The sequence below is a fragment of the Ammospiza caudacuta genome, chromosome 9 (assembly GCF_027887145.1).
Source record: "Ammospiza caudacuta isolate bAmmCau1 chromosome 9, bAmmCau1.pri, whole genome shotgun sequence".
NCBI classification, from domain to species: domain Eukaryota; kingdom Metazoa; phylum Chordata; class Aves; order Passeriformes; family Passerellidae; genus Ammospiza; species Ammospiza caudacuta.
Genome location: NC_080601.1, coordinates 28826360 through 28887307, shown reverse-complemented (window position 1 = coordinate 28887307; position 60948 = coordinate 28826360). Strand labels below are relative to the sequence as shown.

At 45.4% G+C, this 60948-nt stretch overlaps 1 protein-coding gene across 1 annotated transcript; it reads left to right on the top strand.

The window, feature by feature from the left end:
• The first annotated feature begins 444 nt into the window (after window positions 1–444).
• Window positions 445–29594, top strand: XPNPEP1 (X-prolyl aminopeptidase 1). The gene is made up of 20 exons (XM_058810313.1): window positions 445–543; window positions 3162–3292; window positions 8773–8836; window positions 10534–10638; window positions 10916–11008; window positions 11931–12074; window positions 12413–12508; window positions 14708–14789; window positions 15713–15923; window positions 18608–18697; window positions 19998–20048; window positions 21154–21212; window positions 21866–21943; window positions 22452–22523; window positions 24130–24190; window positions 25019–25088; window positions 26239–26412; window positions 27254–27330; window positions 28008–28106; window positions 29142–29594. The coding sequence occupies exons 2-20, from the start codon at window positions 3176–3178 to the stop codon at window positions 29268–29270; spliced, it is 1872 nt and encodes a 623-aa protein (XP_058666296.1). The 5' UTR covers window positions 445–543; window positions 3162–3175; the 3' UTR covers window positions 29271–29594.
• The last annotated feature ends 31354 nt before the right edge of the window (window positions 29595–60948 follow it).

Genomic DNA, 60948 nt, shown 5'->3' with positions numbered 1-60948 from the left:
GAGGCTGTCCAGGCAGGATCTGGTCTGGGCTCTTGGAGAGCTGCCTCCTGCAGTCTGAGTGAGGTGTAGATAATATATGTCTAGACAGTGGCAGATTTTGGGATCCAGCTCTGTCTCTTGTCATGCTGCAGTGGTACTTTGCATGTTAGTCCTGCTCTGCCTTAATTTCCCCATCTGCAGTATGGGGAGTGGCCCCTGATAGAGTGACTGAGAAGAAAAATTGGCATAAAGCAGCACACGCTTGCAAGATTTAATCATAAATCTTGACAAGCAAATGCCTGACCCTTGACGTTCCCTGTTCCCTCATGGTTCACCCTCAGTGCATCTCTAATCTTACCACCAAGAACTCGGTGTTCATGCATGTTCAGCTCCTGGCTGGGGCATGAGAATGTTTTATGGGCGGGCAAAGTTTGTTAGCCACTTCAGTTTTGCCCTTTGCTTTCTCAGGCACAGTGGAGCTTATGAAGGCCCAGCAAAGAGCTGGATGGTATTTTGTGTGAGCACAGACAAGTGACATCCAGACAAGGGGAACTGCAGAGACAGGTAACAAGGGAGCCTGGTACCTTGGAAAAAATTAGGGCAGGAAATGGGGGTGGTTCTTGCACTGCTACAGCCACTAACTTAATTAAGCTGTGTGTCATTTTTATATCTGTATTGATTAAATAATGATAGAAATAGTGATAGAGAAGCTGTTTTAACTTTGTAGAGGCTTGTAATGGTGGCCAAGGGAGGAAAAGTCACCTGTTAAGACTTATAGGGCTGACCACAGTAAATGGCTACCAACTATCTCTGAGAAAATGGCTTCTGTTTCTCTGGAAACTGAAGACAATTTTTATTGTGAAGTTTGTGATGAATCTTTTGAAGACCATTTCTTATATTGTGGGCGTTATCCAAGGTAGAAGTACTCCTTAAGTTGGGTTTTGTTGCTAATCTACCTTAGTTGTGTTTTTAATATCGAAAGCAAATCTTTCAACAGTGAGAATACTTTTAAAATTATTTTTTTTTTTGTCCTTTGTTATCTTGCTAACAAAACCATGGCTTGTCAGCAAGGAGCTTCATTAAAAAGCAAAGCCTTGTCATGCCTTGCCTATTTATATGAGACTTCTGGACTCCTGGAGACAAAGCACAGGCCAAGAAAGGAAGCTGTGTCCTTATGAGTTTGTAGAAGGAGATTCTTTTCTGCTGGCTTGTCACTATGTTGTTGTTCTCTCTCCTGTGTGTTTCACCCTATCTGAACATAAATCAGCAGCAATGTTATAGAGTATTACAGCAGCTCACTGTGGAGGACAAACAGAAACAATCACAGTATTATAAAGTTCAGTGTAGCTTGCAAACACTGTATAAAGCAATGACATTTGTGCTGGAAATAAATCTGAGGTGTAATCCCCTGCAAAGGGATGAGATACCAGTTTGAGGATACACTAGTATAGTGCCTTTTGAGATTGATTTCCTTTTTGTGTTCTGGGTTTTAAAAGACAGTTTACCTGTGTACCTGACTCTGTGGGCAGAGTCAGTCTCACACAAGTCTGGTGTGCTCTAAACTTCCTGTGATGAGACATGTGAATGATTGTCTTGGGTTTTCTTTACACCTGAACGCACCAGATCTTGGTTCAGGTTGTGATTTGGTCACAGGGCTACTGTGTGACCTCGGTCAAATCAAACCTTGTGAAAGGGAGGCAGCTTTTCTGCCTTCCTGTTCAGATGGCAAACATCTCAGGGCAGGGACTGTGCCTTACTGTGCTTTGCCATAAGAGTGTAATGTCATCTGGGACTCCTGGTAGCTACTGAGGTGTAAATAGAATAAGTGCCTGGATAAGCAAAAAATGTTTGAGACTTGCATGCTGTTTGCATCTCCCCTCTATGACCTGTTTGTATATATGGCTGTGAAACGAGCTGTGAAATTAACTGGTCAGAATAAAATACTTCATGGCATGGCCTTCAAGCAGCACATAACCCACCTTGCTCTGGAAAGTGACAGCATTAAAGTTATGAGTTCTTAAAAATGTGAGAGGACTGGGGAGAAAACCAGGAAGGGGGTTATCCCACTTTGGGCATGCTTTGGAGATATGAGCAAAGAAAAAGGTGGAGAACCTCTGAGGTTTAGGCTGTTTGATTTTCCTAGTTTTTCTGGCCAGTCATCCTCTGCGGCCAGCATGTGCCTCCCACTGCAGCCATCTCCTGTGCCAGCACAGCAGCAGGGCTGGCACGTTGCTGTGCCGGGCGCTCACAGCGGGCACTGCCTGGTCAGGGTTTGGGGGAGCTCCTGGAGAGGCTGCTGTTCACTGCACTGCCAAAGGTACATCCATTGCAAAAACACACCCAGGGAGTCTGGCCTGTGCCCTTGGTTTTCCATCTTATCTGCTGTGTGCCATCCAGGCTGTGCCCCACCCCTGCCTGACACCAGCTGAGATCTGCAGAGCATTTGCCAAAGGTCTTTAGAGAACATTCCCATGAGCATCCTTAGTTGTCCTCTGGAAGTCACTTGTGAGAGCTCAATGGACTGTTCCTCCTGTTACAGTTGGGTTCTTGCTAGGTGAACTAGTCTGCAGCCCTGAGCTCAATGTAGCCAGTGAATACATCCCTCTGAATGTCCTTGGGAGCAGATTTCTTTTGTCTGAGTTAATTCAGTCAGTAGTTCAGGATGAAACTCTGGGCTACAGTAAAACCTCTAAAAGTTACATGTATAACTGGTCCATATCTGAGTTCCAGATGTGCATGTCTTCCTCTCCACAGCATCCCTGGCCCTAAAGTGAAAAGACTGAGAGTTTCTCTCAGTGCACTTGGTAGGTGGGGCAGTTCTGATCTGTGGGTACTTGGCTGTCATGCCAGGACCTTTCCTGGCTGTCACAGGTGCTTTGTTCCTGGTGCTTCCACATGCAAGAAGGGGTTGACCAGTGCATTATCACCACAGGGCATGCCATCCTTCACCAGGTGGGAAAGATCCTTTCCAGGACAGGCCAGCTTCAACTCTCTGGCCTTAACCTGCTTTCTTGTTCTCAAGAAATGTAGGGACAAGACATGTGAAATTCTGGTCTGAGAGGGATGATGTTGGCACAGTTGTCCTCAAGGGGAGTTTCTAGTGGAAACAGCTTCCTCCAGCCTGTGCACATGGGTGACCTGAGATGGCTGGGGAGACACTGAAGTTTTGTGCTTTGTTTTAGTTGCAGGTAGGAAGATGAGTCCGAAAATTACAACAGAGCTGCTGAAGCACCTGCGGCAGGTGATGAAGAACCCCAGATATGTACAGGAGCCTGTCCAAGCCTACATAGTGCCCTCTGGAGATGCCCACCAGGTATGGATGGATACATTATGGGAATGGTCATACTTTCATTCCCTGCAAAAAATAAAAGCCAGGTATAACTAAAATTGTCCTTTGTTTAACCACTTTAATGGTTCTAGCATAAAAGTCTGGGAAACCTGAGAAATATCATATTGGAAAACATTTCTGGGGTCTGTTCAGGAGATGGAGGTCTTTGTGTTCTTGTAACAAAACAGGGTGGATGTTCCACCAACAGCTTTTCATCACGTTGTCTTCAGGGAGCTCACACTGCAGAAAAGGGAGCTTGCCAGGGCACTTGCTGTGCCCATCCTGGCTGTTGGGAAGAATGGGTTTACTAGGGGAGAAACAGGCCTTATCTGGGCTTTACTTTCCCCAGTAGCATCTCCTGATCAATACATACTCTTAAGGAAGGTAGCAAAGGTTTAGATGCAGAGTTTTCTCTTTGCTGGATCCAGTTCTTGATGGAATTTGTTGCCTTATGCTAGAGCCCTTCAGATCCCAGATGAAGGGGCCTTAGGAGGGGCAGGGAAGGAACAGGCCACAGTGACACTTGCCTTTCCATGCTGCTCTGCATCACATTCTGTGCATTAAAGACAGGAGGCAAGTTGGGCCCAGGGTGGTAACCCATGGCAGTAACTGTTGTGTGCTGCTTCCACTCTTAGGAATTTTGTAGTCCGTGACATAAATTTTAAATTGCTGAACTGCCTTTTACCTCCCCTGCTTGCTCATGTGTAAGGTTCACTCTGTTAGGAGACCCAAGAACTGCTGAGGGTTTTCCCCTCCTCAGCTGTTTTCAGGAAACAAAAGACCTGAAGCTTTACTGGCACACACCCAGAGCTCCCTTTTACCCCGGGGTGCACAAGAGCAAAATGCAACTGAATCAGAACCTTTGCCCTTGACTTGGCACTGGGGTGAGCTGGGTCCAGACTTGCCTGTGCCCTGGGACCATATGTGCAGCATCGTGTTTCCTCATAGGGAGATCCAAACTTGGGCAGGTAGGGGGAAGGCGTTTTCTGCAGCTGCTATTGTCTGCTGCATTCCTGCCTCAAGCTGCCTCTGTCCATATATAACTCTGGTTTCATTTCACTAGACATTAAATGCTGTCATGTGAGTTGAAGAATGTGACCCTCAGGACTTCTGGGTTTTTCTGTTGCTTTCTTTTCCTTGACAAAGTGCAGTTAAGCAGAGAACCCCATGTTGCTATTTCCTGCCAGGCGAGTTGGTCAGGTTTCTCTGCAGAGGGAATCTATCTGAATAGGAACGATTACTAAAAACTGCTGATTCTGGTGCCTCCTGAATAGCTGGTGCAGGGTTTTTTTCTGTCAGGGTTGGAAATTGATGCAGTTTTTGCCAATGACAGAAACCTGTTGATCCCAGAACAGCCTTATTGATTCCAGGTAAGTTGTGATGACCTGTGATTTGAAACTTCTCCATGTTCCAAGCAAGGGTTTGTTTCCTGTGTGCAAACAAGAACTTTACAGCCTTGCAGTCAGATTTTGCTCTTAGGCACCTCCCTCCATGAGTCAGAATACTGTAGTTAATTGATACCCAAGTGTTTGGTGGCCTAAGCCATTTCCTCCCTGCAGTCCAAACAAGATATGTATTACTGTCCTTGCCTCTCTCAGCTATTCCTGAGGCTGTCCTGGCATCTGCATCACAGAACTTGTCAACAAATAGGGCTTTCCTTCCTGTGGTGTTGCCACAGGGTTTAGGTTGTGGGATTCTTTATTCCCTTCTGGGTTGCAAAGGAACCCCTGGATTGGACTGATGGTGCTACACCCAGATGCTGCAACTTGCTGACTAATTTCACTTTGTAACACTGGGAATGTTGATGAGCTCTGAGTTCTGTGATGCTTTTAATATTGGTTTTCCTGCAAGGCTAGGTGGCTTAGATTATCATGCTGCCAGGAGTCTTGCTACCAGTTGTATCCTTTGCTTTCCATGTTTAGTTGTGTAAGAACTGAAAGACTTGCAGAGCTTCTCAAACACACCTGCCTCTGACTCAGACTTTACCAAGGCTGCCTTGGATTTGTGGCTCTTGCACTCAGTCCTGGATGTTGGCTGGCTGCTTTAATTTTTGAAAACTTGGATGCTGGTGATAAGAAGTCAGAGAAACAGACTCTTTCCTTGGGGGCCAGGGTGGTCCAGAGGCTGATGAGAAAGGAGGACAGTCCCAGCCAAAAGTGGAATGAAACCCAAAGAGTCCCACTTCCTTCCGTGAGTGCTGGGTGGCTACAGGTGCCCAAGGATCATGAAGGGATGAAAAGCCATGCTTTTAGGAATGAGGTGCCTAAACCCTTTGTGGTTTGGCTTAAAATGTCAGAGCTTTTGGGATGTTGCAGTGGTAAAAGCAGGATCCATTTTTATGTAGAGTCAATGTGTGTTTACATTGAATCTGGAGTTTGCCCATATGGGACTATTCAGAGACTGGAAGAGCTGCTTCTTAATGGGAGGGAATGAGGTTTGGATTAGAGCTTGGGTTTGGAGCCAGTCACAGCTTAACTGCAGCTGGCTTCACCCTCCAGGCCTTGACTCAAAACAAATTTGGTCAGATTTGGCTGGTTGTCCACATGAAGGAAGCACCTGCCCAGCTTAGGGCCCCATGTTTGGCTTGGCAGAGGTGCTGTCTTCTCCTCAGGGCTGGCTCCTCTGACACACACTTGTGCTAAGCTGAGGAATCAGCCAGGTTATAAAGCAGGAGGTGGCTTGTGCACAGGTTGCTCTGGCGTGCTCCAGCTCTTACCAATGCAGTTTGGTTTTTGGCAGTGAATCCCTCCCTCCCTCCAGGTTCACTGCAGTGTTTGTTCTTTAATGACACCAGTGTCGTGCCTCTAAGGGTAGCCAGATGCACTTTGCATTGCTGATCTTGGTTGACAATAGACTAAAATGAGCTTCAACATGTTTACAGCACAACCATGCAGGCTCTGGGGATAAGCAGCACTGATTTTTGGGGGGTTCTTCCTGGCTTAGATGAGGGTTTTTTGTGATGTAGCCCCCAGTTTTGTCTGTGTGACTGACAGGTGCAGTGAGAAGCAGATGGGCAAGGACTGAGGAGGGCCAGGCTGAAGGCCATCAAAGCTGCAAGACAAGACCCAGGGAAATACCTTGTTCTCACTGTGCTGTGGTCTGTGCTTTGTGTGGCACACACAGGTGTTCCCCATGTAATTTTAGCTTGTGCAAAACATGGGATCATCTTTACACAGTGGGGGTTGCTGCATGGAACAGAACAGGTGGGTGTGCAAGAATTCAGACTGACAGATGAATGAACTGTCTTTCCCTCCAGATCCCTGATACTCATTTTTAAAGCCCTTCTGCCTCATTGTAAACACTCAGAACACTCCCTGGTCTGTGAATGGGAGGTTTTCACAAGCAAACTAGCCTGTAGTCTCTGCTGTGTTGGTCAAGAGAAATGGAAAATAAATCACTGCTCTCATTTATACTTAAGTACATCATTTGGGATGTATTTAAGTGATGTGATCCATGATGGAGAATTTCCAGGATCTCCTGTTGGCAGTGGACCCTGGGAGAGGATGTCCTACCTTTGAGCTGGGAAGTGTAGGAGATGGGAGTCATAGCAGTCAGCAGGCTGAATAGTCTCTAGGGAGTGTTGAAATGAGGAATCCTCAGGTCTGGCATCACTCTGCCTTCATGTTCTGTCCTGCTGCTCTGAGGCAGGCAGTGGGGAAACAGACACTTGATTCTGTTCCCTCAACAGCTCTGTCCACTCTGTCTGCTGATGCCTTTGCCATTATTTTAAAGAGGCTCACGGGGGGAAATGTCTCTGCTTGCTTGGGACGGGTCCATAGGTTCTTCCTCTTCTCCTTTTTTCCTGGTGGCCACTTTGGGAATGAAGTTGTTAGCCAGAAAAAAGAAAGTTCCTGTTGATCATGTGCTGTGTGGGGCTGAGGGATCCACCCCATCAGCTGGAGCTGTGCTGAGGCCACGCATCCTTTCCCAAGGTGGCTGTCCTGACCTCCCCTCTCCCCACAGGGGACATGTGACATGCTGAACATGTTACAGCCCTATGGGGCTGGACAAGAAAAGGCACAGGAAACTAACTGGGCCCTCATGGTCTCCATACCCCCCTCCTTTCTGCCAACTTTCACTAGAGTTTGGATAAAATGGAAGATTTCTTTGGGGTATATACCAGGAATCTTCCCTGGCAATTTGGAGCAAAAGCCACTCGACAAGATCCTCTTTTGGGCCATAAGATTTGCTGTCCCAAGGTTCAGTTTCAAAATGTTAGTGGTGGATGGTTGCTTGGCTTCTCCCAGGAGGGGACAGACATGGCTGTTGTGGAAGGGGTTTGATGATGGAGTGATTTGGAGCAGAAATAAAGGTCCCAGGTGCTGTAATTTGTGCTGCTTGCTCACTCCTGTGCTTTGAGCCCTCTGTCTTCCTTAGAACCGTGAAGAGTAACAGATTTGAAGGGAGTATATTTTAACAATCAGGTGATTCTTTCACAGTAGGGACTAAAAGCACCTGAGAATTGGGCTGTGATTTCTTAGCTCAGTTCCTAAGATGTTTCTGTTGCCCCAGCACAGCTGGAGGCAGAGAAACAGACTTGAATTTCAGGCCATTTGTAAGGTACAAATCCAGGGGTTTTGCAGCTCAAACGTCAGTGCTGTCAGCCTGGATTAAGCTGATTTGCTGATTTGCACTAGTTCATTAACAGGCCTACTCAGCAGTTCTGACCTACAAACTTGTCAGAATGGAATCCCATAAAAAAGTCATGTGGGTCATGTGAAGGTTCAGTTGTTCTTTTAATTTTGGCAGTTCCTGTTAATATCAGGTGTCTGTGCATTCTCAGGTTCTTCAACATTTTGAAACGATGTATCCAGAAACACAGGTTGTAACAGGTTTAGGATGAAGATGGGCTCTTATTCCCTCTCATCTATCAAACCATGCTTTTGTGGTTTTGGCTGTAGTCTGATTTTGACTGGGCAAGGAAGAAGTGAAAGCATCAGTATCTATTTGTCCCAAGTGTTAAATTTTTTACAGTCTTACCACCTTGATGATTTTCTTTCAGTGTCACTATTGCAGGAAAAAAAAAAAGTCTTAAAGGAATTCTTATAAATGCGTATAAAACGAGGGGACTTCAGTGGACATAGTGAATTTTACAGATTTTATGTGCTGATTACCTTAAGAACAAGGGGTGCTTCTGGTTTCCCTTCCCTTCACGTTGCAGCTTCAAAGGCATGATTTGTTTGTTGCTCAAAGGGGAGGCTGAGTGTGAAATAAACGTCTGCAAACTCTGAAGCACTTCAGTGTTTACAGATGTTTGTGGGAGAAAAGTGCTGCAGCTTAAAAAAACCCACCAGTTAAACAAAAATACAGTATAATCACAGTGGGATAGAGCCCAGGAATTTTTAACTAATTTTCTTCTCTCTGTGGTGTCCTTTAGGAGAAAAAGCTTATCAAAGTATTTGTCATCAGCTGATTGTTTTTTTCCCCTGCTGCTATAAATAATTGCTGCCTCTTTTGTTTTCTAGAGCGAGTACATTGCACCCTGTGATTGCAGAAGGGCGTTCATCTCTGGATTTGATGGCTCTGCAGGTACCTTTCCAGAACTTGGGTTCTTGCACAATTTTCCTCTAAAGAAATAGTTCCTTTCATGGCATAGAGGCAGGATGGAAAAGAAAATCTATCCAGCTTGTTTGGACTGTTTTATTCCCATTTCAGCATCTGCAGAATTATGTCTTGGCTACCCACTGGAATTATGTAATATCAGCAGAATAACAAGTTTTCACAAAATGTTTGACCCCTAAACGAACCTCTCATAAAGTAAAATCCTGTTAACTGTTTAATGTGGTGCCTGTAACCTGTGGTCATTTCTTTTGATGTGCAGCCAGTATGAACAGATTTTTACGTTGCCCGTTTGGGCTGGGTGAATAGTGGATGGGCTTTAGCTGGCCTTTCTGTTTGAACAGAACCAGGGCCAGAAACTCTGCATTTGGAAACTGAGCACTGTGGAAAAGTTTGCTTATCTTGCCGAGACAGGATGTTTTCTTGGCTGTAGGATAGGTCTGTGTTTCAAGAGACCTCATTTTTACCCTAGCTCTACCCTGAGCTGTGCAAATTACTCTGTTCTGTGGTTGTTGGAAAGTCACTTTAGTCTGCTGAAGTTATTTTCCTCTCTAATTGTATATAATTATAATAAATACTGGTACCTATGTGTGGAGGGTCAATTTATCAGTTCCTATGAGCTCTGGGGCCTCATTTGGAAGGTGATTAATCCAGGGCTGTGGCCTGCTGTTAATGGCTAACATGAATCTTGTATTAATTCTGCTCCTTCTGCGCAACGTCTTCATAACCTTCCTCTCTAATTGTGCCCTTGTTATGTACTTGGAAGGTCTGTTCCCAGCCTGATGCACAGTGAGGTTTCACACAGGGGCTCACCTTGTGTTTCTTGCTTCATCTTTTCAGGCTGAAGCAACTTAAAATGGGGTTTGTGTTGGGGGAATTTGGTAGAAGACAATGAGTTAATAATTGGAAACTCTGCTCTGCTAATCTGAGTATCAGTTTTTTGTGACAGAAAGTATTGTCAAGATGCAGACTCCAATGACTTGGATTCAGTTTCAGTTTGTGCTATGGTTTGTTTTGTTTTGTATTGTCAAGGGCAAAGCAGCTTGGGTTCCTTGTTGGGATGTCACTGCCCCTCAGCTGTCTGTTTGCATCCCTCCATCTGGAGTCAGTGGATTGGGACAGACAATGAAAGCAGCAGAAGTTTATATTCATGTTTCCTGTTCAGCCATCTCTGCTAGAGCTGTAACATTTGGGAAAGGGGTGCAGCTGACAGCTGGGGGTGATACCCGTGTCTGCAGCCCTGCTATCAGCTGTGTTTTGTGGGTGGCCAGAGCCCAGGCTTCCTCTCCAAAAGAGGCTAGGATGGAATTCAGAGATGTACAGTATATGTTACTGTGACAGCAGCCAAGTTACACCACAGTCTCTGTTACAGAAGGTTTGGAAAGCCCCACTTACCCAGTTCCACTGGCTGGCTGAGATTTGCTTAAGTTGAGTTCATCTGAGGCAATTCATGAAGGTGCATCCTTGTGCATACTGTCTCCAGTAGGATTTGGAAGGTCACAGGGCAGGGGAAACAGTGAATATCTCCACTGGAACAGGAATAACTTTTGAACAGCGATCAGAGGTGCCTTTTAGGGAATTAGGGTGAATTTCAAACCCTGTCCCTGCTGTGTGTGTCTCTGCATGGTGGCTGCCCACCCTGAATCCCTTTCTGCCTCCCTGCCTAGGTACTGCCATAGTGACCGAGCAGCACGCTGCCATGTGGACTGACGGACGCTACTTCCTGCAGGCTGCACATCAAATGGATAGCAACTGGACACTCATGAAAATGGGTATGCAGGAGCCTGGGGTACTGCTCCACTGATCAACAGAGAACAGTCACTTCCCACTAGTACAGCTTGAGCTGTAGGGATATCCCATCATGCAGGGACTTTGGGACATGTTGCATACACAGCTTCTGCTTTAGTGTCCTGTGAGAACTCTTGCCTGTGGGTCTAGACATTCATTAGCAGACATATCTAATGCATTAGCTTGGACTTTTTGCATAGTGTGGGAATGTTTCAATGTGACTGCTTCTTTGAACCTTTTTTTTTTTTTTAATCCTTGAAGGTCTGAAAGATACACCAACTCAGGAGGATTGGCTAGTGAGTGTCCTCCCAGAAGGCTCCAAGGTGGGAGTGGACCCTTTCATTATTCCAGCAGGTCGGTTTTACTTTATACTTATAACTCTGGGTAGTGCAACTGGATTTTTCTTCCTTTCTTCTCTGCCTGAGCTGTTGTGTGATGGTGTGCAGCTAACCATGTTTCAGATGTAGTGCTGGTTAAACTGTTATGCAAAACAGGCTGGATTTTTGTTTAGCCATATATCACAAGAGTTACGTTGCAGTGCATTGACTCCAAAGCACAAGGGATGAGAACTGCTTTCTAGGCTTGCAGTGACTTCACCTGAAAAGCAGAATTCTGATCACCTCTTTTTGTCTGTGCTTTGGCTTGTCATGGGCACTTCAGTACAAAGGTTCTGAATGCCTTGGTCAGCATGTGAGCCAGAACACCCAGGCACAATTCAAGCTGTTACTCCTGCTTGGTGGCCTTGGGATCTCTGCAGCTTTCCCTGTAGGAAGCACAGGGAGAAGTGTCATTTATATCAAAGTATCCATCTATTCATGCTTCAAAACATGAGGCACAATGCAAAGGTCACTGGAGGCAAGGGGAGATACTTGCTTGTTCAGATGGATTAAGGACCTGTCTTGTGGCTGTGTGGAAGTAACTCTTATCTTGTCTAGCTTAGATCTAGCATGGTTCTGCACTGGGGAGAGGACACCCTTAGGGCAGCTTCTGCTGTGGCTTCTTCCAGAGACTTCTGTCTCCCAGCTGGAGCAGTTCTTCAGCTCAAGCGTGAAGCTTCAGGACTGTGAGGTTCTGTACCTGCCACTGGCTACTGTGGCATGTTTGTGGAACTGTAACTTCAGTAGATTTTGCTGTCTTTCTTAAGGGAATGGGAAAAGGAGAGGCTGGAAGAAAAGGAGAAGAATGATTTTTGAGTTTGACCTTTGTGAAGAGAGCTGTTGTTGAACATATGTGCACTCCTTAAAGCCCCCACTCTTGACTTTCTTCCCTTTGACAGACCAGTGGAAGAGAATGTCCAAAGTCTTGAGAAGTGCTGGCCATGACCTTGTGCCTGTCAAAGAAAACCTGATTGATACAATCTGGACAGATTGTCCTCAACGCCCCTGCAAGCCTCTCATCACACTTGACCTGAGTTATACAGGTGAGGAGCTGAACTCCCAATAGACATGGGTTGTTCCTATTGCCCTAAATCCCCCTTTTGCTCTTCTCTTACAGAGGAGAGTTAAACAGTACCACAGCACAATGTGGTCACTGTGAATAATGACCCCTCTGTCCTCAAAACTTCAAATAACCATTTTCTAGAAGTTGAATGACTTCAATACAAATCCATGGGCATCTAGAAGGCAGCTCATTTGAGATAGTTCATATCAGTTATTAGAAAGGAGTGAGGAGCACAAGCATGATATGTTGGTCTGTGTTTACATCATCATCCCCAGCAAAGTTAGGGAATTATGTGGCTTTTCCTGTTGTGTTTTACAGGAGTCAGCTGGAGAGACAAAATTGTAGCCCTTCGTTCAAAAATGGCTGAGAGGAAAGTCATGTGGTTTGTGGTAACAGCCTTGGATGAAGTAGCATGTAAGTCTTTGCATCTCCTTTCTCTGTTCTTTCTACAAAATAAATGTTCTTCCTGCCCTGCAAAGGAAGAATCATGCCAGGGTGAGAGGCCCTTATGAAAGCATGTTCGTTAGACATCAATTAACTTCTTATCAAGTGCAGTGGTGGTAGCAGGTCACAAACAGCCAGCCTGTATTTCTGCACAATGCCTCATTACACCAGTGCAGCTCCTGAGTACAGTTTTGGCCCAGGAAATGCAGCAAATCACCACCTTTGAAAAACAGCCCAGGCAAAGGGAGAAGGTCACAAAGCCCGAGGCAGTGTGATGGAAAGAAAAAGACCTGTGAGATTTTCTGGCTGTTAAATATCCTGATGCTGCCTCACCCATTGGAAAAATGGAGACTGTTTTCTGCTGTGGAGTCTGGGCTATAAACAAAGCAGTGCAACATGTGGCTTTGTATACATAAAGCAAGGGTGGGGTACACCACATTCACAGTAATCTTCCTAATTGTCACAACTTCTTAAGTCAGTCTCTACCTCTCCAGTGTTCAGCCAATGCTTTGGTTAAAACAAGTGTGTCAGGGCTCAACTTGTTTTTCCAGATCATTTCAACCCAGGGTCTTGCTAGAGTCCCCTCTGTGTTTGGCTGGGTCTCTACACCCTGGCTCCCAGCCCAGTGTGTAGGAAGGGAGAATGGCCAGAAACAGCAGTGATTTCCCCAGAACTGCTGTTCCTAGGACTGTGTGTCCTTTTTGCAGAAATCACCAGTGCACACACTGCTGTAGGGGAATGTAACCCGGGCAGGGTGTGAGTGCTGCTCAGCCTGTGCCCCATCTTTGATCTGGAAAGATAGAAATGGGAGTGCTGTTTTCCTCACTCCAGCACTGCCAGCACAATGTCCCTGGCACTGGGTGAAGCCAACTTGATGAGGTCCCTGGGCTGTTCTGGATCTGGGGCACTGAGCAAAGAGCTTTTTTTGTGAAAGAACTACTTCTGAGAGTGGTGAATATGACTCCTCCCTGGGGAGGCCTGCATGAGCAGAGATTGTATGTCTCACCTTTTCAGGCGCATCTCCAATTAAATTAATGATAAATTGGTGCCCTGAGGTGGTTTCAGATTAAATGTCTCCAGCAAAGTGAAGCTTGGTTATGAATCAAGAGTGTTAAGATGAACCAGAGAAGGTCACTAGAGCAGCTCATTTTCGGGTGCCTGGTTGATTTCTTATCCTACAGGGGGAAGGGGAGAAGTTGTTTTAATTTTATCTAATTCAGTTCACTGTGTTAAACTCCAGACAAGTTTCTAGGGACAGAAAAAGAGCCACAAAGGAGATTGTTGCCTTCTTACTGCATTGGGAGTTGGCTGAGCGAGGAAGTTTGTGCCCATGAAGTAAAAAGTTCTTTGTGGCTCTTTCCTGCATTCAAGTGACCTGCTGCTTCCCTGGAGAGAATTAAGCTCTATTTTTACTTTCATGGCAGAATTTGCACAGTTCAATGAATAAAGTGCTGGGTTGTAATTTAGGACATGTTGGTTCTTTTCCCAGCTGTCCTGCTGGCTGGCCTTATTGGCTTGAGTAACTTATTTCAGCTAATTGGATACCCTGGAGTTTTTATTTGACCCTAAAATCTAAAATCAGGATTTTAGAGATGCTGGACATCTACTTCTCCTCTTGACTTTGTCTGGAGTTGTGTGGGACAAAATCTTTCTGAAAAATAGCTAAGACTGTACAGTCTGAATCTGAGATATTGGAGGGGCCCAAATAAGAGGCCTTTTTGAGGTATTGTAGTCTTGCCTATTGTGTTTTCCTCTTACCTCAAATGTCAAAAGGATTGGAATGAAATGACAATTTGTAACCTTGAAGTTTTCTGGTTGTTAAAAAGTGAGCTTTTATTGCATTGCACGGACCAGAAAGGACAGACCCTACCTTTGGTACGTGTCCTTGTCTTTCCTTTTCTGCGCCTGCTTTTTTCCAAGGCAGCCCTCCTTTAGAAGTTAAACACCAGTTTAAACACCCGGGAGTGTTCATGCTGTGGTTCTGGTGCCATCTCCTGGCATAAATTTAGGATTGCCAGAAATGAAGCAGGCTGTGGGATAGCTGCACATCACAGCCTGTACCTGCGATGTCTCATTGCCTGCCTGTGTTTTTGTGAGATTGTTTTTGGCTTTCTCTAATGTTGCAGAAGATGACCCAGGACTGTGATTCTTGGTGTTTTTATTTTTCAGGGCTTTTCAACCTCCGAGGCTCTGATGTCGAGTACAATCCTGTGTTTTTTGCATACACCGTCATAGGAATGAACACAATCAGGTGCTTGTATTCCCTTCCCCAAGACGTGTTTTCTGGGGGAGAGCTGTTCTAGCAAAGTCTTTTCAAAACCACCTATGCTTGGTACTTTAGTGTCCTTTCTGAGCTCTTTTGTCCAACACTCGTTACCCTCCTCCCCTGATCAGAGCTAGAGAGGCAGCCAAGAGCTCTGCTGCACTCCTCAGCACCTTGGCTGGCATGCTGGGTGACCTTGGGCACGATGGCAGAGTCCTCTGTCTGCCACCCTGAGATAATGTGTAGGGCCTTTGGAGCTCTGGGTGAAATGTGCCTGGCCTGGACATTACAAACTTTAGGGAAAAGTCTAATTGCTGAGTCACTTCAAAACTGCAGGGACAGTGCAGGAAAGTTTCAGGGCTTATAATAGAAGGCTTCTTTCCTGTGACTGCCCCATATATTGAGCCTCAGCAAGCACAGTTCCTTTGCAGGGATCTGTAAGCTGCTGCCTAGATCCATCTAAGGTAAAACCTGGCTGGGTGGGTGAGTACAGGCTGTGTGAAGGTTGAGCTGAACTTTTCAACTCAGTGGAAGTGAGAGCAATGTGATACTTAGAACTACAGTAGCTTTTCTCTTTCCAGATGGTGCCCTTAAAAGTTAGAGTGGCTGTTGCTTGCCTCTGTTACTTTCCTGTTTCAAGCACAGTGATGGGATGTAGCCATTTTGACTGTCATACAAATAGAAATTCTGTCAGCTCTTTCCTCTCATTGGGGTGGTACATCCTAATTTCAAGCTGGGATTTAAACTGTGTGAAAGCTGGTAGTTAAAATGACATAGGACAAAGTAGAGTGCATAATTCATGATTTCCTTTCTCCCTAAAATGTTGCCAGAATGGTTTTTCCTTCCCTCCTTTATTCCAGCCACTGTTAGATGTGATCTCACCTATTTGATCTCTCCAATTTGTTTCTCAGGCTCTTCATTGATGGTGACAGGATGATGGACCCAGCTGTGAGAGAGCACTTACAGCTTGACTCCACCCTGGAACCCGAGTTCAAAATCCAGGTGATGCCCTATGGATCCATCCTGTCGGAGCTGCAGGCTGTTGGTGCAGGCCTGTCACCCAAGGAGAAAGTGTGGCTCAGTGACAAAGCCAGCTATGCTCTGACTGAGGCCATTCCCAAGGTCAGTGGCCCTAGCAGGGGAAAATGCTTTTCTCTTCTCTGCTCTTTGTGGTTAGCAAGGGTGTTAATGAGGGCAGCTGGCCTCAGTTTCCCCTCTGCAAAGCCCAGTGCAGGCTGGAGCTCGTGCAGAAGGGTTCCAGCCATGCTGAGGTATCGAGGGGTTGTTAATCCAGGGGTTGCTCCTGCTGGAGCTGCCCTTCCAACTCGCTAAGCCGATTTATCCAAAGAATTGTCAGCTTAAGATAAAACAAGTTCAGTGAGAGAGGGGAGGGAAGAGGCAGCAGGGTGAACTCAGGTCATTCTGCCCATGGGTGGAGCATCAGCCTCATGTGGACGAGCAGCAAGAACTGGTAACTTGCAGAAATTGAAGCAGGAAAGTTGAGCAGGACTTCTGGGAGAGTGCATTTGGCTTTATTGAGTGTCTGAGGGTGGTTGCCCTTATTTAGTTCAGTGCCTTGAGGATATCAGGCAATATGTGATGTCCTTTACTGAAGGCAGGAGGGAGAAGATGACAGTTGTTGTAGCAGGGAATCTTGTGAGGACACAGATAAAACCTGCAGGCACTGGTTGTCCATGCACTTAGTGCATCTGCTGAGGGGCAGTTGTAGCATCAGAATAATTTCTGCACAGCCATACATGCTGTATCTTGCTATCCTTTTGAACTTGCTGCCTGGGACTCCCTCTGTCCACCTAATATTCTAATAGGCATGAAAAATACCTGGGGAAGGAAGGACACAGCAACTGTGGACAAATGAGCTGGTTTCCATGCATCTTGTGTACATCTCTTGTTTGCTAGAGATCACATTCTCTGGAATACCATCCAGTTTACAGTGATGTCTAGTAACTAACAGATACTGTGAGTAAATATACAGGTTTTTGTCCCTGCCCAGGGTTAAATATTCAGACACCATCAGTCTATTTCTAGGCCTCCTAATACAAAATACTGACAACATAGTGTCTATGGAGCATTCAGGATAAATTGTTGTTCTTTTGACTTCAGAGTGGAAAGCTCCTTGCTGTAGTTGCAGTCAGTGGTCTATCCCCAGTTTGGGTAAGCTGCTGTAGTTGATTTATGTAGAGTATCCATATGGAGAAGTACAGAAGGGCTGACCTAGAGAAAGGAATATAATGAGTTGGAGTGACATTATTTACCCTGTGAGTGCTGGAAGTTTTGGCTGGTTCTGAGTCATTACAGTGCTGCATGCCCTGTGTGCAATGGGGAGAGTCCCTGCCACAAGGAGCTCTGTGCAATAGAAAGCAGGCAAGCAGGACTGAAATGTCTTGATTAAAAGCCACTTAGAGAGTCACTGAAAGAGCCAGAGTTTTTCTAGTTCCTCCCTGGCTCTCCACCACTTCAAAGCACTCCAGGCCAGCTGCTCAGCTGGTGTGAAGAACACCAGTGCTGGAAGTCCATCTACTGTCTGTCTCCATCAGAGCCAAATATTGACACTGGCAAAAATCCATTCCATTATTAAACACAGATCTGCAAACCCTTTACAGATTTGTTTACAGCTGCATGTAAATATACTTTTCACAAAAGATTATTAGTACTTACGAGTATCTATAAAGGGCAAGCCAAAATAAGAATCTGACTATTTATTCTGACTGATAAAAGGACTTTTCTGACTTTCTTGTGACTTCTGTAATTTAGTTTCTGCATTATGTAGTGTAGTTGTTTTGCTGTTTTTAAGAATTTGGAAATTGTAAGCCTGTAGGATTTATGTGAATTTAGTCTTTGCAGAGGATCTACTGGGCCTTTCCTTGAATTTGAGGGATATATATTTGTATGCTGATGCATTTAAAGTGGGAAACAACATGTTGCTTGGGCTGTGCTTCAGTAGGTGCTCATCCCATCTCCTGATATGTAATGGGTAGAGCAGAGAACTGGGCAAAAGACTTGGTTCTTCTTCTGATGCCAAGTGTGATGAGTTTTGGGCAAGTCACCTCAGCTGGTGAATTTCTGAAGATGTGCTGAGACCAGCCAAGCATTCCTGCTAATCTAAGGACAGCTGGTGTTTGAGGAAGTGTGCAGTAGTAAGGGATCAGTTACTAGTTGTTAATGCAGGGTCACCCCATCCAAGCACAGGAGAGCTTTGTCTCAAACCACTGATGTAAGCTCCTTTCAGAACTGACAGCGTGTAAAGCTGAGCTTTGCAAAGGCCTTTCATGTTTCCTCAGTTCTTGATGTGTTTGTCAGTGCTGCTGATCACTAACAGTGGTGATGCTCAGTGCTTGGTACCTGGGCTGGGTACCTTTGCTCCCTGCTACTTGAGGGTGGCTGTCAGGTAATTTTAGGTCATTTCCACAGCCTAAGTTCTATCATAGCATCAGGGATTAGTGTTTCTCATTGGCCTCTGGGCCTTTAGTGTCCATCAGCAACAGGAATCTATGGCTCAGGCATTGATATAGATATATGATATTTAGGATATCCAGGACTTCACCCTGCTTCATGACAAGCTGTTGTTTAGTTCTTTGGATTTCCCTGTGGCTGTTCTTCCTTCAGTCAGGGACTGTTTCTCCTCTCTGTTCCCCAGTGCACTAGGCTGACTGTTGGCAACCAGCATCTCACAGTGCTGAAGGTTGAGAGAGGCTGCCAAAGTACAAATTGTGGCCAGGCTGAGTTATAAATCTGTAGGATTATGTAGTCTGACTAATCCACAAGTAATCCCTGTCCTTCTGCTGCAGGCTTACCGATACCTCACCCCATATACCCCCATCTGCATTGCAAAAGCTGTGAAGAATGCAGCAGAAACAGAAGGCATGAGAAGAGCACATGTAAGTGAAGCCTTGAGTGTCTCCTTGCACATGGCAACAGGTTTGCTTTACTTTGAGGGAAAGAAACAACATTTTCCTTTCAGTTTTAATGTTTTGGATAAAAAGCAAATAAGAATTTGGATGGGAGGATAAAAAAGGTCTTCTGTCAGACATCTACTGCTGTTGAAGCAGGTTTTTTGCTTGTTTTGCCTTCCCTTGAAGAACAACATTTGCAATAGTGTGAGGAAACAGCCTTGCTCTGTGGGAAGACTGTGCAGACTTGAGAAATGTTGTTTGCAGTGTGGGCCCTTAAAGGGATGCTGTTTCCCCTTTGCTAGTTCTGTTGTCTTTGTCAGTGGAGTCTTTAAATTGTTATCACTTGAATAAACACAGCCTAAATAACACACAGAAATTCTTCAACACATGGTGCAAAGCTCAGGCCAAGATGCTCAGAAGCAGCCAGTGTCCTCAAAGCACTCTCTTAGTCTTGTCATTATGACACTGGAAATGAGGCTGATTTCCCAGGAAGCTTCATATTTTCAGGCAAGGAATCTGTCTGTGAAACAGGTTCATGGTGGGGCTGAGCTTTTCTCTTGTTTATCTCCTGTTAGTTGTCAAGCAGCACTTTTCACAATAAGAGAAATGTGCCAGTTGAAGCAGGGCTGGCAATTTTGGGCTTGTCCCATATTTTCTGCAGCTTCTTGGGAACCAGTACTTTGTATTTCAATGCTTTTCTCTCCCTGTTAGTTAAAGGAAAGTAAAAATAGTTGTACTGAGAAGAGGCACTTTGTCACCTGCCACCTGGGGACAAAACTGTGCCTCATTCTTGTACACATCTCCTGCTTCTTGCCCCAACATGCTGCAAGCATGCAGAAAAAAAATGGAACAAAAATGGGGGTCATAAGGTAAGAGAGCCAGAAGCTGTGTGACAGAGACTGTGTGGTGGCTGTGTGCCCAAAGGACACATTCCCCTGTCACATCACCAGATGTGTTGTGTGTTTGCCTTCTGTGGTCTGAGATGCAAGATCTTGGCTGCTAAGGGAAAATAGTCTTGAAAGTGATGTGTGGGGTAAAGCCAGACTTCACACAGTAATATATGTCCTAACAATAATTATTAACATTCTTTTAACTCTCCAGGTAAATTTCCAGTGTTCATATTAATTACAAGGTGCAAAACCTGAAAATACCTCTTGGATTATCTCTTAGTTTGTGATTCTGAAACTTACAGGTTGAATGCTTTTGCATCAAAACCTGTTTATACTGAGGCTTGATAAATCTTTCTCCTTCTCAATTGCCTTTTTTTGTGCCTATTTTAACACAGATTAAAGATGCTGTTGCCCTGTGTGAGCTCTTTAACTGGCTGGAAAAAGAGGTATTGTATATCTTTTTTTAACTTGAAGGTTCTGTTGCTGTTTAAAATTATTCATTGGCATAAACTTTTTGTTAGTCTTTATAGTACCTTTACTAAAAGTGGGGAAGCAGTTGGGGGTTTATCTGGTGGTTTGTGTTTTTTTGTGAGGATTTCAAACATGCTTTTGTCCAAGGCTGAATTAATTTTTTTGAAAACATTCTCCCATTCATTTTATGCAGACAAGTGAGAAATTACCTGAGCAGGCTTAGTGTAGTGTTAATGCTGTCTTGTGCTGGTTTGGTAGTGTAAATCATGAAATAATATTCAGCTTCATACAATACTTGGGAGTTATTCTCATGATAATCAGTGTTGTCTGCCAGTATGAACAAATTTGGCATTTATGAATGGGAGATGCAGTGAAAATGGGATAAAAACAAATTATTTTTGTATTCACTGGATTAGAAGTACTCAGTGGATGTGCAGAGTGCCAGGTGTTACACAGCAACTTACTAAGCCATGCCACTGCATGTCTGAGTCTATTGACTTTATTTATGGAGAAGGCTTGATGGCTTCCAGAAGGTGCCTTTTTACATGTCTGAGTACCTCAAGAAGTCATCCTCAGGGGTTCTGAAACCTAGCTCTTGCCTTGCTTTGCTTGTTTTCTAGTCCAGGGGAAGTTGGGTCACAGGTTTGAATTTATGCCTAAATGTAAATTTATGCCTAAAGTAAAATTTAACACACTTTGTTTTTTCTGCCACTGCTTCCATTCCTGATTTAAAAGCATAAAATTTCTTACAGCCTGGGCTGCTAAAGAGAACTATTTAAGCTTAGTGTCACCTGACTGTGAAGGGATGCTGCCTGTGCACATGTCAGTGAAGTTAGTACTGCACTAACTGCCCCCTAGTCAGGGTGCAGCAGTCCTGCTGTGACCATCTCCACCTCCTCCGTCTCAAATGCCCTGCACAGTGTTGCTGGGTTTGTGTTTGTCATTACTGAGGAATGAGGACAGAAAAGCTGGAAAGAAGCCACTTCCAGGGTTTCATAAGGCACAGACAAGACCCACTTTAAGCATACAGGGTTTTCTTTCCTTGTTTGCACTAATCCAGCCCATGTCCTTGTCCACCAGGTCCCAAAGGGAACAGTAACAGAAATAGTTGCTGCAGACAAAGCAGAGGAGTTCCGCAGGTAAGAAATAAATCTTCTCTGAGGAGGTTCTCTGGGTGGCTTTTTTATCCATTGTTTTTATTTTATTCTTTAGAAATTCATCTCACTTGCAGATATATATTACCTGAGGAACTTTACTAATGGATTTATTTGAAAACTTGAAAGAGTTGGGAAGAATTTGGTCTCTTGGGAAATAGAAGTCCCAGCCCTCTGCATCCTGTCCACTCTTTCCTTTTGAGATAGCAGTGAGGAGTACTGCAGGTTAGGACACTTAAATCCAAGGCAGTTGTTTCCTTACCACAGAGAAATGCATATTTCAAAGTCAGATTTCTTCCTCTTCTCATAGAGAAGGAGCACTATTTATTTTGAGAGGTACTCCCATCAGCAGGACCTCTAAAATACCTTGGAGTAAATAAGTAACAAAGTAGAAATTGTTCAGCACATCTTCCTGGGTGATTTGGGTAGAGAATTTTCTTCTTCTAAGGAAAGAGTAGATCTGGAAAACAGATGGCTGGGAGATGAGGGCTTCAAATTGTACATTTCTTCTACCCAAATTTGCTTGTCTAGGTGGCTTTCAAGGCCGAGGGGAAGGCTGAGGTGATGTGAAATTGAGGATGGGGCACTCCTGGTGCCCTAGGTGCTTGGTGTGCTCCTCTCACAATCTTTTCTTTCAGTCAGCAGAAAGACTTTGTTGAATTGAGTTTTGCTACCATATCAAGCACAGGTCCAAATGGAGCCATCATTCACTACAAGTAAGAGAAACACAGCTTCTCCTTTCAATCTTCAGCAAACACAGTTGGAATGAGCTGTCTCACTTCCCCATGGAGTCACAACAGAGTACTCCAGGGAGATGTTGCTTGCTATCTTTCTTTACTCCTTACTAAGTAAAGTTCTTCCCCTGCTGGCAGCATGCATGTATTATGATGCTGATCTCCTCAGGGCCATAGAAAAGGGCTATTTAGGGGCTGGAAATCTGGGAAGGATGAGTATGAAGTGCCACAACTGTTCTGAAATACATCCAGAAACAGATGTTGAGGGTTTTGCTGGAAGCAGCAAAGCTCTGTACTGTAGTGCCATTTGCTGTATACAAATCCTCTCCTCAGTATGATCCCTGGCTCAGCATGTGTGGGATTTCCATCACTGCCACAAGAAATCAGAGCCAACACATCCAAGCTTGTAGTTAATATGGTTTCTGGGCTGCAGACGTGGGCTGGAGACCTTAAAACTGTGGAACAAAACCCTTTGTGTTTAACTGAGCAGGCCAGTTCCTGAGACCAACAGAACGCTGTCGGTGAACGAGATCTACCTCCTGGACTCAGGAGCACAGTACAAGTGAGTGCATGAATGGTGCTCAGCTGCCAGGTGTTCTTTCCCCATGGCCTCTCCAGGGTCAGCTCACATTTGCCTTGGCAAGCAAGGCAGTGTGGAGCTTTGAGTAGACAGATCAGGGCTGCTGACAGGCCTTGCTGGAGTCAGGGACAAGATGTCAAAGCACAGGTCCCATCTGAGTCCCATCCATCCCCTGTGATGGGAGCTGTGCTTTGGCTGGTGGTTTTGGTATTAAGTTGCAGGAACAGGGAGCAGCCCTGAGTGCCCAGGCTTAGCCTTGGGCTGCCTGCTCAGCAGCCTGCACAGCTGGTGAGGCATCTACCCTGCCAGGATCTGCCTGTGGGCAGATTTGACTGATGTTGAGCTCAGGACAAGGTGGGGTGAAGAATCAGGACAGCACTGCCCTGTGGTGCTCTCTGCCTTTTCAGAGAGACTCAGAGTCAGGGTTCCTCATCCCAGTGGCCTCTTGGGTATGTTTTTGGGAGGGCATCATGTCTGAAAACTCGCTCAATGCTGTTTTGACAGTGCCATTCAGTGGCCTCAGTTCCTTTACTGTGGAACTCTTGACTCCATGGAAAATAAAAGAAGTGATGTTTTTAACCAGTGTAAATAGATGAGAAGTGGCTTGTTCTGGAAGATGCAGGACAAGCCTGGCTGCTCCTTTGAGATGGGCTTTGTCTTTAGAGCTGTGCTTTTTTTGTTATGTCACTCAGGAAGAGCTTTGAAAAAGAACCATACAGACATCCTTTGATAAGATTTTTACAAGGAGATCTTTTTTCCTCCCCTCTGATGGCCTAATTAAGGATTTCCTTAGTGCCACTATGAAAAGGAGCCCTTTGGATACAATGTAAGCTGGACATCAATGGCACTTAGCGCAGCATTGTGACAGGGATGCTTTGCTTGTCCCTGCTGAGAAGTTAAACCGTGAGCTCTTTGTGCCCAGGGCCTGTGTGTGCTGGGGAAGAGCACAGGGACAGGAGCAAGTTTCAAAGGGAACTCGTTATTTCAAGAACCACTGTGTTTTTGACAGCAGGCTCAAAATGCTATTTGCAGAAGGAACTTAGAGCCAGTTTCTGATGTGTTAGATTAACCCCTGTCCAAATGCAGGATGATTTGCAGAAATCTTAGCACAAGACATCCTGAAGATGAAAGGGATACTATCCCCCCTTACACTTCCCTTTTCTGAGCTGGTGGCTGTCATTTTTGCACAACTATGTGTTTTAAAGCTGTTGGTGAACTGTCTTCCATACAAATAGGCTGAATTTGGCCTGTTCTCAGTGGACAGGTACCTGTTGCTAAACCTCAAATTAGCATCGTTTTTATGAGCAGTTTAGATTCTAATTTGGGAAGAGCTTTGGGATACTTGTGATTGAAAGATAACAGTGGGAATTGTAAATCATCATTGCTACATCTGGGGCATTGTGTTCAGGAATTTTGGAGATTAGGAGCAGTTACATCATCAGCCTTGTGTAGCACAGAGCAGATGAGTTTATCCATTTATGAGCTTGGTTGGTTTGCTGCAGTGTGACTGGTTTTCCTGTGCATTCTCACTTTGATCTTTCTTTTCCCCCCATCCCTTTGGTTCCTGCATCTTTGTTTGCTTCTGAAGAGATGGTACAACAGATGTGACCAGGACAATGCATTTTGGCACACCATCAGCCTATGAAAAGGTAAGTTGGGATCACAGTGTGGTTTGTGATCAGACCCTTATTATTAGAGATGCTTAAATTAATAATGTGCTCTATTGCTATGCTAAGTTGTCTATGGAGTTACCATTTATTTACCAGTGTGTGGCAGCATTTGGATAAGGACTGAAAAGGAGACTGTCATACTTCAGACTTCCAAAACAGAAACTCTTTTACAGAATTGACACCTTTCTATCTTAAAATGCAGAGCTCTCATCTGCAAAATAACTTGTTTCCTCTAATAAATAAGACAATCAGCAGATTGGTTTGTCCAATAAGGGAGCCAGAGGAGTCTGATTTAGTGCAAAGCTCAGTGTCTGATGCAAGGCTCCAGTCAGATTGTGCCTAGTGTATCATATAAAAAATCAGTCTCAGACTTACCTGAAAAGGTCTGTGTTGGAAAGTGAGCAGTGTAATTTTGTTTATTTTAAATTGCTTCTTTAACTTTTTATTAACTAAAACTAATTTCATTATTATAGTTCACTTGGTGACAAAAATAAGCTGTAGGATATGCCCAGGAATTAAAAGTACAGCCACAAAGAGAATCAGTCATGTAGATCAGGGGAATGTTGCTGCTAAACCTGCACTCTGAGTTTGTGATAGTCTCTCTGTAATTACTGGAGAGGGATCTTCAGAGTGATGTAAACTCCTTCTGCTCATGGTTTGCTTTGGCATTACCAGCCACACAAGGGCATGAGCAAGTTTTTCCATATCCTTTGCAGCTGGCTACAAGATGCATCTTCTCTTTCCTTTCTTGGGGAATACAAAGCTTTTCCTTTCCCTCTTTACTTACGGCACACATTTCTTTGACAGGAATGCTTCACATATGTCCTGAAGGGACATATAGCTGTGAGTGCTGCCATCTTCCCAAATGGAACCAAAGGTGGGTTGGTGAGTCGGAGTGTTTTGACCTCTGAAGAACCATTAAGTGGTCTGAGAACAGCATTATGATTGACAGGTCTAGGCAGATCAGGCAGTTGATATAACTGTTTCCATCACAAGACTGTGGATTCTGGATTACTGATGCCTTCTGTCTCAGCATCAACCAGTGCTGAAAATTCTGAGGCAGGCAGTCTGAAGGATTTTGTGAGTGCTCTGTTTCTAGGGTGATAGTGACTTTCATCACTCAGTGGTGCTCTAACACATCTGCTTGGAGGTTGTCTTTATTCTTTACTAATGGCTCTATCAAAGTGAGAGGTCACTCTTCAGCTTCACAAGGACTGGCTAATTCTCTTCCAATTACTGTGGAATCTCTTGTATCAGTGGGAAAACACATGGGAATATGACACACAAAGGAGTTGTTATTTTGTGCAGGAAAAGTAGTGACATATCATCCACCCCTGGATGATATTTTCTCCCTGGTCACACCTTATACAAAACCAGCTCTTTTTAGAGATTTCTTCAAGTTTGCATTCTTGGGTAGGCAAGGTAAAAGCAGCTGCACAGTTCTATGAAAAACCCAAACTGAAATTGAAAAGGGTATCTGAACTTGCATGCATGGGCTTGGTGTTCACATGCAGGCAACAGAAATTCTGTGCCCTGTGGTTGAAACTGTGTGAAATGAGTGGCCTTCCAGGAAAAAAGCCTGGCTGATTAGTCTGCCAAACACAATTGGCAGGTCTCCTATTTTCAGTTCAATAAGTGCAGCTCCTTTTAGGACAGGTACTGAATTCTCTGTGGGACTTTTAACCATTAGATTCTTTCCTGAAAATGTCAGTAGAACAAGCAGCAGTGCAATGTTTCTGTTACAAGCATCTCTTGAAGACCTGTGTAATGGAAGAGAGAAGGGCTTTTCAGCTGAGAAAGGGATTGAGTGTCAGAATTGCCAAATCTGCCCTGTAACTTCTAGCCATCCAATGACTTGCTTTCTTTGTGGGTGATGTGGCTTTTTGAGGGGATGTTGGTAGGGTTTTTTTGTTTGGGGCTTTTTTTTTTTTTTTTGCATGTTTTCCAGGTTTGAACCTTCAGAATGATTCTCAGTGTCTCTGAGGGAGCCTGACTTGATTGAATTCTTTCTCCTTGTCTGTCTGCAGGTCACCTTCTAGACTCCTTTGCCCGCTCTGCCTTGTGGGACTGTGGCCTGGATTACCTGCACGGGACAGGACATGGAGTTGGCTCTTTCCTAAACGTGCACGAGGGTCCTTGTGGCATTAGCTACAAAACCTTTGCAGATGAGCCCCTGGAGGCTGGCATGATTGTCTCTGATGGTATTTAGCACTGGTGATTCTCTCTGGTCACTGGGGAGGGACCAAGCTCTTCAAGATGCAGAGGGAATAAATGTGACTGATGTGAAGGAAAGGCTGGATCAAAAGCTCTGGGCCTGCCTCCTCAGCTTGCTGGTTTAGTTGTCATTTAAGCTCTCTAGGTAAAGACCCTCACATCAGCTTTTCACCTTCCATGAAGCACCTTTGCCATGGCGTGCTGCAGGACTGCTTCCTGCCCTCTGCAGCACAGCCTCAGAAGAGCTGTGCTGACCAGCTGGCTCTGGCATACTCTGGAAGAACTGGCTGCAGTACAAGGTGGACACCAAGCTTTCAGGAGCTAATGCTGTCTTTGCTATGGGCTATTTGAGGCAGCTGTTAAATCTTTGCATGCCTTATTCTTCCAGTAGTAAATTAACAGCCTGATGGGGTTTGCTGAGAGACTTACATCCCTTCAGGGCTGCAAAGTCCTCTCAGCAAGTCAGGGAAACAGTCTCTAAAAGAGTGTTTTGAGGAAGGGGTTACCTGCTCACGAAGATATTAATATTTTCAGAGTTTCTGGTATTTGAACACAAGTATTCTGTGCTCTCTTGAATTCCAAGGAGATTCTGAAGCTTGAGGACTGTCTGTCTTGTTTCTTCTCTCTTTGAGAACTTCTGCTGTCACCTTGCTCGGGGCTTCTGTGCAGATTTAGCAGCATCAGAAATTTGCCTCTGTGGTTGCCTGATGTCAAGATTGCTTAGTGACTTCAGTGGACTAGAGACATAGAGGGGAAGTTTGGCCATAGGGAATGAGTACTTGCAGAGTGCAGCAATGTGGCTTAGTTAATTACTGTCTGTTTCTGCAGAGCCTGGCTATTATGAAGATGGGTCCTTTGGGATCCGAATAGAAAACGTTGTCCTCGTCATCCCTGCTGAAACCAAGGTGAATGACCTGCTCACAATGCACCTTTCTCCATGACTTGCTGCTTATAAAACTTAAAGTACTGGAACTTGATGTGGGGCTATGCTGCAGACAGTTAAATCCTACTCAAGATTCCTGGTCTCCAAACCCCTTATTGATGAACACTGGTTCTAAGTCTCCCCTCATAATGGGAGCACAAAAGGCAGTTTTGCTTCTGCATAGTTTCCATGGGTTGAAATGTGTGTGTGAGAGTTGTTTTAAATTGTCTTCTGTCAGCGTGTTGAAGCAACTTTATTAATTGGAGTTATTGCTGTAGAACTGGTTGATCTCATGTTGGGATTTTCCTCTGTGGTAGGGAGCTGACAGTGGCAGCAGAAACAAAACTACAGGCAGATTTTGACATTATAGTTGCCAGTCTGGCTGGGTTATGCTTTTAGAAATACCAGACTGAAAATGATCATGTAGTCATCAAGCTGAAGTCCTGTACAATTTTCACCTTTAGAAAGGAACCATTAAAAGAAGTAACTAAGGTTTATATCAAGATTCTTTGCTTGAGCTGTAAGAAAAATGCTGTAAGTTGCTACCCTCTCATCTGAATGTTACCTTGGTTATTCTGTAGTGATGACATAACCAAGGAGTAAGTGTGATCAGGGTGGAGCTGTTTCTAAAATTGTACAATCTCTGTCTCTCTGCTGCAGTACAATTTCAAAAACAGAGGCAGCCTGACCTTTGAACCCTTAACCCTGGTTCCAATCCAGACAAAAATGATTGATGTTAATTTGCTGACAGAAAAGGAGGTAAGTAAAACAGGTTTGCATTGCCTTCTTTGCCCTAGAACCAGCTTATTTTGTTCTGTTTGCTAGAACCACTGGCCATTGTTCCATTTCATAGATCCAGAGACAAATCCTGAGCACTCTGACTTATTTTTAAGCTTGTCCCACTTTGAAGTGAGGGAGTAAACTAAACCAGCTTTTCAGACATCCTTCCAATCTACATTATATGGTGAAGACATTGAGGATTCCACCGATTATGTTGTTTTGGTAGTTCCCTTAATATGATACTTGCTGCTATCATCTCTTTTCCTACTCCTGCCTTGATTTGCTTCTGGCAAATGTCTGTCTTACCATGCTGTCTCCCCAAGGACAACATGATGACTGTCCTGTCTCATTGTGTGCATCTGCTTGTGACCAGTCCCATTCAGGCACACCCCACTGCTGAGTACACATGAACTCTGAGCAGCCTTCTCTGATACCTGCTCAGCAGCATTTATTTCCTGAACAGCTTCATGCTCTTTCTTTTAAGTCTCCCACTACCCTCTCCATGGCATATTTCATCCTGTTTTTCTACTGTACTCCTTATTTTACCTCAGCACATCCTCCTTTTTGGAATGATAACCCTGTTTTGCATTTCCATTTGCTGAATAGGGCTGTGAAGGGTACCAAGATCTGCCCTAGGGTTACCTGTTCAGATCAATAGGGCAGCTTGTGCCTCAGGAGTGCATTGTCCAGTCACAATTTTGCAAAGCTTTTTATTAAGCTGTGCCAAGGTAGCTATTCAGACTTGCTGGAGGCAGTGATTTGCAGAGACTTTACTTGTCAGCTGAACTGACCCTTGGCTCCTCTGAAAACCCAGGACGAATTCCTTCAGTTCCTACCCACATCAAATGTACAAGTCCCTTCCACATAACAAGAGACCTGTCTCTTCAGGACAGGATTCCAGCTCAGACCTAAGGAGCACAAGGGCCTACAAATGTTTTTGGCTGTACATATCGTGTAAGGTCATGAACTCTCCTGTGTGTTCATGCTGAGTGTGCTGCCCCTCCCTTTCTGCAGCGTCACTGGGTGAACGAGTACCACCAGCAGTGCAGGGACGTGGTGGGAGCAGAGCTGGAGAGGCAAGGCCGGCACGAGGCTCTGCGCTGGCTGCTCCGCGAGACGGAGCCTCTGGCCGCGCTGCAGTAGCACCAGCGCTGCTGTGCACGGCACCGGGACAGCTCCACGGTCACCTGCGTCTTCCTGGAGCTCGGCACCGCTGGGAGGACGTTCTTCAGTGAGCATTTGGAAATCAGGAAGGGATTTTGTGTAGTGTTCCTTGCCCCACAGCACGTGTGGGCAATGTGGGGCTGAGGAGGGTAACTGTCTGAATAAGTGTTTTGGGGGGAGGGGTTGAGCATAGAAAACAAACAATAAATAAGCACGTTGCCTTTGAAACAGAGGTCTTATTTCAATAATGGTTCTAAGAGGCAATACTGGAATATTTTATACTGTCTGGTTTTTCACTGTGAAAACTCAGTATTTTTGCATACTTGGATTCCAGTTGCTATGATGTTACCCACACAGCAGGACTGATTACTGAATAAAAGATTCCAATCCACTGTTTGCTCCATCTGTCTTCTCTTGCCGTCAGTGATGTGTTGGGTTTGGCAGCTTGAAGAAGGACAGGAACCTCATCTTTCCACCCTTATGTGTGCATCTAACTCAGACAGGGAACAAATATGTTTAGGACTGCCTGGTGCCTGGTGCTGGGCAGAGGTTATGGAGAGAGTTGGCAGGAGCAGTCAGTTCTGATTTGTGGCATGTCCTGGAAGGATATGGAGACACTCAGAGGTTTGTGTGTGCAGAGTGCCTGGGCCAGTACTTGTGTCTATTGTTATGTCTTACTGAGTGCTTGTATAGCCCGTGGCGGTGCAGGATGCGTGGGCAGTATCATGGAATTGCAGCTCTTCCTGGACACAAAGCAATTAGTAAGTTAAAATAAATAAATGTGCCCACAATGGACAAAGGACGAGCTCCGCGGTCGGGCCTGCGCTGCCGGCCGGGCGCAGCGACACCTGGTGGCCGAGCGGGGCAGTGCGGGCTGAGCGGTTTTACAGGGATTGCCGCGTTCGCTGCAAGTGTTCGATCAAAACTCCAGTTTTGATCAGTATCAGATAGAAAAGGCTCCTTTTCGGGAACAGCAAAACGAATTCCTGATCTTTCAAAGGAATTTTCTGAGCAAATGTAAATGTTTGTGTACATAGTTTTCTTTCCCTCTTCCTCCTGCCCCCAGCTGTTTTTTTTCCAAAGAGGTGATAAAGCAGAAGTGCAACAAGTGCTTTAAAAGGTCAATATCACCTCCCAGCCACTGCAGACAGGTACATGTATTTAAATAATGAAGTGGTTTCTCTCCACCCGGTGGAAGCAGCAGTTTCAGCTCAGCTGTGTCTGCGGAAGCCCAGCTCACACCTCAACCCCTCCCAGGTGTCTCACGAGGATGTGCTGCCACTTAGAACGGGAAGTGGCAGCACATCCTCATGAGACACCTATTAAGCCCCACCTTAATACCTCTCTGCCGAAGGAGCCGGTTGTCCCTGGGTACAGGGTCAAAGGACAGGGGAGGGATCTCTGCACACGCTGTGCTGTGACACGGCGGCTCTTTCCCAGGAAAATCCCTGTGTTCGGTGGGGCTGAGCTCTCTCCGCCGGCAGCCCGGCGCTGCAGGCTCTCCCGGATCCCTGGAGCTGCTCGGCAGGGCAGGGCTGGGGCTCCGGCAGGCTCTGCTGCTCGCTGCAGGCCTGCGGGGAACGCACTGCTCACCCGGGGGCTCCCGAGGTGATTCAGCATCCTGGATCTCCCGGCATGGAGAGGAGGACCTCCTGGAAAGGTCTCTATTCAAATGTAAGGGCAGGTGTTTCCTTCCACAGGAATGTGGAAGAGGAGGATTTCTACCAAACAGAGAAACACAGAAGCCAGGAACGCTTTTGTCCCTGCAGCCTAAAGCCAGTGTGGGTGGCTTGGACATTGGTGTGAATGGGGAGCACAACACCAAAAGGAGTTTTCTAGGTTTGAATAGCCTTATTAGACCTTTTCCCCGCCTCAATACCCTCCTTGCAGCCAGATGCCACCCTGGGACCATTCCCACACAGATCACAGAAATCCATGGCTCGTTCCCATCCCAAAGCCTGCACAGGGTCAGAGGTAGGAAACCCATACTTGTGTTCTCCTCTAGGCCTCAGTCCTGGAGCCTCAGCACATCCCTCCCACCCTTCAGTCCCCAGCTCATCCTCCCTCACCACACAGCCCTGTGGGCTTGCAGGGAATCTGACACCAGCTCTTGGTCACAGCTTGGAGATCTGTGCCCCTTTCTGGGGTTTGGCACCTCAGCAGGGACACACGGTGTTTATAGGGCAGGGCACACATTCCAAACTAAGGCGTTTATCTCTCTCCCTATTCACTCCTTGAAAACACAACTGCCTTTTGTATCCTGCCCTGTCTGAGCTTTAGGTTGCCAATGGAAATTAAACTTGGATTCTCTTCTTTTCCTTTTATCAGGTTTTCATTTATTCCATTAGTGCCTACTTTCCCTGAGTGGTTTCTCCCTTCCCCTCTCCTGGTGGAAAGAAAAAGTTAAGGAAGAGAGAAGCAAGGAAAAATTGAATGGAAACCAATGCCAAGTTTAGGGATTTTATTTTTTGTGTGAATCATCCACAGAAATAGCAACAAAATTACGTTATTCAAATGAAAAAAAATTATTTAATTCTGGAAAAAAAATAAAGCCCGTAAAGGCTTTTGTTGTTGTTGTGGGAAAGCAAGAAGGAAGGAAGGAAGGAAGGGGCATTTTCAATAACAACATACTCAGTGTTCTATTTTCAAACCATTTTGTTTTGCAGTACTTTTAACCTAGTGGGCATCTTGTACCTTTAGATCATGCTGCAAAGCACATTTCTGAGCTGTGAGAGAGCATCTCCTGCAGGGCTGTTTGTGGGTTCAGCCCATCCAGTCCTATCCCTGAACCAGCCCAGGAGCTTGGTGGCTGCACCTCACCACCAGCACATGATCCTGTTTGTACCCTTGGGACAGGACCTCAGCAAATGCAAACCATACTCAAGGCCCATGTGGCCCCCCTGCTTGATGTCACCAGAGCACTGCCCTCTCTGTCCCCTTCCCAGCTGTTTGTTAATGTTTGTGCTAGAAATTTCCAACTGTGCTATTGTTGCGTTCAGGGGCTCTGAAATTCTTTGTTCCCTTGGACTAAAAATGTTACAGCAGGAGACAGACCTTATTTGCCAATGAAGGAAAACCCACCTCAGCTCCACAGTTCCATCATGAATCATGATGCACACATTGTTGGTGTACAAGGCTTTTGAGGCAAATAAACCATTTCTCCTTGAGCAGAGGGATTAATATTTATTCATCACCAGGAACAAGTGTTCCTTGCCTCCATAGGCCAGGTGACAGCTTGGCTTCTCCAGTCATCCCTTCTTCCTCAATCTGTGTGTGTTACCTTAAGTGTGCTTGGTAGCAGTAAAAATCAGTTGTTTTTAACTTAAATGGCTCTTAACTCACCTATAATCTAAACCCCACTATTGTTTGCATGACTATTAAACTGGTCACTTCCCACAACAGCTGTTGGAGCAAGTTTTGATTTACAGTGGTAGAAAGAAGAAAACTTTTGAGAACACGGTCACTGAGGGCCTCCTGAGCAAATCCACCAAACCAGCCTGATGTGCAGGCTGCACACAGGAAAATGATTGCCCAGAAGCACTGAAGGGCTGGGGGTGTTGTGAGGCATTGGTATTTGTTCCTGTGCTTCCTTCAGCAGGGGACAGTGGGAGCCAGGTGGTGGGAGCAGATGAATATCAAAGCTCTCCTGGGGATCTAAAGATGCTGTCTCTTTCCTTTGCCACTTCTGTTCCTCAGGAGTCTCCTTTGGGTGGCATGAGGCACAGGACAGCACGGAGCATTTTGGAAGATGTTCATGGCATGCTGAATAAGGCTCCATGGTCATTCAGGCAATGGATAAAACCCCACCTGCTTGTTGATGCCTGCAGAAGCCCTGTCTTTGCCCAGCACCATTTCCTTTTGGCACTCAGCGGGGTCATTTGGCTGCTGGTGCTAAGGATTGCTGACATTAATTTTTGTTGACTTGTAGCAATTCACACCTTGTTCCTGGAGTCCTCTGGCTTGTTTTTGGAGAAGAAACTGTAGGCCTGGACATCTGGCAATGGTGTCTGGAGATCAGGAGTTAAATAACTTGCATGGTGTCACTGCCCTCAGCTTGTTTTACATGATTAGGACAAAACTCCCCATGGCTTTGGATGTAATAAGAAAAAAAAATGAAACAAGAACCTCTGGAGGGTAGAAATATGAACTGTGTTAGTGCTTAATTAAGTTGCCTATTAACAGTTGTGTAGTGGCCTGGAAGAATTTTAATGTACCAATTAAAGCAAGGAGCTATCTCCTCGGCTTTCCACCACCTCTGGGGACACTGTCAAGAGCAGGGAGCTTGCAGATCAAGTGTTGTTTATTTTGTTGCTTCCAGCTTGTTAAAAATCGTTCTAAATTTGGGAAGTGGCTGATGCCCGTGGATGTGTTTGCTTCCACGAGGCAGCAGTGATGTCTGTCTGATGGGGATCCACATGGTAAAGAAGCAGAAAAATGCTGTCTGATCCCATAAATCCCCTCCTGTTTCTTAGGGTTCCTCTGAGTTGCTGCAGGAGGAGGGGGCTGGCAGGCTTGGGCAGCTCTATGCTAACAGTGGGGTGTGCTGGTTTGGCGCATCCAACCTGGACATCTGGCTGTCCCAAGCTATCCTGCCTGTTCCCTGGGTGTGCCAAACTATCCTGCCTGTTCCCTGTCTGTCCTATCCTGCCTGTTCCCTGGCTGTCCCAAGTTATCCTGCCTGTTCCCTGGCTGTCCCAAGTTATCCTGCCTGTTCCCTGTCTGTCCTATCCTGCCTGTTTGCTGGCTGTCCTATCCTGCCTGTTCCCTGGGTGTCCCAAGCTATCCTGCCTGTTCCCTGTCCCATCACTGTGTCAAACCTTTCAGGAGTTTCCCCCTGATTTAAGCCACAGGGATGGGAGTTCCCCCTCCAGTCTTGTGTGAGGTGGTCAGAGAGTGTGGCTGCTCCGATGCCTCAAATGGCTCTGATTTACAGCCAGAAGGTACTTGAGGCTATTTTAGTGCCAGCAGACATCAACCTAAGACATATCAGCAGACAGAGAGAAATGCATTTTTTAAAAAATTAATTTAAATTGCTTGTATTTTACTGGCTTGAGGGCTTGTGAAGGTTGCAGGGGAATTGGTTCATCAGGGCTGCCCACTGCCATGGGCTGCTGAAGAAGTGTTGCCTTGCTCCCACGAGACACCATGTGCAACCTCCATTCTCACGTGGCATTTGAATTTTAAAAAATCCATTTCTGTCCATTTTGTGTGTCCCTGTGGATGGATGGCTCGCTCTGGTTCCTGATGTCAGGGCAGGGTTTTCCCTACAGAGCCTGAAGGTGGATGGCCTCCCATGTGTGTGCTTGGCTGTGAGCCTTTCTTGCAGCTCTCAGAGCCTGTGACTGCCATGCACCAATCTGCATTGGGCTGATCCTGTTTAGGAACAAGGCTGGGGCCAGCAGGTTGTAAACATCTCCCAAAGCAGCACATGACCCAGCAGAAGGGTGCCTGTTGTGTCCCATCTCCCAGAGCAGAACATGGCCCAGCTGAAGGGTGCCTGCTGTGTCCCTTTGGTATCCCTCTGTCACCCCTGTCAGGCTCCCCTGGCTGGGCATCTCTGGAGCTGGAGGAAGTCCCCACTCACAGCAAGCTGTCCCTCTGTGCATCCCCTCTCCTGCACAAATGCTGCTCTCCCCTTGTGGGAGCAGACAGTGTCCTTTGCTGCCATCTGCCTCTGGAACACATCTTCCAATAAACACATCTTCCAACAAACCACATTCCTCTTGAGGCCTGAATGCAAAATGAGATGGAGAGTTTCAGACAAATGTAGCAAAAGCTTGGAGCACCGTGGTCTTCCAGGAGGGGATTTAAGGAGCTTAGAGTGGTTGTGAGAATATCTGTGCTTCAAATCCAAACAGGCAGCTTGGTAAGTGCAAAGTTGAGGAATGTGTCCTCTTCTCCTTGTATTCTATTAATATTTAGGCCTGGGCTTCAATTATTCATTCCTTCAGGGTGTGCTTTTATCATCTCAGTGCTATAGCTTTAGCTTGTGCACTGTCTCTGGGCATTCAGAAAAGACCTTTTCATAGTATTTGTGAAATTTCATATCTGAGAGGCCTTTTGCAAGCAAAATGTATGCCATGCCATTAGTCAGAAAAAGCAAATCTTCCTCATCCCCACCCAAGGCTTTTCTAAGCCCACACAGGGCTCAGCCTCAGTAGACATATAGGAGATGGCCTTGGCTGGGGATGTGCTAATCCAGCACTTGTTGGTTAGAGGTTATTTCCCATTTTTTTGGGTACAAACCCAAGGATGTATATAATGACATTAGACCCAGACCAGTTCCATACACACCCATGACCCTTGTCACAGGCAGCTTGTGTGTCTGAGCTGAGGACAAATTGAAATGTGCTGTGATTAAACACTCCAAATTGTTGACATCTGTGCTGTAAATACCTGACTTGTTAACAGCCCACCTTCCTGCTGGGGCACAAAGCCTGACACTCAGTTTGCTCAAATGAGGATAATCAGATCACATGTTTCTGAGTGCAGCTTGATCAGGGAAGGGTCTGGGAAGAATGCTTCCTTATTTGCTCAATATTTGGGCAAGAATATTTTTATTTCATTAAGTAAAGCCAACCATGAAATTAGCATTCACTTTCTCCCTTCAAGAGGCTGAATGCCTATGGGAACTCAACAGTGCAGCAATTTGAGACAAGGGACAAACAGAAAATATTTCTTTTTTTTCTGCCTTTTGAAAATATTTTGTAGGTCTATCTTGTTCTGGGATGAGATTATAAAATCATGAAAGATTTTTTTACAATAAACCATGGAAAAATTGATGAGCTGAAAGAGTCACATCCATAGAATATTTTAATTTTTATTATTATAGAGGTGTTTTGTAAATACTGGCCATTCTAACTAAACTGAAAAGATTGGATTAGTTTTCAGAGAAGTAGAAGAAATATTAGTTAGAGGTTTTTTGTTGGAACAAGGTAGTCTGACATTTTTTGAAACAGTGCGAAAATATTTTTTGACATAAACCTGATGAAGCCTGGCCCTAAACTCCTGTGTGGGCTGAATTTTGAAGAACTTGAACTTTTCAGACAAGAAACACAAAAGCATAAAAAAATCCCCTGAAGTAAAACATTTTGCTGAAAATCTGCTAGAATGATTGCAGTGCTTCTGAGACAGAGGAGTATGAGCTGAGACAGCCAAGTGTGGGTTCATCCTGCCAGGGCTGTGACCTTGTGTTTGCACAAGGAGCAGCTCACCAGGTGAGCAGCTCACCAGGCTGCACCTTGCTTGTCTGGGCATCCCTGCTGATGCTGAGAGTGCTGTGGGGTCTGTGGGCAGCCAGCACAGAGCTGTGTGCCTCCCCCTCTGCTGCCACAGCTGAGCTGTGTCCTGTCCAACCCCTTGCCCGGGTTATGCAAGGCAGTCTGAAAGGGCTCCCACCTGGGGCCGAGGCAGCAGGTGCTGATACTGTCTTGGGTTAGGGCCAAATGTTTCTGCTTGGGAGCACAAATAACCCTGGGCATTGGTGCTGCTGCATTTCCCCTGCTGAAGGCTGTGGGTACCTGCACAGCTGGCAGTGCAGGGGATGGGATGGGATGGGATGGGATGGGATGGGATGGGATGGGATGGGATGGGATGGGTTGGGTTGGGATGGAGATGTCTCCTGCAGTTTGCCTTGCTTCTGCTGCAGAGTGGAGGGGATGGGAGGCACATGTCTGGGCCATTGTTTACAAAATAATCCCTCTACACAAGTGCACTCTTTAAAGAAAAGTGTAGTGGTTTTATCATTGCCACAAGAGTAAAGTTCTGTGTTTCCATGCCACCATGACAGGTGAACTTGTGTTTGCCCCACAATAAGCAGAGAGTCAGCAACACAAACCTCTTCCTGGGCAGCAAGCAACAGGTGAGACTGTGGCTGTTTTGGGGTAATTAGTCCCTTATGTAGCCAGGCTGAAACACAACCTCACCTGCAAAAACTCCTGTGAAAGCATTGTGGTAACGTGAGCAGCCTGATGGAGAGATACCCAGCTCCCTCACCTTTGTTCATAGAGTCTTTCCACCAAAAACTGCAAACCCATTTTATATCAAAGGTTCTGCATGGCTACAAGGAGGCTTAGTGTGACTCAATTTTTCTTTGTGAAATGTCAGCAGAGACAGCTTTTTTGCGTGCTCTCTCCTGCTCCTGCAGCAATGGCTATAATTTCTTACCAGCTCTGGATTCTTCAAGCAGCTCAGCTGAGCACCAGGGAGGTGCCAGTATTAAAGAGGGAGCAGTGCGGGCCCTGACACCAGGGTGGAGAGCAGGAATGGTAGCTGGCAGTAAAAGCTGACAACCATAAATTATTGCTGCTTTTAAGTATCAGCTCTCAGCAGAAATAAACCTTGAATCCTACCGGGCAGAGCTGTAAAATTGCATGGATCTCACTTTAATCACCAGCTGAGCACCCTCCACTCTCTGCTGCTGTCTTGGGGAGGGTGGCACAGGGCCTGTCTGTCCCATTTAACAAAAAGTGGAGATAATGTGAATTGAACACTCTAGGAAAGGGTGTTGGCACTGTCCAAATGTGGTCTGTCCCCAGGGAACAGCCTGGTCCAGGAGCATTCCCAGTTGTACCACTGTGGCCTGCTATGTCCTGCCACTCCTGTTCTTGACTGGAAGATGAGCTCCAGGGCAGGGCTCACCCATCCTCTCCTGCCTGTGCTCTTCCTCCTGAGCAGTGCAAAGCTATCTTAACAACAGTTGGGACACCCATCTTTTCCTTGAGCCTGAAGATATGAAATCAATCATGCAACGTGTGTGATCACAGGCTGCTGTGCAAGATCTGGATAAATGCAAAAGCTTCTGAAGAAGTAGGAGGCTTTCTGCAAGAGAAAAGTACAAATGCTGGGACAGAGGAGGCTGTCTAGAAGGTGTTCCATCTCCACTTATCTAGTTCTCTTTGTGCAGAAGGACATCACTCAATCACAGGTCAAATATTCTTTGTAGGGTGAAACATTGGGGACAGTTGGACCTGCAGCAGGAGAGGGGAGTTCCCAATGTGGGGTGGAAAAACTGTAAAAATTCAGAAAAATTCCAGCTGCTGAATCAAAAGGAGACATGCAATGGCACCAGATAAGCAGCAGAGTCCCAACCTACCTGGTAATGACACTGAGTAGAGCAGGTTCCCTTTACCTTTAAAGAACAAAGCAAGGGAGTGTTCTGCTGCTACAGCCAAGCACTTAAAAGTGCATTTCATAAACATAGAATTTTTAATACACGCCATCCCACCATTAATAACAGTCTGTCAGCATTACAAATTGTACAGCAGATACATGGTTTTGCCAGTTTTGAAACATCAGCTAATTTAGTTTTAATCTGCTGTAGAGCAAGAAATAGTCCCTGTAAGGATGACACTGTTTTGCATTCAGTGCATTTCTTGAGATGAGAAAACCAGCAAGCATTAATTTAAAGTGATTAATTCAGTAACATGCAAATGTGAAGGCTGTGTGGAAGCAACAGATCACATGCTGCAAGCCAGAGTTCAGTTCCTTGGCTCCCCTGGGTTCACCACCCCAGAGCAAACCTCCTGCACACAGGGAGAGAGAACACAGTCTGAAGGAAAAGTGCTGGTACCGAGGGGGAGTCCAGGATGGGGTTTGGGTTGGCAAAAACCCATCCAGGAGGGTGGTGGGCAGTGATGTGGACATAAGCCTGGCCAGGTGGGACACTGTGGTCCAGAGGCTTCATGCACAAGGGGCCTGAAAGGAATCCTGCCCAAAGAGAGTGCAGGGGATCTCCCTGGGGGAGGAAGGCAGAGTGACCTAGCCCTGCTGTGTATATTGCATATTGAGCATGACTCTCAGCTATCTGTGACATTTTCACAGGACTCAACAGTGCCAAGAGTGCTCTGAAAAGAGAGGAAACAGCCCAAGAAGAGGAGTCTTTCCATAGCCCTCATAATTTGGTGGAGAGTGGTCAAAGGACCTGTGAAACCTCTGCCCTGGTGAATGGGGCAGCAGTGGATTCAAGCCCAGCACAAACTGGTCTCGTCTCAGTTACTGCTCGTTCCTCAGGCTCAGGAAGACTTTTGGATAGGTGGCAGCCATAAGTCTCCTCCATCCATTGGGGATCCCCTGCACCCTGGCTGCAGTAAAGGATCCACTGCAGTGATTTGCCTTCCACTTCTGAGCACCAAACTTGGCTTGGTCTGTAACACACACGTTCCAGCTGGCAGAGACAAACTGGGTCATTAAGAAAATAAAAACAGCAAACGTATAGAGAAACATGAAAAAATGACCCTGGGATGCATTCACATTTTATGCAATTACTGGGATAAAACCTTGAGTCTATAATATTAAATCAGAATGTCAAAGAGATAGCTTATGCTAATTTAATTAAAGGCAGCATCCTGGTGCATATGGGTAAGGAGCTGAATTAATATTGTGCACCACCCACTAATTTTGCCTGCCATGGGTGTGCTAAGGCTGGGTTGTCCTGATGTGCTCTTGGCTTTGTTATTTCTGGACAGGATGAGTATATCCCTGCACACACATGGTCTACCAAACTGGTGCAGAATCAAATTTAACACTTTAAAGTCCCAAAGCTCACTAAATCAGTGATAATTGCACTTTTAGACACCTGGGCACTAATTTATCCACCTGTGCTAGAAAAGTGAGAGATCTTGCCCGCCCTTGCTTTCTGTCAGGGGAACAAGAGAGGGGTTTCTCAAGGAAGCCTGAAGTTAGGTACTGTGAACTCCCACCCTTTCCCTAAGTATGGAACAGGATTGAACTCTTCTGGAAAAGAAATCAACTTAATCAATTAATGGAGTTTGAGACATCATAAAGGTACCATAAGCCTTCAGCTTCACACTTGACATGCCTATATCCTAATTTTGCTTTGGGCATATTCTCTTCCTTCATATGTTTGGGAAAATCATCTTTCAAGAGCCACAGCAGGGCGTGATTTCGGAAAGTTTGACCTTTACCTAGGTGCCAAGATAGAGCTTCATTAGCTCTATTTAGCTTTATTAGCAGGGACAGGGGCTGGTGAGCTCTGTCTACCCTTTGGGTGGAGAGATGCACCCAGCCCCTGCTCTCCCCCCTTCCAGCCCTGGCCTCCCACTCCTGGCAGTTTGAAATTACAGGCGTGGGTGTCCCTGTTATTTATACAACAGACACATCTTAAATCCACAAAGCAGGAACAAATACCTTACATCCTCATATGCTGGACCTTATCAAAAGCTAGGTGACCATTTAGGAGATAGTCTCTGGGTGCAACTCAAACCTCATCCAAGCTAATGGGAAAGTTTTGGTGGGCCTCAAAGGGATATGGATCAAATGGATCCTTGTCCAGAGCTGGATGCAGAAAAGAGCTTATGGCTTCTTTGTGCAGCACACTGCAATGTGCTGAACTTGCAGAACGTGTTGAACTCCCTCAAAGTTTCTTGGTAGCACCAGAGCTGCCAGACAGCTTCTGAACTGCCAAGTCCTCCCTCCTTCTTCTTTGGCATGGTACTGCTTGTGAAACAAACCTATTTTTCTTTCCCAGCCTGGGTTGTGAAAAGGGACAACAGGCAATTAAAACATTGCTGTATGAAACCTGGTTATCAATCCATAATACTGATTTCCCATTTGGATCTTCACATCTTCTTTCAAGGAGGTTATTGAATGCTTTTGCCCTCTGCAAATCAGGCAAAGAGCTTGAGTCCATTGCAGATGGAGCTAACTGGGGCTGAACCTGCAGACTGATTTGAGCCCATCAGAATCAGAGGCAGTGTGTTTGTCAGTTCCCTTCACTGGGGCACAGGCACTCCTCCAAAGTGCTTGCTGGTTAAGAGTGCCAAGAAAGTCGAGTTTCATTAGTAAGTGTGAGAACTGTGGAGGGAAGTGCATCTCTGAGTGTGTGAGGATTGCCTTGCTGGGGAATATGACTGTCATTATAAGCTGGGCTAGGAGCAGTTTTGATGAGAAGAAAGTAAAATAGGAATAAATTGCAGTGTAAAGTTTCCTGTTAGTGCTCTTTTCCCAGGCAGAGGAAGCACTAAGCATGAGTGCACTGTAAGGCTGCAGTAATACCTTCTGCTGATAAGTAATAAGAAGAGCAGAGCATTCTCAGGATGGCACCTGTACCTCCTCTCTCTAGGCTAGAAATGGCTTAGGGCTGTGTAAGTGCCTTTGCAAAGGAAGCTGCTGGTGTGCAGAGATGTCTGTGCTCTGCAGCACACTCGGTCACAGGGCCAGTCCTGCCCATTAGCTGTGAGCATCCTGAAAAGAGTTATCATGGAGCAAAGTGTCCAGCCCCACCTGAGGGGCTGGGACAGCTCTCAGACAGTCCAGGTGTCAGTGAGAATGAGGGACATTAGGGACATTAAGATCAGGGACATTAAGATGGGACCTTTCTGGAGTGTGTCACTGCTGGAGCAGCAGTTTCTGTGGTCTGTATAGGAGATGTTTCAGAGCCTTCTGAGCTGCCATCCTCCCTGGTTTATAGAAAACCTTACTGCTGCCTTAGAGCACTGGCAGAAAGCTGGCACACTGCCCCTAGAAAAGGTGCAGCTGCAAACATCTGCATTCAGCAAACATGAGGGCTTTTTTTTCTTCCATTAAAACTGAGCTTCTCAGGTGATAAACCCCTGTTATGGGTAATATGGCAAACCAGAAATGAAATCTGAAATACTTGGGACTTGGATTGGCACTTTAGTTCTGCTTCCCACTAAAGGGTGTGAATGAAGCAACTTAATACCTTACTTGTCTGAGGAGTATGTAATGTCAGACCCCCAGAGGAGTTGGAAGGACTCCTCTCACCCCTCAAAATTTCCTGCTGGCTACCAGGAATTCTTTTATCACTACACTTTAAAGTGAAAGCACTCTACGTTATTCTCTATGAACTGTATTGCTGAACATGACTTGGGAATGACCTGAATAGGAAGGTCTGACAGATTGGTTTTTCTAAAGGCTCTTTGGGGAAAAAAGCAGACATGACCCTCTGCTAAATTATACCTGTGTTAAAGTAGTGTATTGCCATTGCTATTGACAGCTTTGCACCTGGCTAAATGACTGTGAAAGAAGGATTGGGACCAGTATCAAATTATTTTCCACTTAGTAGAATTGCAATGGTCTCCACTAAGCCCAGGGGAGTTTAGAAAAACCTCCTTGGTTCTGACCTCCTTGCCCCAGGTTTGACAGGGCATTAGAGCTGGTGAATCATCCATATCTTCAATACAGTGATTTGAGACACTTAAAATGTAAATAGTGTTCTAAATAAGATTTCATTATTTTGGACTACATCAGTGGGAATGTGGTGTAGATGATTTGTGAGAAAAGTATTTGAAGACAATTTGTTGGGTACAAGCTGCTGAACTCATGAAAATTGCTGTTGGTCCATCCTCTGCCTGCTGCACTAAGATCATTCATCCTTTCCCCATTCTGCCTTCTCTTCCTGTGTGGGAATTTGGAATTTGTACCTGTGTCCCTGTTGAGGGGAGGACTTCGAGATTCATTTCCCTAAGGCTGGGGATGAATAGTGTTTTCCAGTCATGAAAGTTCAGACTATTTGGCAGCCTGAAAACCTGAGTGCAGGCAGTGCCTTGTTTTGTGTTTGGGTTGTGACCTGCTGATCCCCTCCCTGCTCTGAGGTGGAGGACAGGATGCTGTGGGGCCACACTGCCACCTGCACTACTGTAATCCTATGGCCCTGGGAGTATCTGCACTGTCCTGGTACTTTGCTGCCTGCCCCAGCAGGCTGAGCACCACCATGGGATCAGATATCACATAGCCAGGAATGAAAATCCCACCTTAAAATCATAGAATCATGAAACTGTTTAGGTTGGAGAAAACCTCTAAGATCGTTGCGTCCATTTACCCATTACCCATCCCTGCCAAGACCACCACTAAACCATGTCCCTAATTACCACATCTGCACTTCTTTCCAACACCTCCAGGGATGCTAACTCCACCACTTCCCTGGGCTCCTATTCCAATGCCTGGCCATCCTTTGTGCAGAGAAAATTTTCCTAATATCCAGTCTAAATGTTTCCTTGTGCAACCTGAGGCTGTTTCCTCTCACCTGTCACTTGTTACCTGGGAGAAGAGGCTGACCTTCCTCTGGCTGTGCCCTCCTTCAGGGAGTTGTAGAGATGGACAAGGTCTCTCCTGAGCTTCCTTTTCTCCAGGCTAAGCACTGCAGCTCCCTCAGCTGCTCTTTGTATGATGAGTGCTCTAGACCCTTCTCTGCACACCTTGCTGCTCTTCCAGTAATGAAAACAAGCACAAAACCAAAAGTAGAAAACTGAGTCCAGTGTTGCTGGGCTGGACCAGGGGAGCAGGCACATCCCGGGCAGAGTAAGTGATGTCTGGGGCTGTCAGGGAGCCAGCACATCCTGGGCAGGGTGAGTGGTACCTGGGGCTGTTCAGAGTCAGCACATCCTGGGCAGGGTGAGTGGTACCCGAGCTGTCCTGGAGCCAGCACATCCTGGGCAGGGTGAGTGGTACCCGGGGCTGTTCAGAGCCAGCACATCCTGGGCAGGGTGAGTGGTACCCGGGCTGTCTGGGAGCCAGCACATCCTGGGCAGGGTGAGTGGTACCTGGGCTGTTCGGAGCCAGCACATCCCCGGCAGGGTGAGTGGTACCCGGGGCTGTTCGGAGCCAGCACATCCCGGGCAGGGTGAGTGGTACCCGGGCTGTTCAGAGCCAGCACATCCTGGGCAGGGTGAGTGGTACCTGGGCTGTTCGGAGCCAGCACATCCCCGGCAGGGTGAGTGGTACCCGGGGCTGTTCGGAGCCAGCACATCCCGGGCAGGGTGAGTGGTACCCGAGCTCTCTGGGATCCAGCGCATCCTGGGCAGGGTGAGTGGTACCCGAGCTGTCTGGGAGCCAGCGCATCCTGGGCAGGGTGAGTGGTACCCGAGCTCTCTGGGATCCAGCGCATCCCGCGCATCTCCGGGCAGGGAAGGCGCAGGGGCATCCCCCGCTCCGCTCCGCTCCGCTCCGCTCCGCTCCGCTCCGCTCCGCTCCGGCCGCCGCCGCCGCTTCCATCGGCAGAGGGACCCCTCGGACCGGCCATGGGGAGCTGCCGGCCGGGGACACATCCCCCGAGCCCTGCGGGAGCGAGCCGACGTGGGAAAGACCTGCGGACGAAGGAAAAACAGATGAGGCGGAAAGGAAACAGCGAATAATCAAGTTTTCCCCGTTACCTGCTGTTTTTTCAGCAGTTTTTGTTGACAAAGTGTTTGAAATTATGAAGGTAAAATAGTCTTGATAAAAGTAAGGCCTTCTGCTACCAAGCTTGTTCTGTAAGTCTTAATCATGATTTTGTGGGCCTTAAGACAAGTAGGGAGTGATTATGGGTTTAGGTGGATGCAGGGTGCAGGTGTCTTTGCTTGGAGAACAACATTTGCCTCTGCTATGCTGCTGCCTCAGCCAGTGTCAATCCTGTCTCCATCCTCTACCTCCAAAAAAAAAAAAGGAAGAAATGTCCCATCGATGTCCTGGAAGTAATTAATAGAGTCATAGAATCATTAAGGCTGGAAAAGATCTCTAAGATCATCAAGTCCAACCATTATCCTAAATTAGCAATAAGAAAAAAAGCAGAGCAATCAAAGGGCATCTGCTGCATCCTAAGAAACTGCTGGGCTTCACTGTGCTAAAAGCTGTAATTATTAATGTAACAGATAATGGGGTTGATTTGAAACCTTTAGTGAAGTCAGCTGTAGCATTTCTTTTCACCCTATCAAGGCTAAAATATGAATTATGCACTTGTAAAGAACAGTTTATCTTAGAGGGAGTGCAGCTCCTGGTTTTGAAGGAGAACAGAAACTCCCCAGCCTCAGCTCTGTCTGAGAATGGCCCTTTGGAGAGGAGTTTGCTGTGCAGCCCGAGGCCCGTGTGCTCAGGCTGCTCCAAGAGCTCCCTGGGCACCCCTATGAATTTTGCCACTGAAAATGCCTCAGAACCTTCTTGTCTTTCCACTGTCCTTCAGAAACTGCCAGCTGGAGGGGGAAGAATTTTAAGTGCGTTGATCAAGATCTTTTCAGGAAGCCAAACACTTTTTTCAGTGTCACTCTTGCTTTCTACGGAGGATTCCCTTTCTTTCATAATTCCCAGCTGCAGTGCTGTAGGTGTGCCTAGGAGGTGCCAAATACAGGTTGGACAGACCTGAAGCTTTGTACCCAGCTGAAGTAGAAGTTGGGTCCCTGTCCTGGCTGCTTGAGTCATCTGTATTCATGTGTGCTCCAATAATCCTTCCTGCAAAGCCAGCCATGTGCCTTCCTACAGCTGCGTGACTAATCCTTAAGTAATCGTTTATTTGGGGAATGTCACCTCTGGGTGTGCAATTTATTGGTCCATAACAGCACATTTTGAAGGGAGCAGGTTGGAATAATCTAATTAGCATTTCCTGAAGGGGGATAGGACCCCTTCCTCTTTTCTCCTTGTCCCCAGCAGAGTACAAGGAGTACATGGTGTGCATGTGAAGAGATGGGAATCTGAGTTTCAAGGAGATAAGGGGTGTCTGAAGGCTGATTGCAGTGTGAAGGACAGACTGGGGAGGAACAGGCAAACACAATGTGAGAAAAGCTGCTTGGCCTGGCTGCTGGAGCAGTAGGGTCCCAGAGTGCTTTTTGAAGATGTGATGGGAACCACAACACCATGCCTTGTTGTGGGATGCTCTGTGGCTGGAGAACACCGGGGCTTTTCTGGCTGAGGCCTCATCATGGCCTCAGTTGTATTGTAGCCATGTGTTGTATCAGTTGTATGCAGCACAGACATTTCTAGTTCTCCTGAAATGCCCAGGTCATGCCCCTCCAGGTGGAGAGTTCTCTGGTGCTGGTCCCCTAGGAGCTTTGTTTGGGCTGCAGGAGTGTAGCTGGCACACTCTAGGTGTGTCTCTCCTGCTACAAGCTGCTACGTTGGGAAGGTCACAGCACTGGCAGTGAGTCTTTAAGGGTGCCAGGAAGTCTGATGGCCAGGATGGATGTTGTACCTGGAGCCAAATCCCATCCCAGCAGCCCCTTGGAGTGGAGAACTTGCCCTCTCAAAGGCTGGATTCTGAACATAATGCTCCAACTTTCATGTACTGCTTAACACCAGTGGAAAGAAAATTTGCAGTCCAAATTCCTCCTATTTTTTACTTTTTTTTTTCTTCTCTTATAAGGCAACTTAGGAACTTACCAGCTTGAAAAGGAGGGTGCTGGCAGTCCTTGGGGCTGGCTCCTTGCTCTGGCCTGAGTACCAAGATGTGATTTGAGTTGTTGATAGGACTCAGGGAAAATCCAGCTCATTGCAGGACTGGTTGCTATGACATTTTTTAGATCACCATATCAGGAGCTATTGGTGTAAGGGTAACCTACATTCTGCTTTGTGTCTGATTAAAGCCTTTTTGACAGGAACTCTATGTGTTTGACATGAATATGGATGGTTTGGGCTTCATAAACCAAAAAAATCTCTATTTACCCAGTGGTGGTAAAGCATAACTCCTGTGGGACAGCTTTGGGGTCCTTATGCCTTTTAAGGGATAAGTTAAAAATAAAGCTATTATTATTCATCTGTTGCTTCCTTTGGCAATAATATTCATTGCTTATATTTTGGCATGGTGGAGAAGAATTTCTAGGTGAGAATTTGATCTGAAAAGTCAGAGGAAATGTTTCTACAAAAACTGATTCCCATAAAATAGAGAGTGGGCTGGTTTTTTCCTCTTCTATAAGAGAGATCAAAACTGGGCACTTCCAGACAAGGCTGAAGGTGTATTTCTGTCCTTCTGACTAAAACCTGAAGATTGTCAATGGGTCCTTGGTATCTTGTCCCAGGGGCATTATATGTAGAGACAACTTTGCTGACTTTCAGTCAATGTCCTTAACACTGCTGCAGTGGAGGAAAAAATAGCTGGTTCAAATGAGGACCAAAATCAGGATGTCTGGTTCCAAGAAGACTTTTAAGGCAATGCAAATGTTTCTTAAGGCTATTTTTTTTGCATTCTAGTTCAAACTGCTCTCTAATCCTGTGTAGCATCTGGTACTTCAGAGGAAGGAAGGGAAGAATGAAATGAAACCTTCCTGTATCCAGAGTATGCAAGAAAACTGCAGTTTTTCTTGTCTTTAAACAAGATTAACAATCATTAAAAGGACAATTGACAGAAGAAGAGTGCGGGGCTGTGGTCATTTCTGTGAAGTTATCAATACATCCCTGGGCATGAAATCTTCATTTTCAGTGCCTCCCATTAAAAACCCAGCTCAGTGGGGTCACCATGAGGTCACTGCCATGACGTGCAGTGGTTGCTTTCCCCAGCTGATACCATTACCTATTTTGACTTTGCCCTTTGGCTTGCCTATGGCACTTGAGCTGTATGAACCACTGGCGATATGAATCAGCGCCCAGGACTAACAGACTCAGCCACTCAGGCAAGCTGGAGATGTGCCAAATAAATAATCAAAGCTCCTAATGAGGCTGCATAATGCTGGGGGCTTGCAGGGAGCTTTCTTGCGTTGTGGTTGTGTCACAGTCATTTGAGAAGAAGAGGAAAAAACATAATGTTTGTTACAGCAGAGAGAAAATCCAGCTAGAATATTTTAAGTCAAGTGATGAGCAGCTATGGTGCTGTTTAGATTTTTCTTGCCACATGGCTTATGATGTTTATTATTTATGATAGTACTGTTGGAGCTGCAGTGATATGAACAGCAGAGCAGAAAGATTTTTAGAAGTAAAAGATCTTAGTTGTAAAGAAGCCATTGCTTCTATCTAAACCCACTTTTTTCATTGTTTTCACATACGTGTCCACATCTGCAGAGTGATTGTGCAAATTGCAAGCAGATCATCTGCTCTTTTTTTTTTTTTTTTGCTAGAATGATTCCTCAATATTGCATTTGAAAGCTATAGGCTTATCTCCTTCAGGAATTTCCATGTGTTAAAACATCAATTATCACCCGGGACTTGTGGTAGCCTATTGACTGCTGTGGTCACCGAGGAGAATGCTGCTTCTGCACTTCAGATTTACCAGGAGAGTGGAAAGAGGAGATGCAGAGTTCGCATGCAGCCCTGGGAACAAATTGTAGCCATCCTCAGTAACCTTCACCACTGGAACCTGCTGTTCATTTTGTGGAGGGCCAACATGGTCAGGTCTTGCTGTAACAAACTACCCTGAGCACATCTTTCCTCATCTGGCCAGCTGATCCCTGCCTGTCCTCAGTTTTGTGCAGTCTTGCTGTAAGTCATGGCCAGGGAAGGAGGAGAGAGTGGGAAGCTTGTCCTTTTCTGCCCTGTGCTCTAACATGTATTTTCAGCCTCTTGGTCTTTCTCCCCACCAGAAATAAAGTGGAGGGGGAAAACCTGATTTGATAAAGGTAACTAGAAGAGTTTGCTAGATAAAAGCCTGTGGAATTGCAGGCACACTTCACCAGTTCTCTGCAGGAACTTCTCATCACACTTTGAATATTTCTGAGAGTCCTTTCCTCTTTTCCCATCTTTCTAAATGCTGAGTTTGGAATTTTCCAGCCCTCCTTAAAAACCCCCCAAACAACCAGATGTGCTATATGGTCCCTTCCCTCAGCCTCTTTAAATTTGCACAATTTTGATTCAGTCACAAGGACCATGGTCCCTCCTCACTCTCCTGCTGGGAGCCTGCCAGGGCTGTGACTTCTGAATCCACCTTGGTGCCTCCATGCACATGGGACAGCCCTGGTCTCAAAGGACCTGATACCATTTTGCCTGGCTGATCCAGGGCATGTTGCCTTTGGGAACAGCTGGAAGAGCCCAGACAAGTGAGGCAGAGCTACCAACCACGCTAAAATCCTCAGGCACCGTATCCAGAAGTCAATTAATTATGCCCCAGCCTCAAAATCATTAGTCAGCAGTGACCATTTTTCCTTTCAATTACGAGGTTTAAGGGATTACTGTGAGTCATTACCCTGAGGCATTAATAGCTGCATTGCTTCTGACACGGTTCAGGTGAGGAGGTGGTGCAGCAGCTGCACCCAGGGCAGCAGGGAGCTGGGAGCACGACCCTTCCTTTTAGTGTCTAGGGCAGATCTGGAAGGAAAACATGCCCTTGTGTTAAAAATTCAACTCATTCCACAAGCTTTTCACTTTGTCTCTCGAGGGGTCAATTAAAGCTTCACGTTCTTTCCTGCCACACTGGCAAAAAAAGATCTTCATCTCCCCTTCCTTTGATTAACTGTGTTGTTATAAACAGACGATGCAGCACAAGCAAGGCAAACTAATATGCCTTCCCCCTAGCCAAGGTCCTTGTAAATGAATCCATTAATTTGAACCAGGGCACCCCTGTGCTCGAAAAGGTGCAAAGCTGGCACACAGCTACAATCCTGCTGAATTCTAGGTGCTGTGGGGACAAGTGGCCTCAGATATGAGAAGCTCCCCCTGCACACACAGACCTCACACAGGCGCCTGGGCAGGAACTTGCTGGAGTGGTTTGTTGCAGATCCTTCCCCCACTTTGGCCTCTTGGTTCCACAAAAATGATGCTCAGAGCAGGCATTTAAATTTTTATGAAGTGCTTGCTTTATTATCTTAATAAATCCTTGTTTGGTTTGCAGAATGCATCCCCATTGAAGTTAAGAGTTTATATGAAAATTAAAACAGCACTGTATCTTCTTAATTAGACAAATGTACAGATAAAAAGAAACAAATGTCAGCTGGCACTGGAATTTAGCTTTGCTGGGAGGGCTATTTAATATTTCTCTCTCAAGATGCTTGCAGAGGTTAATGCTGTTCCTGCAGGCATTCAAAGGGACAGGAAAACTGCCCCTTATCAGTAGGCAAAACACAGGTACAGTCTGCTCTTCTGTGTTGTGACTCTCATCAGTGCTGAATTATTTACTTCCAAAAATAAGTTACATAATTGTTATCACATAAAAATTAAGCATATTTAATTTTCACAGGTGAACAGCCAAGGCTGAGCCCATGAAACCTTTGCTCTGGCACATTATTTAAAGTGCACTAACTTACAGGCTTAATTGGCGAAAAATGGTGGGAGAATATTGATCAATTAATTTTTTATTCAGATTGTTTTTAGCTTTCAGAAGCAGGACACTTAAGAAGGAGGTCACAATTACTTCTTACATCTCCTAAAGGCTCCAGCTGTTAATCAAGGCAAGTCATCCAATGTTTTCTACATTTTTTTTTTTTTGAAACAGACAGGAAGCAAAATTAAGCTGAATTGTGGGAACAGTTTTCTTCTAGCTCAGAGCTGGCTGCAGGGTGGATATCAGGCTTCATTTGCTCTCTTAGCTACACATGCCAGAAGAATATCTGGTTCTCAGAATGGAATATAGTGGGAGAAGCTACTGGGTTATAATGTAAATTCTTGTAGTTACTGGCTCTGATGTCCAGGGTTTCAGTAATGAGTTTTGTTCCATGTGATAGGTTGGGATAAGTGATATTTTGCAGCAGATCTCGTGCAGCAGAGATGGGCCAGGCTACAGAGCTCCTTATCTTCTCTCTTGGGATGAGGTGGATGGAGACTTGGCAGGAGGCATCAGTCTGGAGATGTCCCACCAAATGGTTCTGAGACACTTGGTTGCACAAGGAGCTTCATAACCCTGCCCTGAAGCAGGAAGAGACATGGCAAAGCTGTCATTGCAGTGACTGAAGTAGGGGTAGAAAGCAGGGAACAAAAATGTAATACAGAATTTAAAGGCATTTTCTTAAAGCAGATCAGATACTTTCTGTTTACTGCACAGTTTAAAACACTATTGTCAATCAGCTCTGCTTAAAAGGTTTTTTGTTTTGACTTCTCTCTGTAAAACTTTCTAAAATTGGGAAATTGTCCTGCTTCTAAAGGGAACATAACAGACTTGAGGAGACTTTCACACTTATAGAATGAAACCAAGACCATGAAAACAAAATCCTTGAGTGGGGCAGTGTTTTTGTCTAGCAGAAGTCGCAGGAAATTTATTACAGTCTGGCAGGCTGAGATGAGACCTGCAAATGTCACTGTGCCATGGGGGGCACTGGTAAATCATCAGCCTCATGGGAGCTGGGGCCAGTTCCACAAGCACTGAGTGTGTGGGCAGGAGTCATTGATCTGCCAGCCCTGGGTGCCCCTTGCCTTGGTGACGAGTTCGGTCACTGCTGAGGGGTGAGCAGGGGCTGGGACTGCTGAGCAGGGCACGGTGCTGGACCTGAATGAGCTCTGGGGAGCTTTGTGCTGAGCAGGGCACGGTGCTGGACCTGAATGAGCTCTGGGGAGCTTTGTGCTGAGCAGGGCACGGTGCTGGACCTGGATGAGCTCTGGGGAGCTTTGTGCTGTGCAGGGCATGGTGCTGGGCCTGGATGAGCTCTGGGGAGTTGTGTGCTGCTGGACCTGGATGTGCACTGGAGCTTTGTGGTCGAGGAGCTTTTTGCAGGAGAACAGCTCACCTCAAATTTCTCAGATTTTGAAGTGTTGAGCTGTGACTCCTCTTGCTGGGGCTGGGCAGGAACTGAGTGTATTTGCTGCCTGGATTATCTGCCCTTCTACTCCCCTGGAAAATGCAGGATAGAAGCAGCAGGATTCACAGGGAGAGAAACCTTTTGGGGGAGATATCCTCTCCTAGGCACACAGCAGCAGCCATCATTAGTTTTGTTGCAAGTGTATCTTCCAAATGGGGAGATCAATTCTGAATATTTTATGGCTTTAATTACACCACCCTGCATGTGATGCAGAGAATGGGTTATTAGGCTGCAGGATGCTAATTTCCTTCCAGGATGAGGTTTTTTTTTTTTTTTTTTCCTCATGCTTTTCCTGCTTTAGATGGCAAAATATTGTATGCAAGGAGGCAAAAATTGATGGCTGCATTGAACTAGCGGTTAGGCTTAAAACAAGAGCTGGCAGAGCAAAAGGTCTCCACTCCTTTCCAATATGACTCAATAGCTGAGTTATCAGCAGCATATGGATTTCAAAGGGCAGGGAAGGAATTATTTATCACCAAGTCATTCATATCTGCTGCCAGAGATTCTCTGCAGTTCAATCAGAGCCCCTGTGTTTGGATCCAACACCCAGGAGACAGGGATGGTGCTCAGGTGGGGGAAACCCAGGCCAGTGGTGCTGCCTGGCCCTTCCATGCCTGGTTCAAAGAAAGGCACCGAGCTTGCTGCTGCAAGGTGCCACCAGTGTCACTCTTAGCAAGCACAGCCAGAGCCTGGTGATGGAGATACACGTAGGGCTGGGTGGAACAGCAGCAGTGAGATAGCAGCTTACACAGGGTCTGGACTCTCTCTCTGAGCTATCTCAGCTCACCCACAGGCAGGTCAGTCTGTCCATGCAGGGTCCGCAAGCCCTGGAAAGGCCAGGTCCAAGGAAACCATCAAGACACTGTGAGCTCAAATCAGAGCTCCAATGAAGTTTGTCTTTTCCCATCTGAGCCATCTGTCTGCCTCTCCCCTGGTATCTTCTACCAGATCTTTCAAAGCCATTTATTTTGACAGTCTGCACGATGACATGATGTAGCAGAGGCTATCTGCTCCAGCAAGTAATGACTTCAGATATTTTGCTTTGCATATGGGTGCAAAAGGTCATTGCCCTCTGGTTGGATAGGTTGGCCTATCATCACCTCAAATCTCATAAATTAAACAGGATTGAAACACAGAATCATCAATTGTTTACACTGAAGAAGACCTCTAAGATTGTCATGTCCAACCATTAACCCAGCACTGCCAGGTCCACAATTATCTTGTCCCTAAGTGCCACATCTACACATCTTTTAAATACCTCCAGGGCTGCTGACTCCACCATTTCCGTTGGCAGCCTGTTCCAGTGCTTGGAAACCCTTTTGGTGAATATTTTTTCCCCTAATATCCAATCTAAATCTACCCTGATAATCTTAAGACCTTGTCCTAGTGTTTGTTACTTGGGAGAAGGGACTGAGCTAGACCTCACTACACCCTCCTTTTTTCTGAGTGTTATAAGGTCTCCTCTGAGTCTTTTTTGCTGCAGGCTAAACACCCCCAGCTCCCTCAGCTGCTCCTCATAGGATTTGTGCTCCAGACCCTTCACAGCTCTGTTGCCCTTCTCTGGACATGCTCCAGCCCCTCAATGTATTTTGGTTGTGAGGGGCCCAAAACTGAGCCCAGTGTTCCAGATGTGACCTCACCAGTGCTGAGCACAGGGGGCCAGCCACTGCCCTGCTCCTGCTGGACACACCATTGCTGACGCAGAGTAGGTGCCACTGGTCTCCTTGGCCATCTGGGCATACCTGGCTTATTTTCAGCTGCTTTGACCAGCACCTCCAGGTCCTTTTCCCCTGGGCAGATTTCCAGACACTCTGCCCCAGTCTATAGAGCTGTGTGGGGCTGTGTGACCCAGGCACAGGACCTTTCACTCCCCTTTGTTGAACCTCATACAGCTGTCCTTGTCCCATCAATCCTGCCTGTCCAGATCCCTCTAGGCTGACTGCATCTTAGCATCTTCCACGGGAATGGATCTGGTGATTGCAGGAACCATAGAATCTCTCCTGAGACTGAATTCCTGGTCCTGAAAAGCCTGAGAGGGTCTGCACAAGCACATTTGTTCTGATACTTCCAGCTGTTTGAACATACCCACACACTTCTGGGCAACCATGGGTGTTGAGTTTGCGGGGGTCCCCAGGATGAGGTGAGAGATGAGCAAATCTGACTCCATGTTCCTAGAAGGCTGATTTATTATTTTATGTACTTATATTATATTAAAGAATGCTATAATAAAACTATACTAAAGTAAGAGAAAGGATACAGACAGAAGGCTTAACAAGAATGATAACGAAAAACTCGTGGCTGACTCCTCAGAGTCTGACACAGCTGATGGTGATTGGTCATTAAGTAAAAATAATTCACATGAAACCAGTCAAACAACGAGCAGTTGGTAAACAATCTCCTGACACATTCCAAAGCAGCAAACACAGGAGAAGCCAATGAGATAATATTGTTTTAATTAATATGGCTTTTAATCTTCCCAGGAGTGGAAATCCTGGTGAAGGGATTTTTCAGAAAATATTACAGGGACCCATGGGTTCCTGGGGCATGGTACCAGCTCCTGCCCATGTGTGAGTGCTTGACCTGCTTTCCCCTCCACAGCAGGCTATGCTGCAGCCCTGCTCTGTTTGAAAGGCCCAGTGCTGCCCTGGCAGAGGCTGTGCTTCAGAGGACAATGCTCTCAGGATTGGAGGAACTGGTTATGGCTGGAAAATAGCTCTCCTCAGTTCCATCATTTGTCAATGACACATTGCACTTATCTTCCCTGGGACTGGATTTATAGTCTGATAAAGTAAATGGCAGTCTCTTTGTTGACTTAAGAGGATTTTTGGGTTCACAGTTAAGACTTGATAAAGTAAAAGTATACTGCCTTTACAAGTCAAGGAAAAATAACCCATATTAGACTAAATTTTACTTTCCTAAATAGTCTGCATTCTTGTTTTTTTGGCACTGTTTCACATAACTGCTATATGAGGATATCTATTTTGTAATTGTGCAGAACAGATAGTTCTTTTCTTCTCCAAATAACTTTCAAATACATCTTTTAGTTGTGTTTTTTGCTCTTCATCCAGCACAGGCTGGATTCACCTCGACCTTTAGCAGATCTACCTTTTTAAGACCTGCTTGACTTCTTTTGTAACTATTCTTTGTGGGGCAAGAAAATGACACTTTTCTTATATCACCTCCCATAGTTGGGATTTCTGTGAAGTATGGGGTTTCTTTCCTTTTCCATTAAACCTGTGTGCCCCCAAACCCCTGTGAACACTGAGGGGTCTGTGTGTAAATCAGGTGTTTCTTATGCACGTCTTTAAAACCCTCAGTCTTTTTCTTTTTCCACATGGTGTTTTTTCAGGTTTTTTTAACAATCTTGGGTGAATTAGCTGTGCATTTGGAAGCTGAGTTAAAAAACTTATAGAGAGTAAATCTTTAACAATTTGCAGTCTGAGTTCTAATCTTGGTTACAGGGTTGAGGGAGGGGGAATTCCGGAGTGTTAGCAGAAACCTGGGAAGTTTTCTGAGAAGGAACCTGGACCAGTCTCTTCCTCCCATCCTTCATCTTACCTCCAAAGGGCTTCCTACTTTGGTGCCTATGAGAAAACCATGATTATTATTTCTTACAAACAGAGAATCAAGATAACAGGGGGGTTTGGCAGCATTCCTCATTCCCAGAATAATGTAATTTCTCTTTTTTGTTAGAAAGAAGATTGTCTCTCTCTGTGAGTCCCCCCCTCTCTTCATTGATCCCCTGTTGTGGTGCGGCCAGGGGAGAGGAACAGCTGCATTTGCATCAACACAGATCATCTTCTCACATCTTGAAAGTTTTCCCTTCCCAGCAGAAGAGATGATCTCCACCTATGCTTATCTTTCGTCTCATTCCATTGTCTATGATTCCTTTTGTGATTTCATTAAGTGTCCCTTATGCTTTTCTTGGAGAAGTTTAGAAGAGCACAGAAAGATCCATGTGATGAGGAGGTGATGAGAAAGTGTGCTCTCAGGGGTACAGAGGAGGTAGGGAAGAAATAATGATTGCAAGATATGTGAATACTATTGCTATGGGGGTCAGAGTTAAGGTTAATTAAATGTCTTCATTGTGCATTGTCTTCCCCTTAAGGTGTTTGAGAGCCTTCTAAGAGAACCATTAACTCTGAGCAGCCAAGGCTTTTAATGAATATTTTTATTGATTTTGCTTGCAACAGGTTTGCTCTTAACTTACCTCTATGTGTTCCTCATGTATTTTGCCTTGAAACTATATTTAAATTTTCCCAATTCAATATTACTAACTGGTACATTTTAAATCAGATATGGCATGTAAATATTTCTACTTTTTTAGGAGAAAGACATCAAAGTGTATATAGTCCTTTTTTTCAGTCTTTTTACAAACATGATACGAATAAAATATTCTGGAAATTACATACAGATAACTAATGTGGCTCCTACTGAAATAGGCAATTAAAACATCTCCATATGAATTGCTTGGTGATATGCAGAAGTATATGTTTTAGCATTTCCTGCATTATACAGGATTTAAGATTAAAAAGAACATTGCATCTAGATAAAGATCTGAAAATTGTTACGTCTCTTGTTTATAACCTACATGTTGCTGTGAGAGATTTAGGTGGATATTAAGTATGAGCATTTGTGATTCATTTCTTCTGTATGTATGAGCATTTCCTTTCAAAATGCCTGCTTCTCATTTTGCATGAAAACTACTCTTTCGCTGCCATGGAAATGAGAAATTGTGAGAATTAATGGAATGATGAATCTCCATTGCTTGAAGACTTTCAATCAAGGCTGGCTGTCTCGAAGAGTTATTGTTCTCAGTGCAGGAGAAACTAGAAGAGGTACTGACCTATGTCTTTCTTTAAGGCTCTTTTCTGGCCCTAAAATGATGTTTCTGATGCAAATTTCTTTTTTTATACTCAGTCTAGCCAGATCCTCTGGAGGTCTCAGCTCCTGCTGACAGTGTTGTGTGTGTCCTTAGGAATGCACTTGACCTGACACTGGTTTGGTTACAGCTCACTTAGGACAATGCTATGGGTCTCCTCCATGATATTTTGGTTTCTCACTTTCAGCAAATCTTCAAGTGGCTGCATTCTGTATTTAGACTGTGGGGCACATGACATACACAGAGATGTCTAGAGTCCCCATCACTGATTCTCCAACCTGAGGATCCAATTGGAGCTTCCAGGCTGTTCTGTGTCCCTACTCAAAAGAAAAGTGGACTGGGGACAGGGAGAGGGAAGTGGAATTTTAAACTTGCTACAGGTCTTGTGTGTCTTACCACAAGTAACCACTGTGTGCTACTCATCTGAAAAAACTCTCAGGTCTCTTCTGTGTTTACAAAAGGAAATGTTCAGTTCTGCTCCTGCTCAAACAATCTATCAGCTCTGTGTTATAAAATACAACAGTACAGATCTGAGACCATTAGTTAAAGACATAAAGAATCACGCCCAAAGTTGTAAACATAAATTTCTGTGAATTATTTTTTTATTGAAGTATGTTCAAGAGATTTGCATATAGATTAAACCCTAAATATACCAAATGTCAGTCTGTTTACATCCTGATGCCTTTGTGTTGCTGCTGTGAATGGATTGCATTCAGAGCTGGAGCATTCTCCTCATTGCCTCTCTAACTAAAATCCTGCAGCAGTGAGGGTTACAAGGGATCCTTACAGGTCACAGACATGCTTGGGAGAGCTTTGACTTGCTGGGACTTTGGCATGAACGTGTCACAATTTTAATGTATGTTGCCTGGAAAGCTAATGAGGCTCCATCTGGAGACTTATAACTGATTACAGGCTCAATTATTTCTCCTACCTGAACAGGTCAGTCCTTTGTTCATACTCCTATAAAAACAACAGCAGCAGCAACACAGCGACATCTCCTCATCAGAAGGAGATATCTTTTGCTGGAAGCACTTATTCCATGGACTTCTACTCCATGCACGCAAGTGTCTTTTTTTTTTTCCTCCTTTTTCTTTGTCTTTTCCCCCTCTAAATTTAATTTCTTGGGCATTTTAAATGCCTCTTCCCTCAAGGTGATCTTGTAGTGGTTAGCAGTTCATCAGGATGGATGTACAGATGATATCGATATCCTTGCCTTCACAGATGGGGCAGGCTAATCTAATAGCTGAGGCACCTGAGGGGTCAGAGCTGTTGGGTAATTTAGAGTGATCACTTCTAACTAAAATGTGATAGCACTGAAGGAGAAAAGAAAACCTTATGGTGCAAAAGGTAAAAAGTGCATTTGAGTTGTATGTACGATGCTATAACAGCAGGAATATGTCCACCAAACCTTGGTGACAGAGCCTGGCTGTCAAGGAAAAGGCTTTGAAATCTGCCTTGTGGACTCACTATTTTCTGCTGCAATCCTCTTCTTTCATATTTCTGTCTGCATCTGGAAAGGAGGAAATGAGGCTATAATCTGACAAACAGAGGCTGTGCACAGCACCTGGTCTGTACAAGGTCAGTGCTGTGTGGATCCCTGGGTCACAGAGTGAGGCTGAGCAGAGATGATCATGGCACCCTGGCTATGTGGAGCAGCTCAATGCAGGATTTGTAAACCAGAGGGAATAGAGGAAGTTCCTAAAAAGGTTTAATAACTCAATGTGAATTTCTGTTGTTGTGTTTAATCGTCCATCAGTTTGAGGGCTTCTGAGCACTTCTTATGGGCACTTTTATTTTGCAGTGTACCACTTGTAACATTTTCTTTCCTGTCCCTGTTGCTTTATTCCCATGAGCAGTAGCCACCCCGTTCTGGTGGCCAGGCTCCTCTCCAGTTCAGTAGGGATGGAATATCATCACTTCTGCAGTGAATTGGGCTGGGCCTGTGTCAGCCTCTCTGCTGGTTATTCCAAGATCACCGAACCATGGCAGGCTGATGGGGGGACAGGCTGCAGTTAGCAGCTTCAGCCATGCAGAAAAATCCAGAAGATCTGTGTCAGTGAGGGAGCAGGGTCTGCGCCATGATGAGACAACAGATAGAGCCAGATGGTGATGGTGGTGATGATGAGGATATTAGGATCTGTGTCCTGTTTCACGGGAATGTAAGAGGGGTTTTTGACTTGCTGGGGACTGGAGGAAACGATTCTGTGCCAAGAGCAAGTGCTTTGAAACAGATGAAAAAGTTTTCCTTGCTTGGCTAAAACATCCATCTGAGATGGTAACTACCTATGCCTGGCTCCTGCAGACAGCCAGAGAAATGTCCCCAGGTCTTCAAGGCAGATGTGAAATGAAAACTTTCTCCTAACAGATGATACATTCCCCTTATTAGTTACAGCCCGGTGGCCACTGTCAAACACATACTAATTATTTCTCTATTTCTTTTCTTTTTAGCACCTGCAAGAAGCTTTTCCCTTCCATAAGCAGCTCTTTATTGACCAGAAGTTTGTTATTGATTTCTGTATTCAATAAAACCCGTGGTAAATGAGGACATTAAATTACTCTAGAGCTATCACTTTTAAAAATGCAAGAGAAAATAGGACACCATGATGTGTTATGTTAAGAAATGCAAGATAGAAGGAGAAACTTCGCTGGACTGGACTGCCTGAAATTTGTCTGGTCTGGTTACAAATAGACAAAATTTGTTCATTGCATGTGTGAGTACATGTGAATACATGTGCAGAGAGAATCATATGCACATGATTTTCTTCCTGAGAGAACTGTAAGTTGTCTCTCATTTGAAGCCCAAGCCCATTCATTCTCATTTGGATGAAAAATAATTTGTGAGGCCAAATTATGACATTCATTAGGCAGGACTTTGAGAACACTATCTCAGTCTATCAGACCAGTCATGAGGTGTGATGTGGGGCAGGAGTGGGGAGCAAATCTAGTTTAGGTTATGACACTGGTGCCTTTTGTTCCCTGGGTAAAACGAGGCCTCTCTTTTCCTCAAGTTTCCTTTCTAAGTGATTCACAGTTCAAAGTCCCTCTCTAGAGCATCTGGACTGTGCTTCATTTTCTGGATTATTTTGTTTTTTCTACAAACAGGGAGATGAAAAGTGGGTCAGGTAGTGTAAATGCAACTAAGCAATCTGCACAATGGGCAAAGTCAACTGCAGGACAGGGGCGTCTCTGGGGGCCACCCTCAAGTCATGCCCCTTAATCCAGTAAATTTAGGACTGGAAAAAGGAAAAAAAAAACCCCAATAGTGCTCTACCCTCTGCTTTATTTTTTTCCTTTTAGCACTCTGACAAAAAAATATGCAACTCCCGATTCTCCTTCCATGCTTGTGTAGTCAGGACAAATTGATTTCGAGTACTGTGGAATTACATGGGAATAGGGGTAGGGAAAAATGATGTTTCTTATTTTCCTGCTCTGGTATTCTGTAATTCTTCCCAGCCACTGGATTCTTGGATTTGAGTTAAGGAACCAGCTGTAGTGACCTGGCTTTGCTGCTACACAGAAGTGGGGATGAAGGGTGGGGTTTGTGCCCTGGTAGCTCCACAAGCTCTGCAGCCCCAGCACATTTTAACCCCTCTCCTGGGGCTTGCACTGCTTCTCCATCTTTCCTTGAACTGGAACCTTGAGCCTTTTGGGCCATTTGTCATTTTTTATGAGCACACCAACTCACTTGCAATGCTCCCACACTTCTTCCTCCCGGCTCTCTCTCGGTCCGTTTGGTTGATTGCCGCACGCTCCTGTTAGTGCCGTGTTGGGCTGCTGATGGATGTTTAGTAACTCTCTTTAGTAGACTTGTTCTAAAAAAAATAAAATACAGTGCTAAGAATTTCTGACACAGTGAGCTGAAGATATGTATTTCAGGGTGCAGCCCTGCTCTTGGCCTCCTGCTCCCTCATTGACACTGCACGATGGGATTGACAATAGAAATTTTTGTTCTGTGTCCCTGCATTAAGGTGAGTTAAACAGGGTTGGGTGTTTGGCAGTTAATTATAGTTTAGCAATCGTGCTTTGTGATGATTGGAGCAGCTCTGCATATAATAGATGTACTCAGGTAATTACCTTGTCTGTTTAAAAAGGCCTCATGGACAAATAAATTTCTCATTCTCTTTTTTTTCCCTCTTTCTGAGAAGAGGGCAGGAGAGGAATGCTGAGCAAACAGGGGGTGTATTCTGATGGAGCCCTGACCTACATCACACCCAGCTGGCACACGGGCACGCAGAGGAGCAGCTCTGGCTCTCTCCTGTGCTGGGGTTGTGTGGTCAGACCCAGGATTCCCACCCTGCAGTATCTTCACGCTGCAACTGCACTAAGTAATAGCAAAGCCTTTTAATGGGTTACGCTCGCTGCTTTCATGATATGAACCCGTCAGGCTCCATTTCCTTCC

Coding starts and splice junctions, on each gene's coding strand:
- XPNPEP1 (XM_058810313.1), top strand. CDS start 3,176: ATGAGTCCGAAAATTACAACAGAGCTGCTGAAGCACCTGCGGCAGGTG. Junction 11,009..11,930: donor CCCTTTCATTATTCCAGCAG/GTCGGTTTTACT, acceptor TCCCTTTGACAG/ACCAGTGGAAGAGAATGTCC. Junction 14,790..15,712: donor ATAGGAATGAACACAATCAG/GTGCTTGTATTC, acceptor TTTGTTTCTCAG/GCTCTTCATTGATGGTGACA.